Source organism: Miniopterus schreibersii (genome assembly GCF_964146895.1).
Source record: "Miniopterus schreibersii genome assembly, chromosome: 2".
Lineage (NCBI taxonomy): Eukaryota > Metazoa > Chordata > Mammalia > Chiroptera > Miniopteridae > Miniopterus > Miniopterus schreibersii.
The window spans coordinates 49,827,614-49,899,702 of NC_138102.1; the positions used below are offsets into that span (position 1 = coordinate 49,827,614).

The 72,089-nt window shown below is 40.4% G+C and overlaps 2 protein-coding genes across 3 annotated transcripts; both read left to right on the forward strand.

Annotated features, from left to right (window-relative positions):
• The first annotated feature begins 21,940 nt into the window (after positions 1 to 21,940).
• OBI1 (ORC ubiquitin ligase 1) lies at positions 21,941 to 56,775 on the forward strand. 2 transcript variants are annotated; one of them, XM_081130738.1, is made up of 6 exons: positions 21,941 to 22,170; positions 29,287 to 29,422; positions 31,550 to 31,641; positions 33,966 to 34,214; positions 37,780 to 37,868; positions 54,883 to 56,775. In XM_081130738.1, the coding sequence occupies exons 3-6, from the start codon at positions 31,573 to 31,575 to the stop codon at positions 56,393 to 56,395; spliced, it is 1,920 nt and encodes a 639-aa protein (XP_080986864.1). In that variant the 5' UTR covers positions 21,941 to 22,170; positions 29,287 to 29,422; positions 31,550 to 31,572; the 3' UTR covers positions 56,396 to 56,775. The 2 variants fall into 2 exon arrangements, with proteins under 2 accessions (XP_080986864.1, XP_080986863.1); XM_081130737.1 differs by having other exon boundaries at positions 22,012 to 22,130.
• Positions 56,776 to 67,108: 10,333 nt separating this feature from the next.
• On the forward strand, positions 67,109 to 69,024 carry POU4F1 (POU class 4 homeobox 1; the record flags this gene model as incomplete). The annotated part of the gene is made up of 2 exons (XM_081128479.1): positions 67,109 to 67,231; positions 67,885 to 69,024. The coding sequence occupies 2 exons, from the start codon at positions 67,109 to 67,111 to the stop codon at positions 69,022 to 69,024; spliced, it is 1,263 nt and encodes a 420-aa protein (XP_080984605.1).
• Between the last annotated feature and the right edge of the window lie 3,065 nt (positions 69,025 to 72,089).

Sequence of the window (72,089 nt, forward strand, 5' to 3'; positions counted from 1 at the left end):
TACTTTTAATTCCAACATTTCAGGAACCTTAACATCATCATGTTCTCCTTGTGTCTGATTTATTACCTCCCTGCTGCTATTTTAGCCGTTGTCCCCTTTTTGTCCTTAATGAGGATATAGAACATTTGGTCACCAGTTATCTTTGCAAAAAGTCCTTTTGTCCTTATTCAATCATCCCTCAACTTTGTCTTCATCAGCTTTGCTCAATTTTATCTTATGAACAAACCATTTTTCCTGTTACCTTCCACTCAAATAAGATACCAAATCCATCTCCTCTTTTCGTATTTGCCTTAAATCCCTTTGATCAATGTCAAACTTGCTCTGGGCTTCTGAAAATGGTGATTCTAGAAAGAGCTGTAGAGCTCCCATCTGCCTCTCTAACCTGGTGCCTCTCTTTACAACACTGAGGGTGGCCTTCTGTGGGGCCTGACACTCGATCCTGAGCTGTGCCAGTAGGTGCCAGGGCCCTACATCACTTCTCAGTACTGTCGTGTTGCCCCACAACAGTCCCAGACCTGTGGCCATCAGATGCCATCCACAGTGACGGAATAAAAATGAGGGCACTACGGTGAGTTTTCATAAAAAATTGCATTTGTGTCCATGGGAGTAGTTGCCTTATATTTTGAAGTTACCTCTTTCTTACTTCTTTTGGTTTTTTTGCAAATATTCTTTCTTTTGTTTGAATAGTATAACAGCATTGCCTCACTTTTCAAATGATCTTGCTTTGCAAAACTAAAATGCTGGCAACCCTTCTCAATCTTTTCATCTTTGCTGTTGGTTTTTTGGGGCGGGGCGGGGTGTTTGTTTTTTGTTTTTACTATTCTGTGAAATCTCCGAGTCTGGGTGTAGGTGTTAAGTTCACACACCACTACTGCTATGGTCCGACCTAGATAAGAATCACTGCCCTGCTTTCTATTGATGAAGTAACCATACACAAATTGCTGAACCTCTCTAAGCTTTCGTTTATTCATATTCAGTGGAGATAACAGAACCTCCATTGTCAAAAACAAATAAATAAGTTAATATATGTTAAGTGCATGGCATAATACCTGGCACAGAGTAATGAATCAATAAATAGAAAGTATAATTATTATTGTACTCCCTTGAGGGTTATTTGGCCAAACATTTATAATAAGCTTCCATATATTGTCAAGATCTCACTTTTTTTTCTGAAAGACCAACATCCAGTCAAACTCAAGAACTCACCTCTGATTGAAGGTTAGTTAGTCTTACAGTACAGAATTTTATGATTGAAGCTGAGCCAGAGTATTAACCATGTTTTTTATTTTCTATATTTTAAAATGCTTGGGGATGGGGAGGGGTCCTTGTGGATCACAGAGGGACTGCCCCTCCCAGAGTTTGCTAATTCCTTGCACCTTTGATATTCAAACCAACCAATTCAAAACCCGTAACTCCTAACATCTTCTTTAGCTAACTCTCAAACACCAAGCCAATGTTTGCCCTGTCCTGAATCACCCCAGGGCCGGGTAGTGGACAACTAGACCACTCCTGGAGCCTGGAGCCCACTGAAACTATTCAAAGTAGCCAATTCTAAGCTGTTTACCTGCCCTGCCTTTTTTGCAGAAACCACATGCTTTCCCCTGGCCCTTTCTGTCTCCAGGACAGACCCAGGTGCTTCCTTATGTGGCCCTGTGGGCCAAGTCTCCTGTTTCTAGGAAACTGTGAGTAAAAACTTCTTCCTTCTTGGCAACTGTCTTCTTATCTGCTGGCCTCACCATACCTGATTAAAACAAATCCAGGATACATGTTCATACGGTTAGCAAATCAGGCCTGTCCCAGATGATTTTTGTCGGCCGAATACCCTCTTAAATGTGCATAGACTGCCCGGCCGGGCGTGGCTCAGCAGTTGAGCACTGACCTAGGATCCAGGAGATCGGGGTTCTCTTCCTGGTCAGGGCACATGCCTGAGTTGAGGGCTCGATTCCCCAGTCAGGGGGTGCAGGAGGCGGCCGATCAATGACAACTCTCTCATCATTGATGTTTCTCTCTCTCTCTCTCCCTTCCTATCTCTAAAATCAATCAAAACATTAAAAAAAAAAATACAAAAAACTGTAAAGTTTTGTTTCTTCCTATACCACTAACTCACCTAGGAAAAGTCTTCTTGGCTAAAATAAAAGTTCCTCAAAATCACCTAAGAAATTGCTCTCTCCAGAGGGACAAATCCCCCCACCCTCTGTAGCCACTGAGGGTGGCAAAATGGAGCGCAGAATTTTAGTGGCTCTGAATTCCTCCTCACTTTCTCGATTTATTCTGGACATTGACCAGAATAACCTGCTGGGAGACCCCAATAAAAAGGCTGCCTTTACAAACACTTTGCCTTTTCCTTCATTTATAATTGAGGTTGAACTTGTCAATAAAGCTTTCCAAAGGCCATTCACCATAATACTCTTAGACAAGTATTTACATTCTTTCCTCCTTCCCTATCAAAAGCAAGACTATTTTTGCTACCTTAAAAAAAAAAGTGAATAGGAGTGGAAGGCAATTGGAAGCAGAGCTTAGCTTTTCTATCCTGGCATGGTTTTAAAAGATTCCCGCTCTAACAGAAATGCGTCTTGGACAATAAGAGCTTGTTCCACTTTTCCACCTACTGTAGCTCTTGCGATGCGGTCTAAAGGAATTTCTCAACTGGGGTTCTAAAGTTCTTTTGTTCCTTTCTTCTCCTGCTGTGGTATTCTGTTAAGTATTCCATGGCACTTTTCTTGTTCTTTTTTTTATTTTTTCATTTTTATTTTTTTGGTAACACATGAAATGAGAAATTACTGGACCTTGGCCCAGTTCCCCTCCCCCACCCCAAACATCCATTGTTCTTATTGGGTTTCAGTGTTTGTGTTCACATTTATGAAAATGATCCTTTGTAGATGCCTATATTTTAAAAAAAGTAAACTAAAATAAAACAGCTACACTAACAAGCACATTCCTTGTCCTTGTCTTGTCAGTCATTGTCACCATTTCTCACTTTATGCCCAGTCCCCATATACTGAAAGTAGCTTTTTTCTCTACTTGTAATATTTACTTTATTTTACCTCACAACTTATGCAAATAAAGGTTCATTGTACCCAGACTATGTAGATCATTTTTGAATCAGCAGAGTTCACTGTGCTTAGAGAATACGGTGATTAAATAGGATAGTAAAAATGATTAATCCAGCATAAAATTTTAAGTTCCTCACCCCCCCAAAATTTTAACTTAAGATGCTTTTACTCATTTGAACACAGCCCTGCAGTAAAAGACAAGAAGGCAACTAATGGAGCTCAAGCCCCATATTTGCATAAGCATCAGTCAATGGAGGAAAACAACATAATCTATTTTTAATTACATTCAAGGTGTTTGTCTTATTAATCTAAAATTAAACATGCAGAAATGAATTTCATTGATGAAATACTACTTTCCAACATATTAGAAAAAGAAATAAGATTACTCTGGATACAAAGCAATGTGTGGCGAGCCCTTCTTGCAAACTCTTGCTTGGTGGTTTCCCAGGAAACCAAAAGTCTGCAGATGTACGAACTAAAATGCAGATGTGAACGTTTCAAAGAACTAAATCCAGTTTTCATTCCTAATGAAGTCAATTCATTTTCAGAGCTTTACACAGAATACCATGTCCCTCCAAATTGGAGTAAAAATCTGATCTCCTAAGCATGATCGCTGAATACTATTTGAAAATTAACATTTATTTATTCAACCAAACTTTATTTTTAAATCCACACAATATATGATCTCCTTAGACTGGCAACTAGTGAACCACTAGGTAACCTTGTTCTTTGGTATCTCACCAGGGGCCCTGCTGAATCATCACCTTACAGGTTGTATGCCAGCTCTGGAACAAACACAAATGTATATTTCCTCTCCAAATGCCCCACTTCTGCCAGGAAACTAACAGATGCACCAACAAATGTTGCAAGTCTGCCTATTAAATGTGGAGCTCATTGAATTTCTATTGCATTTCTCTAACACAAGTGCATTTGGAGCAAAGAAAGAAATTAAAATGAAGTCAGGTGTCATTCAAGAAAATTACAGTCCCACGGAGGATAGTTTTGAGTTGCAGCTTTGAGTTGCCATGCTGTGCCTTTCACAGCTGCCTACAGTTCTTGTCATTAATAATCAGTAAATAAGATCTGCAGGTGGGCCTGGAAGGCACCCGAGCCAAGAAGATGATAGTTAGGGCTTCTGTCTCTAAGATGGGTGGCCAGGCTCATTTGCACAACCCAGCTTATGTTTCCACACAAAAGTGCAACCCTACTTAGCATAGCTTCAGGGAAGCTGCCACAATATAGGGAATGCTAATTACTGTAACCAACTGGCAACGATGCATCCAAAATTAAATGGCCTGTGACTGAGCAGATGAACAATTTTTATGGCCCAAAGATCAGGGAACAGGGATAGTTTGTTAAATTAACTGACAGCCTCTTTGGTCTAAGTAGGTGAGTCGAAGTCATTTGAAAGCTGTGTTTGCATGCAGCTACATACCAGAGTCTCTCCTGCGTAAGTACAGTTCCCCCTGCAGTTTTATGTGGGAGTATGGCTACATTTAGTACATAAAATTCAAAAAGTTCCCCAGTTCAATTCATAAATGACCAGGAGAAGCTATTCTGAATCCCCATGGGATTGATTTTTCACACACAAAGGTTTGATCTTTTTAAATTTACCTGAAACTAATTTAAATAGGTGCATCGAGAGGTTTTTAGTAAACCTACAGAACCCTGCATGAACAAAAGCTTTTAACTTCTAATTTCCAACATTGATCACACTTAGAAACCAAGCCTTCTCACTAACCTATCAGAAGTGGCTGTTATTATAAGTTCATTCCCAACTGTTAATGCATATCTAAGTTTCTCCCCCCCCCAAATAAATCACATAGAGATGAGAGCATAGCCTCAAAATTTTCCAAAGCATTGGATTTAGCAAACAAACCTTTTGCATACCACAATTTAAGCCAAGATTTCTCAGCTTCAGCACTATCAACATTTTGAACTGTATAATTATTTGTTCCTGGGGGGTTGGGGAGGAGGGGAAGACTGTCCTGTGTATGGTAAGATGTTTATCAACATCCCCCACCTCTACTTACTATATGAATGACAGTAGCAACCCCCTTCCCCAAGTTGTGACAATCAAAAAATTTTCAGGCACTGCCAAATGAGCCCTGGAGAACAAAATCACCCCCTGGTTGAGAATCACTGGCCAACAGTTTAACAAACATTTATTAAATGTTTATGATATACCAGACTGTGTGTGAGGTGAGGGATGGGAAATGGGTAGGAGATTGAAGAAATAACCTGTGTCAAAACATGACACAGTTGCGACCTGGAGGAGAGTATATAGTTTAACAAGGAAGACAAGCACATAAACAGAACATTTCAACAATATATGATAAAGGCTGAAATAGAAGTGTGTACAGGGTGCTCTGGAAATACAGAGGAGAGGCAATTTGACTCCTGATGGTTCTGATGGGATTTCCTAGAGGCAACTGTGAGCTGGGGCTTAAAAAATGAGTTAAAGATGGTCAGGTAAAGAAAGATAGAGCATTCCAGAGGGCCCTACTTGAGGGAAAACACAGGGGTGTGAAACAGCAGGGTTTATGTGAGGAACTTGCATCCAGTTCTAAGCAGCTCTATTCATTGATACTATTTTTAAAAGCACAGTGAGGAAAAAAGAAAGAATATTGAGAGGTAGAACTGGAGTATATCATGTTTTTTGATGTTATGTAAAAGCACTTCCTAATCACTAATTCAATAAACATTAATTTACTGTCAACTAGAAATTCAAAAATATATATGAGACTCCTTGCCATCTAGATGCTCACCATCTGGTGAGATATGAGAAATATGACTCAGGTATGTTCTAAACTGCAGATTAGAATATAACTCTGTGGGTTACTCCAGCCTATAGCATCTTCCCTTCATATATTGAATTTCACTAGGAAACATTAGAATTGCCAGATTTCTATGCCTTATAGGTGAATGTGGAGAAGCTGAAGACATACAGCCTACAAGAAACTTAATAATTTGGTTGGGAAGATAAAACTCATAAAAAGATCATGAATCATGCAAATTATGAAAAATGCCAAAGAGCTACAGTCTGTTAGAGGAGCAGAAGAGGCAGAAATAATGGCAGACTTCCATGGTCAGGCAAGAACTTGAGAAAGACATGGATTTATTCTGATCTTAAAATATGGGTAGTATTAAAATAGTAGAAAGGGGAAAATCTTTTTAGAGAATGGGGGAAATGGCAAGTATAATGACACAGATTGGCCTGTGCCTGACACTGTGAGGACAGTGAGGAGACATACCTAGGCAAAGCAATGGTTCTTGCAGGAAGAAAGAGTTTGCAAGTAGATAGCAGCAAGATGTGGAGGACAAATGGGGTGGGGTTAGGAATGAGGTTAGATGATGCTTGATATTTATGTCTATCATTGAAAGGTAGGTAGAATGTTGATAAGAGCTAGGGAAAAATACATAGATAATGGCAAGGAGGTGGAAAATTACATACAGTGTGTATCTAATATGGTTGCATGGTTGCAAATTTGTGTTGGGTTTAGATGGTCTCAGGTGGTGAATGAGGGAGATGTCCTACGTGCCTACAGTCTTTTGTATTTCATGATAAACATCATTTCTTTTTTAGGATTGTGTTAACATACTAATTACCATAAACAATTACAAGAAGCTTTGTATTTTGTTAAGAAAAAATTAAAGGCCATGCTTCAATGTGTATTACACCTCTGCAACCAAATGTGAACCTCTAGGAAATGACTTCTGCCATTCTCCTGCACTCATTCTGACTTCAATAAAATGACATCCACTTTTCTCAGCCCTACAGAACAGGCAGTGAATAATGCCTCGCAACCACGGATGCCTCTGCCCCACGCCCCTTAGGGACTCTGTTGCCTGCAGCCAATAGACTTAGGTGCATTCCTGCCTAGAGCAGGTAATAATCCAGCCATGCTAGTTAGCATCCTGCAAGTTAACTCCTTCTCTCCCAGAGGCAGGTTGGGAGGGAATCCCTTCCTGTTTTCCTTATATGTTCTTTGGAAGCACATAATTTCGAATATAAAAGGTAAGAGATTGGATACAAATCCTGCCTTCCTATGACCCTTTGACCCCAGCACAGAGGCCAGCATTCGTATTACATAACTGATTGAACACACACGGAAAGACATTTCTGCCCATGGTTCTCAAATTTGGGTATACCTAAGAATCATGTGGAGATTCGTTGCCCAGAAATTGTGATTCAGTAAATATGGGGTTGGAAACAAATATCTGCTTTTCCTTAGATGGTTCTGATATAGGAACACATTTTTAGGAACCATTTTTAGAGGAGCACAAAGTATAGTTTTTTAAGGGATATTTCCAGTATCTTTCTGGAAATTAAGACCAGTTGTGTGTGTTTTTTTAATCCTTACTAGAGGATATTTTTCCCATTGCTTTTCAGAGAGAGTGGAAGGGAGAGAGAGAGAGAGAGAAAGATTGATGTGAGAGAGACACATCGATTGATTGCCTCCTGCACAGGCACACCCTGACTGGGCTGGGGATTGAGCCTGCAACTGAGGTACCTGCCCTGGCCGGAATCGAGCCCTGGCCCCTTCAGTCCTCAGGCCGATGCTCTTGAGCCAGACCGGCCAGGGAAAGGGCAGTTGTTCTTAGCTTTGACTTTTTACCCTCTCCAAATAAGGCAATACATTTATTAGACAAAAGGCAACCTTGTTGTCTCTGAAGCATTTGGGTGATGGTGCAAATATATCAGTAGTAGTCAATACTTTAAATTCACCTGAGGTGTCCCTCAAGGAAATCTGCTACTTCAGATCACAAGGCCCAGAATCGAATCTTTCATTCCTACTTTAGTCACGTTTTCAAGAGGTACAGGGATTCCAAAAAGACGCTTGTCAAGGAATCTGCTTTCACTGAATAGAAAAATCCTCAAAATCTTTTGAAGTGGCCTGAGTGCCAGTCATAGTTGAACTTAATATCTGATGATAGTTCCCATAAAACTTGCTCAAACATTACTCAAGATAGGCCAAAATTCCAGGCTTCACTCCCAGACTTGAAAGCATCGAAGAGATGGGAAAAAACGAAAACTTTATCAAAATTGAAACCTTGTGCTCTTATAAGAAACTGTTGACAAAATAAAAAGAGAAGCCACAAGTGGGAAAAAATATTGGCAAAGCATAAGTCTGACCACAAACTTGTATCTAGATTATAGAAAGAACTCTTACAACTAAAAAAGACAAGCATATAATTTAAAAAATGGGCAAAATATTTGAGCAGACAGTTTACCAAACAAGATATATGATGGCAAATAAACAATAAAAGATCCCTTAGGGAAATGCAAATTAATGCCATAATAGATGCCACTACACACCTATTAGAATGACTAAACTTATAAAAGCCTAGCCATATGAACTGTTGGAGAGGATATGGAGCAGCTGGAGTTCCCATACACTGCTGGTGGGAACATAAAATGATAAACATCGCGGACAACATTTTGGCAATTTCTTAAACATGCTAACAAACTAGTCTGCCAATTGCAGGAAGGTTGCTGTGTGGGTAACAATGATATATAAGACCTAAGAAGCTCAAAATGGGGCCTCCTCTCTTTTTGAAGCAAGAAGGATAATCTGCTGGCTTTTTTCCTTCCTGGGCAAGTGAAATGCAGTAAGTCAACGAGCAGAGAGGCCTGCCTTCTAATGTGTGTCTCAGGATGGGACTGGCCTGCAAGGCTCGATGTCGCAGCGCTTAGCCTTGCAGATTTCCTGTGTCTGCCGCTGGTGCTGAGCACGCCTGTCGCCAACAGCAGCATGCCGGTGGACGCTGTCAGCTGCAGCTGTTTCCCAGCTGCTCACAGCAGAGCGACATTGCTTCAGGCTGAGCTTCTGTGTTTTGTCCACCCACCTGGTCTGATTTCTTCCACTTATCCTCTATAAAGCTAATGATGATTGTTTAAATTTTGATGCTGTTGCGAATACCATAAAGTCTGATATTCTCCTTAAGAGTTAAATTAGTTTCATGGCCTCCGCAGTGATGCTAAGCATTCCTCTTGGCCTAAACTTGCGTTAAGATTAGGCCATGTAGCCCAGGAGGCGTACATGGCCCCTAACTCTCATTCTGGGTTGATTCCAGAACTTACTGCATTAGCCCTTGGATTCACTCTGGGGCACTCCTGTTCATTCACTTTGCTCTTCAAAAGACACACGTCTTTTATTCCTAAAACGGCCAGAGCCCTTGGGAAGAGTGAAGGCTATAATCTCATTGGTACTCCTCTGCCAAAACCTCTCCTTAGAAAATTCGACCGTTCTAAGCCCGTACCAGGAAATCTTTCAATACTCTAGCCTATTGAGATTCAGCTTTCTTACATGCTGCATCGTAAGCATGCTGGCTGCATGCAGCATGTATAATATTTTGACTTTTTATCCCACATTTCAATCCATTTTGTACACGTTTGATAGGTTGGATTTTCTGAAGCATGACCCTGATCGCACACCCCAATTGGTCAGAAATTTCCACTGGCTCCCAGGAGCTTACAAAACAAAGTCCAAAGTTCTGGGGAACTCCATCACTGGCCTCAGCCCATCTGACGGGCCTGTCTACTGATGTCCTTTCCCAGCTTATGCTCCAGCTAAACTGAACTGTGGGCTGTTCCTTAATGCTTTCCAATTTCATAACTTAGGCTATCACCTCCACTGAGAATGGAGGGTCCTTCCCCCTACTTCATATGTCTATATATAACAAACTCAAATGCTGTTTTTCTATGAGGTCTTCTCTTTTATGACCATTAAAAAATATACTTTCCACCAACCAATTCCCACTGCCACTTATTTGAATCTCTCTTAACGCTCTTGCCATTTCATTTTTTTAGGAGTTATTTGTGTATAAGTATTCTCCCCACTCCCTCCCCTGCTGAAATACAAGTGTTTTAAGGATAGGCATGGTCCATATTCCACTTATCTTTGTTCATAGTGTCTTGAGCACAGTAAGAGATTAATAAAAAATACTTTCCAAGACAAGCTCAATCTTGTCCTCCAGAGACAGCTGGGCCAGAATTTGTAAGAATTTGAGTCTTTGTCTCAATGTTTGCTAGTTCTGTGTTCTAGGGCAGCCACTTAGCCTCAGTTTTCTCAAATGGAAAAGTGAATTAATAGCATCTTTCCAGTCTGCTCATTGGGTCATAATGATGAGCTAATCAGATAACGTGTTGACAGAGCTTTGGAAACTGCAAAATTCTACACAAGGCTTACATTCCTCCAAGTCAGCATCTGGCATATGCTTTTTGAGTGCATACATTTTTATACACTGCATCTAAAATTTTAGACACATAGAACCACTACAAAATTAGAGTAACTCAGTGACATCACATCTAGTACTTGAGAAGCTTGGGAACTTGCCCCTAAATAGTGTAAGAGACACAACTATAAGAAAGCCTAACTCTCAGTCTTGTGCCACTTCCATTAAGCAACGTATAGCAGACACTCAGAAATACCTGGGGAATCAAATAGATTCTGTGACATTTTGACTTAAAGTTTAAAAGACACTATAGATTGAGGTTCCCCTTGGAACTTATAGGACTGAGAACATAATATTGAAACAGTAGTAAGGAGCACATGGCTCTGTGTCCCACCACAAAATAACTGTCCTATCTTGAGCCTGATCTCAAAACCTCTTTGAGCCTCTGCCAGAATGTAAACTCTAAAAGGGTGGGGACTTTGTGTCTATTTGATTCATTGCTGTTTACCCAAACCTATATCAGAGCCTGGCACCTAGTATGTACTCAATGTGTATTTGTCAAATGAATGAGTAAACCGCAGTTCTCTCAAAAGCAAAATAGTAACAATTTCATAGGCTTGTACTACTGTGGATTAAGTGGACAGATGCACTTAAGCTCTTAACAGTGACCGGAATCCAGTATGTGGAATCCAGTAAACTGGCCATTTTTACTCTCTTGAAAACAAATTTCTCACCATTCCTTCTGATTGGCGGTGGGGGACAGGAGAGGACTCCAGAAGAATGGATTCTCTAATCCGAACACCCAATCTTGGTTACTAAGGATTGCAAATCTAGTGAAAATTAAAAAGCATATTCTGTCAAATGTTGATTGCCCAAAGATGCCTGCAACAAACCAAGCATTATCACTGAAGATCAGAACTTGGAAAAACTAGAGACAAACAGAGCTATGGACCAAAAACACTAAACTAGAGAAGAAGAAGGCTCAGTAGCTAACACTACATGTCATTTTTTTTTCATAAACCAAAGAAACACTTTTTTCCTACCAAATATCTCAAAAATTAAATGTAGGAGCAAACATATAAATAAGGCAATAGTAAGGCAATAGTAGGGCATATATTCTTTTTATATTAAAGGGATATTTTATTAAATATCACATTTATACCCACAGCTGGAGATCAGTTATGCAAACGTGCATGTTAACTCACTTTTTCACAAGTATTCAGACTTAGAAAATTAAAACATAGTCAATTAACTATTTAGGTCAAATGACAGCAACAATGCACCACACAGAGGGATAACCAATATTCAAATAATATAATAAAACCTAATTAACAATAATGTTGGCTTTGTCATAATTTGATATACCCTTGAGGATCCCAGAGGTATTTCAAAATCCTTCAGAATCACAGAATTATTACTAAAATTTTAATTATAATTGTGTAGTATCAGTACTGGTTATCTAAGCTTTCTAGCTATTTGAATTTTGTGTAATAGATATTTGTTACATAGATATATAAAAGCAGGTATATGAATGGGGTGTGTGTATACACATACAGCATAAATACAGTATGAATACAGAATGTATACATTTCCTTAATGCCTTGCTTTCCTTTTCTAGAACATTGCCTCCACGTTTCCATAAAAAGCACAACATATTCTAAATAAAACATTTTCAACAGTTTAAAAAACGGCTTTAGGCAGTATTTTAAAAATTTGCCACTTAGCATATGCTTTAACTCCTAAAATCTTGTGCTTTTGTAATGTTAAACATTTATTTTAAAACAATAACATTTTATCCCTTGCAGATCCATCAGAATGGTAAAAATGACAAAATAATGACAGAGCCAGTCAAACATCAATGAATTCAAAATTCATTTTTGACAGCACCATGTTATCATTTAACAAGATTTCATCTTCTGGTGATTCCCTAGCAATTACCCACCTTCTGCATTGGTTTCTCATATCTATATAAACATACTAAACCTGAACTGTCCTATTTCGTTGTTTGGGGGTAGATTTTAAATCAAGAGACAAGAGTCCTTCATGGAAAGGTTTGTATATTGAAGTATATAGAGGTATATTCTGTTTTTCCAAAATAAACTCCTGCAACAAAAACAAAACAAAACAAAAAAAACACCTGATTTTAATTGCCAGTTTTTCCCATAACTTAGTTATTCATGGCAAATATAAAAACAGTTTAGAAAGTGTTCATTCTTCCAGACAGAAAGTTTTATCTTAAGACCACAATACTGAATCTTGAGTGAACTTATAAAATTCAGTAATTCCCTATATATTCCACTACCACCACCACCACCCCCTTGCTGCCCAACCTAGAAATTCTGAAATATTCCTGACTCCCACTCATCCATCACATAGCCAAACTCTTACACCATCTTAATAACAGAAGGCTCTCACTCACCCAGCCAGTTCCTCTCTACACACACTGCTTTGAGGGGCCTTATTGTCCCTATAGGCTGCTGGATATTCTAACTATCCTTTTCTGGTGATGGAAAACCTTAGCAAATCCTTAACCAGAAAGAGATTTCTCTGCAGGGTTCCCACAGCATAGTGTAGACCTCACAGCCAGCCCAGAATAAGTGCCCCATAAGTGGTGACTGTCATGGCTCCATTATCTTACTATGTTTGACCAAGTTTTAAATGGATCTCTAGCCCCAGTGTGATTAGAGCTCCTTGAGGACAGATACCATGTCTTGCTCAGTTTAATATCCTCCAGGCATAATATATGTTTTTGGAAACATAGTGTATTCTTGACAAATGATTGTTGAATGGACAGCCGCTGAAACACCAGTTAGAAAATCCACTTATGTTATTTAATAGCTATGTAGTTTTGCTATCTCTCTGAACCTCAATTTTCTAACTATAAAACAGGAAGAATGGCAGGCTATCTAGGTTGTTATAGGAAACACATAGTACGTGCTCCAGAAATGTCTCCTGGGCTGAACCACTATTCTCTTTGGATTACCTTTTAGAGCTCTGCTAGAGGCACATGTCTGAGAAAGAAATTATCATAAAAATCAGACCCTTTCCTTTTGCTTCCCCTCAGTTTTTACAAAGCCAGAGCAATAAGGGTCAGATTATTTTTTGAAAACCTATAACTATATATATTATGTAGAGATAGGGAGAGGAAGGAATGAGCCCAGAGAAGGATGGTGTACATCAAAGCCTCTTTGGTTGGTAACACACCTTCTTGCTTAGGGTGGGTGGGTAGGGGAGGACTAGAAGGATCATTTGGCCAAGTCTTACCTTTATCACATGACTCAAATTTATAACATTATCTTGAAAAGAATGTAAATACTTCATTGTAGACACACTGGTGATGTTAAAAGGAGACAGTCATCATTCAGACTAAATATGTTTATTAGGATACTTGGTCTCAAACTTTTTAATATAAACCTCAGTAAAAAAATCTATTTTACATTACTGCCCAGCACAAAATAAAACTTATCACCACAGTAATGTATTGTGTATTTGTGTTCAATTGAAAGTATCTTAGGATACTGGTTGCAACCATGACAATGGAGGTAAAGGTGAGGAGATGGGAAAACTGGAGGAAGTCAGTATAAATTACTGAGGCCCTGTGGGCTAGAAGGGGGCAAACACAATTGATTTTCAGCCAATTTACCCTGGCTGGAGGGAGAGAAGCTGAAAAAGTACTTCACACCTTGGTTGCCCTGCTCTTCACCCCCTAATTGGTTTTATTATGCATCAATGGGAGATGTGACCCATGGATTAAAAACAAAAACAAAACAAAAATTTATAAGATAACATTGCCTATAGTGCCAAGAATTAATATTCTATGATGAATCCTGTAATTACTTCGGGGAACATGACAGTATATTATAATTGTATTTTTGTGACAAAGAAATTAATAGTTAAATGTAAAATTTCAAAATACACAATATTTGTAATGCTATATTTGCATTTTAACATTTTAAATATATTAAAAGATATTAAAGATAAATAAAAACAAACAAAACAAAGTGGCCCAGCTCCTTGACCTCTGAGAGGTCCTTCTCATACCCAATGGCTTTAAACAACGAAACTAAGTTGCCCTCTGAAAGTTAAACTTGCACATTTGACATATCCACTGGAAGAAGGCAGACAGTCCCCAAAGTCCACAAGGAGCAAAGGTTGAATATAGCTGATTAGCGGTAATGGCATATTTACAGAACAAAATGAGGAAAGTGGAGAGCCACCAAGGCACAGAGACCCATCGGCAGTATATGTGTGCACGCACGCACACCCCTTATTTTCTTTAAAGATAGACATGCTGCTGCAGGTTCTCTGGGAAAAAGACTAAAACAGAGTTGAATATTCAGGGGGTTTGTCAGGAAGTGCACTTGTGACCAACGCCTGCAGACGGGGAGGGAAGGAGGTAGGACTGGGCAAGGGAAGGAGTCGAGCTGGCAGGCAGGCCCATCAACCCCTCCGCAGATTCCAAGCTCTAGAGCTCATGGCCCAGCCGAGCTGTCCTTCATTGACCAGGCCTTTATATTCCCACCAACATTTACCAGATGTGGGCCAACCTAGGAAGGATATGACCTTGGCTGAGACAGTTCTTTCTCTGTAACTGAGGCAAACCCTGAAGGGGTGGAGGTTGAAGGATGTCTGCTGACAATACTCTCAATAACCAGGACATCAAGAGCCTTCTGAAAGGGAGAGTGAGTGGGTTATCTCTCTGTCTGTTACAGATGTAGTTCCAAGAAAGGGCCAGCCATGCTCTATGTACAGACACAGGCACCACACAGAGTCTCACACAAAATGAACACTTAGAGGGCAGGCTGTTGTATCAGTGAGGAAGGGCTAAGATTTTCATCTATCAAAAAAAAACAACAAAAAAACACACAACCCCACAAAAGACACAACACTCCAAAATCTCAGTGGCTTATAGCAACAAAGACTTCTTTCTAGCTCACATTTTACGTCTGTTGCACATGGCCTGAGGCTCTGCTCTATGCTGTCTTCACCGTAGGGCCCAGGCTTAGAGTGCAGCTCCTCTGAAAGACTTTCAGTACCCACGGCAAAGGAAAAAGAGGCATGAGGAAGCAGGCATGGGTGGGCGCTTACAGCTTCAGTGTGGAAAAGAGCTATGTTACTTCTGCTCACATTTCATTGACCAAAGAAAGTCACCTGATGAAGCCCAACTCCGATACAACTCTAAAATATAACCCTTTTCCAGTAAGTGGAGGGGATACCGATTTTGGTGAACGGTAATACGATTTGCCACAGTTAATCACCATTTAAGTTCATAAAGTACAGAAATGATGTGTATCATCATTAAAAGTCTGTAAATGCAGAAAAGAAAGGTAGGAGATTTGTGTGAGGCCCTTAGGATAGCGGTCATGAGAGCTGTGATTGAGCACAGTAGGCCCTCGATACATTTCTATGAAATTGAACAAAATTGAGATTTTCAAGTGGGTTTCCTTTAAATTTAGTTTATTATAAAGACAACTAGGTAGCACATCCACTAAAATATATGGCATATGATGTACACTTTGAAGGACATTTTTTTCATGTTAAAAGAAAACATATAAATAAGTATAAATAATGGGAGGAAATGTCTTAATCAGTGCAAGTTGTCATGACAAAATACCCTAGATCAGCTGGCTTACACAAAAGGAAGTTATTTAATCATTGTTCTGAGACTAGAAGTCCTAGATCAGGGTACCAGATCTAGTTGGGTTCTGGTGAGGATTCTCTTCCTAACTTGCAGAGAGCCTCTGTCTTGCTGTGTCCCCCACATGGTGTGTATGTGGAGAGAGAGGGAGAAAGAGAGAAAGAGATATTCTTACAAGGCCACAGTCCAATCCAATTAGGGTTCCACCTTTATATCATCATTTAATCTTAAATACTTCCTAAAAGACCCTATTTCCAGATATAGTCATATTGAGGGCTTGGGCTTCAACATGTACATTTTGGGGAGACATAATTCAGTCCATAGCAAAATGTATAAACAAAATAAAAATAAATCAGTTATTATATCAGGGGAGACTAGGTTATGCAATGGTAACACATCTTAGTCACTTACAATCATAAAGGTTTAGTCTCTCTTTCAGGTTATTTGCCTATGAAGAGGCAAGAGTGTGCTCCATGTAGCTTCACTTTGGAATAGAAACTTACTGAGCAGGAACTGTCTTAAATGTTATTGGTCACCGTGGCAGTGACAGAGAGCTCTTGGCAATGTCAAACAGGTAATGAAATGCTTCAGCCAAGAAGGAACCACATTACTTCTGCTTGTGTCTTATTTGCCAAACTGGGACCAGAGCTCCCCCACAGACAAGGGGGCCAGGCAGGGCAGACCAGCAGTGTGCTCAGGGGAAAGGGAATTGGATATCATTGTTAACAGTATTCATGGCTACTGTTATAGGTTGAATTGTGTCCCCTCCCAAATTCATATTGAAGTCCTAACCCCCATTACCTAAAAATGTGACCTTTTTCCGAAAGGAGGTCATCACATATGTAATTAATTAAGATGAGGTAGGGCACACTTTTAATCCAATATGAAGTCCTCCTTATAAAAAGTAGAAATTTAGACATAGACATGCACACAGGGAGAATGCCCTCCATGTGAAGATGAAGGCAGAAGTCAGAGTGATGCTTCTTCTGTAAGCCAAGAAATGCCAAAGATGGCCAGCAAACCACCAGAAGCTGGGTAAGAAGCATGGAACAGGCTCTTCCTCACAGCCCTCAGAAGGAACTAACCCTGCTGACACCTTGATTTCAGACTTGCAGCCCCAAGAAATGAGAGACAATAAATGTCTATTGTTTAAGCCACCCAATTTGGGGTAATTCGTTAGGGCAGCCCTTGCAAATACAGCTCTCATTGGATTCAGTCTCAGGGAATAGTGATACTTGTTCACCTCGAGGAAAAAATGTCAGTTACTCTGTTAATTTATGGTGAATCAGAGTGTCTCTTTGCTCATGCCCTTTCCCCCACTGGATATTATCCTCCCTAGTCACAAAGGTTGAAATAATACTTGTAATAAATGACTCAGCTGCTAAAACAATGACGGGGGGGTGGTGAGTGTATAAAGGAGATGTTGATGTCTTACTAGAAGAGGTAAAGCAACTAAGCAAGACTCCAGCCAGCTGCTGAGGACACCATCATCAAGTGCAGGACGCTTTAGTGGGAGAGGTGCCCTCAGATAAAATACAAATATTTATAGGGCTTCAGTAAATAGGATGAAAACAGGAGCCTGGCTTGGAGCTCGTATGGGAGGATCTCACTTTAGAAGGTCTGCTCACACCTAAACTGAGGGTAGAAAGAAAAGTAATTTGTTTCTTAAACAGCCAGGGAACTCAACTCTAGGTTGCCTATCCTGCTACTTTGGCAAATCTCATAACCTATTTATCTTTGTGGTTCCTTTTAGGATATTCCTGGAGGTGATATTTCCTTCATTTATTCTCTAGCAATCAACAAACATTTGTGAAGTTACCACTTAGCCTTAGGTGGAACTAAAATATCTTCTTAAAATTACCTAATTTAAAACAATCACCAAATTTGCAACATTTTAAAATGTTTAAAATTATAACTTGTGTAACAATCCCAGGGGCTAACTAACAATAACAGCACTCAGAAGAGAAATTACTATAGAAATAGGCATTTTATGGTAGATTAGAAGAGTTGGGTCATTTATACAGTGGCTCAATTATAGTAGGGACTGGCACATCATTGGTAGTCACTAAAATATTTGTTGAATGAATAAATGTAGGCAGGGATCTTGTCTGATTTACAGCTGTATACTCAACCCTTAGACCAGTGCTTGGCACATAAAAATTTTTATATTCTGGTGGAATAAGAAATAACTAATGACATATATTTATTTCTTCTGCAACCTTTACCTTGTGATTACATGCAAACTTGATGTGCAGATTCAGTATTAAAACCTCAACTGCTACTTAAGAGGCCAGGCGAGGATTTGGTTCCAAGCCAGTGCAGCATAACTTTTCTACTAGAATGGAAGCTCCATGGGATAAAACTTTCAGTTAGTTGTTCTTTAATGTCTTTAATAAAAATACATTAAATAAATGAATGCTAATTTCCAATAGTCTATTCTTTAAAAAATGTGCAAGGAAAAGCCAAGTACCTCTGCTGTAATAACAAACATATTTTCAGACATTCTATCTCATTTCCAGCCTGTGAGAAAATGGTACCATGTGAAGAAGACATCCATGCAACTGGGCCAGCACCTCTGATTAATTTTTAATCTAACTTTTATGAGTTTTCTCAGTGTTAACCACAATCCAAGTGGGGGGTGTACAAATTTAAAACAAAACAAAAAGATTGTCTTTCAGGAATGAAAAATAAATGTAATCTGAAATCAATATTTATGAAGTTGTGATTAATTGACTGATGACCAAATGATTACAAAATGTCTGTCTGAAACATCTACTCAAATTTATTAGCTTTGACCAAAAAAATTAAAAAACAATCTGAACTGGGTCAATGAAAGAATAATGCATTCCTAATCAATTTTTAATAGCACTTAAGATTTTATATTTTTTAACTTGCTTTTAAATAATTTATCATAAAAATGATTCTGATTTAAACAAGGGGTAAAAGGTGTTCCATAGCTATTTGATGGTTTTCTTAGGGAAGAAATTCAATTATGACTGACTTTTTATTACTGAATTACTTTATTAATAAAAATACATCTTGCACTTACACAAAGGCATTGGGCCAATAATCTCAGAATGCCTAAGTGAGATCTAGGATTTAGCTCCAATTCTACCATTATCAGGTGGTTTACCTTATCTATGCCTCAATTTCCTCATCTGTGAAATGAAAGACCTACATAAAAAAACCCCACAGAAAACACACAACCTTAAGATCCTTTCTAAGTTCTAAAAGTTGATGATTCTAAGGTTTTAGCCCATCCCAGGTGCTGTATTGCCAGACCTCCTCAGGTCACAGGACTTGCCCCTCTAAGAAGTTGAGAAAGAAATGAAGCAGAAAGTCAATGAGCCATATAATCTTTATTTTCCTATTAGAGTAATGGCAATATTATTTAATAATTTTGGTCAAATAATGACTATTTAGAACATTATTTGTAAAAAAAAAAAAAAAAAAGAAATGCCTTTCATAGAGCAGAGGGAAGACATAGTTCCTGACCTTAAACCATCTGCATTATTAAAAGCAAAGCCTGGGAATTGGCTTGGAATCAATCTGGACCTAGAGAGAGTCCTAATCAGCTGGTATTGCTAACAATATTATTTAGTTATATGTGTGTGTGTGTCTGTGCGTGTACTCATCCACAAAACATTAATGAACAAAGAAGGTCTGATCCTATTTGTACTTATGCACACAGTAATATACGAATTAATATGTTTATAAGAATATGCTCTAGAATGTTAATAGAGATTACCACGCAGGATAGAGAGGTGAGGCACGAGTGTAGAGGAACTTCTTATTATTTTATATATGTTTAGATGGCTTAATTTTCTTAAGATGAGCCTTATTATTTTTATATTTAGCAAAAAAGCAATGTAGTCTTCCATTCTGAAGTGAAAAACAAGACAATATTTAAAATAGCCTGGGTATGTTAAAAAAAGGTAGTCTGTAGCTAAAGAAAATGTAGTTTGTGGAATAGTCACTTAACACCAGATACTAGATAAATCAGATGTAATCCCTGACCTCAAGAAACAGTCTGTTGTGAGGGCAAACACATAAATAACCAACTATAATGCAATGTGATCAGCATAGAGATAGATATATGGACAGAGCACTAAAACAACACTGAGAAGTCGTAACAATGTTAGTAAATGTGGAAAGAGATGTTGAAAATATTCAAGATTCTAGCATTCTATTTAAAATGTATGTTATGACTTCTAAAATTTATTTTTGTGACTGTTAACATCAATCACCAGGATGATTAGCAAGAAATGAACTTCTCAGTAGAAATGAAAAAGTCTTTTTTTTTCTTCTTTTTTTTGTAATTGTGTTCAACACATCTTCCTGCTGCACCGTTTCCAGGGATGGATGCCAGAGACAGAGCATTCTCAGTCCCACATCCCACTCAGAGGATGGGAATGACAGGCCCTAAAATACCACCTTAGGTATCAGAAAGGTAAGAACGGGGAATGGGCAAGATGAGAATATGGAAGAACATAGTAATATAGGGAAAAGAACAGAGTGAGATGGGGAAGATGGGAAAACCTGAATGACAGCGGGTAATGATCTGAAGCTTTCTCATCCTGAAGCCTGAGATAATACAGCCAAGAATGTGAAAGGCGCATTAGCAAACATGGGAGTTCTACTCCCCATGTGAATATGACTTCCAATACCCAGGAAATAGCCAAACTATATGACTTTTATGCCAGGCACTCTGAAAAAGTGACCATTAAACAGACATTCAATTGACTATTTTGCCCAGTTTTCCAATTCCAAGCACATGATAGTGTCCAATTCCTAGAAAATGAAGTTAGCTGTTTGGAACCATTCTCACTGTCACCTGTGAGCCTATTTTGAACTGGACTTGGGCTTCTTCAAGGAAACTACTAGCTGCTCCAATCTCATTATTGTCTGTTCCTTTTATAGACCTGATAGTATGCATACACTGACATCATTTAACACACACACACACACACACACACACACACACAATTTTACCAACGAGGAAGCTAAGAAGTGGAGGTTAAATACATTGTCTGAAGCCAGTAGAGCCAGGAAATTGTTTCTGCAAGGATCTCTACCCTCACGGTCCAGATCCAAAAACCTCTTTCTTTTAACCAGGAGGCTGCTTCTTGTGACTTACCCTGCATCTTTTCCTGACATATTAGTAAAAGCAATTCCATCGGTTTTATTTCTAAATCTCCCTACTCATAGATTGTGTTTGTCTGCATCAGTTGATCACAGTGGCTCTTCCTCACTTAAAGTTGCAGTTAAATTCCAAATCTGTTCTATTCAAAGTTCATTTAGGAACTTTCAGAGTTCTCTCTTTCATTGGAAGGAAATGGAAACTTATAATCGCCCCAGGCATGCTCCTTCCTAGCTCCCCAGCACAGTGGCAGGCTTCATTACAACCGTGCACCTGAAGTGAAGTCCTGAGACGCTGTAAACTCAAGCGCTTTGGGGGAGCGCGCGTGGCCCACACCCTCTGCAGCCTCTCACCTGTGCATGTAAAACAGTCTGTGGCCCAGGCCCTTAGACCTCATTTTAGACAGAAACCACAGAAGGGCCCGCAGCGAATGCGCGTCTGCTGGGAAAGCGGCGATTGACTGTATCCACAACGTCTCAGAAACAGATAAAGAGGCAATTACAGTTGGTTGTTTTTAAGTGACATCACATCCTTTACGAATACAAAGAGAGCTGAGAGCGGCAGAAAGTTGTTTTGAAAAATTGCAAGGTAGAGCCCGTCCTCTCTCTTCCAGCTCTGACTGCACCGTGTTTGCAGGCTGGGTAGGGTTTTGTCTTTAGACGGAAAACTTGGCCCCCGCCCCACCCTCCGGGAAAGAGTCCGGAATTTTAAAACCGCCTTTATTGGTCTTCCTCTCACGATTATGACTCTTTCACTTAAATTTTCAGGATCCTCGATACCTGTACTAAACCGCCTTCCCTTCCATTCTCGGGAGTCTTCAGCCCCCGAGCCGGGGAAAGTGTTTTGTCTGTCTGTTTTTCGGTAATGAAAGGAACGCAGGCAGGACGGGCGAGCCGCGGCGCCCGCGCGTTCCCAAGCGCGTTTCCGTTCGCTCTGGCGGCGGGCTGTGGCCCCGCCGGGCTGCCGTAGCCGGCCTCGCCTTCTCCCGGTCGCCGCAGGGCTCCGCGGTCGGCGGGACTTCCGTGTTGGCGGGATTCTGAACGCTGCCATGGCTCAGACCGTGCAGAACGTTACATTGTCCCTCACTCTGCCCATCACGTGCCACATTTGCCTGGGGAAGGTAATGGGTGATTCCGGGCACGGCTACGAAACGGGATCGGGTATGAAGTGGCTCGCCGGAGCCCAGCGCGGTCTCCGCGTGCGGCGGGGACGGGGCGTGAGGCGCCGGGATGGGCGAGGACGCCAACCCCCGTTCTCCTCGGGGCGACCGGAGGCCGCGTCCCGGGGGACCGAGGGAGCGCGCGGTGATGAATGGGTTCGTCCGCGCGCCTTTCCGAGGACGATGACAGCGCCTGGGGTCTGAAGGGAGGGCGGCGGGGCGGCCGTGCCACCGCGGGCCGCCGCCTCTGGCCGACGCGGGCGTGAGGGGGCTTGGTCCCGCACGCCTCGCAGCGGTGGCCGACGCCCCTGAGCCCCTGGTGGCCCCGCGTGGAGCCCGTGCAGGCACCTCTCGCGGGCCCCCGCCTCAGGCTCCGTGGTCCCCCGCGCGGCTGGCGGGTTCACGCTCCGGGGCCTACAGTGCCTGTTAGGGAGCCCTGTCCATTTCCAGGATCCTTCTCTTTTGCTCAGCCCGGCCCTGAGTGCCTTGGCTCTGAGTTCAGCGTTTGAACACGAAGCAGCACGTGGCCCTGAACGGTGTGTAGAACGAGAGGCGAGGTCTTTCCTTCCGAGGACGACCGTCGCGGGAAAGAATCCCCTCTCTTTGTGATGCGAGAGGCGCCTAGAGTGTTTGTGAAACCGGGGGAAGAAAGCAGTTCTGAATTCGATGCCGGGTTTTAAGTGCCCCGAAGCATTCGTCTCTTTCCTTTCCGTTGGGGCCTCTCATTCGGCTTTTAACAGAGCATTTCTTCAGTAGATCCAGAAGGGAGAAGATAATGGGAACAATTAGATTTTTTTCCCCCCACCCTGAACGGTTTTCACGTTTGTGGGGTGTGTGTGTGCGTTTAGCCCCAAGTGCAGACTGAACCTGAACTTCAGAAGGGAAATGTCTGAGCGCTGGCCGATACCGCCAAGTGCTTTAGGTGTGTGGGGTTCTGTGTGAATTTACTCAGTTCAAGAAGTAGTGGGAAGTCAGCCTTGGAAGCCCCTGGTAACTTGATGCCAATCAGAACGAAATGCCAACAAACTAGCAAATGTGCTGTGAGAGCTATAGGGGGGGGCTTGATCACTTGTGACTGGAGAGATGAAGGATACTGTGTTGGAGGGTGGCATTGGCTGCCACTGCCTGGTACAGGCCCGGGAGGAGGAGGAGGAGGAGGAGGTTTCTATTTGATAGGTGTACATTTGGCCCTCGACACGAAGTTCCCACAAGTATGTGTTACATTCCACGTGCATTTCCTCCAACAGTTGCCTTAAAGGCTGCTAAAAATACCCTTGGGAAATAATTTTTACTTGGTCTTAGTTGTATGGTTATTTCGAGTTCCCATTAGTTCGTAGGCTGTCTTTAGCAATTGCGTTGAAAATGTGTTCTGCCCGGTTCATTTTCCATACTTGTGCTTTTTGTGTTTAACAAAAATTATGCCTAATAGAATATAGTGGTTTGCAGATTACAGGATGCTTTCATTTGTGTTTAATTATTTCATTTATTCCTCTCACCAGGGCTGTGAGATAGAGTGGACTGGTTTCCCCATTTTTTTAAAATAAGAAAACTAAGGCTTACAGCCTTTGGTGTTCGAACCTCTATTGCTGCCATTTGTCTTGAGTAGATTACTTCCTAAAAACTCACTTTAGCTCATCCATGACAGCAGACACTTGGTATCTCTTTCATTTTCTTGTGTTAGTTAAGCTGTATCCTAAAATTAAATTTGATAATAAAAGATTAACAATTTGTAAATAGGCGTTTTTTTCTGTCTCTTATGGAGGCAGAAAAGTGTGGCAATTGAGGGCCTGAGTTTTATGTTCAGACTGCATGAATTCTAATCTACACTCTTCCACTTATTAGTTATACGACCTTATATAGGACAAGTTACCTAATTTCTTTCAGAGCAGTTAGCATATCTGTAAAATGAGAGTGGTAATAGTATCAACACCCATCCTTGTGGTTACTGGAGGGTTAAATGCAGTGCTTAGCATGAAGTCTGGTAATAAGTGTTAGTTTATTAATGTTAAGTCTGGCAGTATTCAATAAATGTTCATCTTTACTGTGGCATGGAGGCAGGCCATCAAACTGAGGAAACCAGACTTTTCTAGGAACTGTTCTTCCCAGGTGCTTTGTGAGGCCAGTGCACTCACTAGATGATTTGCATTCCCAACAGTGGGTCCTCTCTGTTGTGGAAATTGCCACAGTACATTCAGGGGTTTTAACTGGTTCTGTATGATGCCTTTTGTATAGCTGAAGTAGATCAGGTCTGCTTTTGCTACTCATCCTCCCACAAACACTTCTGTTTGTGGGGTTACTGGAGATGGCATGGCCTGGAGTAGCACCATGTTTCCAATGTCACTTCACCTTCCCTGACACTGGTATCTCCTGCTGCCTCTTCCAGATAATCATTCTTGTGCCTCCCTCACCATTTGCCCCAAAATCTTGCCATCAGCAACCTTCTCTTTTGATCAACAGAATTAAGGGGCCATTATTTCGGGAGTATCACTGTGTGTGTGTGTGAGAGTATCACTGTGTGTGTGTGTGTGTGTGTGTGTGTGTGTGTGTGTGTGTGTGTGTGTGTGTGTGTGTGTTGGGGGGTGCATATTACCTTAAAGGAGATGAGGGTGTGGGAGACCTTAAATCTGAAGAGATAATATAGATGCTGGTTGGGATGGGGGTGGGTAAGAATGGCAAGGAAAGCAGTAGTGGAAATTTGTCTTTAGTACTCAAAATTGGAAAGTTTAAGCATTTTCCATTTACTACCTCTGTCTCTACCTCAGTCTTAAAGGTGGATTCTCTGCCCAATAATGTTTAGCAACCTTGCCAATATTGCAAGTAAGAGTTCTATGTGGCCTCAAGAAGTAAGGTACAGATCCTGTGGATTGGTTTATGTGTAACGTATTTTCTTGCCTGTTTCTCCTTAATTTTTTACCATACCTTAGACTAGTGAGCCAGCAGAAATATAGGAATGATCTAGCCCAGGATATCTGTTAAGTGACATTTTGGTACTGCCACCAGAATGCTAGAGACCAGTTTTTCTCTAGATTATTCCAGATGTTTATCTCTTCAATTAGGATTCAAGCTATGAGACCAAATTGTTTTTGTATATAATACTTTTATTGACTGGCTCTGTGTTTTGCCATGAGTGACAGCCAGATGTGGCCTACAGTTAGTTTTAGTAAGAGGTGAAAAATTACAGACTTACAGGGTTAATCACTCTGACCCAGGACTGCCTCCCCTCAGGCCCATTCCAGTACAAGAGCCCCTTTTCCTACTTTGCTTTGTCTTCTCTTCCTCCTTCTCCTCACTAGCCTCAGGGGTGTTACCCTAGGACATAACTTCAACATGCTGACTGCACATGAGTTTGGAATTGTACATTGTCACTTACCCTTGCTATTGTCATCTTGCATTTTTATTTCATAAGAGTACTGTTTTGTTGCCAGAGACCTCATTTGGAATTAAATTAGATATAAAATTTAATAATGTAGGCAAATTATGACTGTTTATGTATCTTGGGAAGATCTTATTAAAGGACATTATTGTGTGATTTGGTGTTGTATTTGCAGAATCTGGACAGGAATTGAGGGAGGGATAGATTCTTTGTATTTTGCTCCTGTAGGTTACAGTCAAGTAAGTAAGCAGTACTATAACATGGTTTAGTAGTTCTTTCTCCTATATAGGTTTCTATACTCCTAAGCTAAATTTAAACCTAGAAATCATTATCTGATAATTACTTAGTCCAAAGAAATGAATTAGTCAACTGTTTCAAAAATCCAACACAATGACAGTGACAGTACCAGATATTGAACAGTGAAAATGGTTCTTCTGTAGGTGACATTGCCAATGGCTCTTAACAGACAGGGTCAAGTAGTCTACCTGGTTGTTCTTGTATATCATTTTGATAGATTAAATGGAAAGATTAAACTTTTGCTTTTCACAGTTTTGCGGTAGCCATTGACATTTGCTTCTTGAAATGCTTTTAGGAACATTATCTCAGCCTTTCATTTTAATATATCAAAATTCACTTTTATTTTAGTGTGTGTGAGGCATTATATCAGGTGCTGTAGGTGAATACAAAGATGAACAGGACACTGCTACTGCCCCCAAAGATCCTGGAGTCTAATATGAAAGGCAAAATGTAAACATCTTTCTAAGTACAGCACAACACAGAAAGAAGTGAACAGTAAATCAGTGCATAAGGAGTACCCTTATAAGGATCAAAAAAAGACCCAGGTACTTGTAAAAGGATTAGTAAAGGCTCTGCAGAGGAGATAGCATTTGATTTTCCCACCTTTTAATAGGAGTGTATGAGGAGAGAATATGAAGAGGCCGTGTTTGGTTTTGGACGTGTTATCGTTGAGGCAGCTACAAGATCCTTACATGGAGTTAGCTCCTGGGCAAGTGGAAATAGAAATATTGTTACCTTTTTCTTTCTTCTTTTGTTTCATTTGTCTGTCTGTTTAGTTTGTTTGAGTTATTGCTATGTGGAAGTCTTTGTGCTTACATCTTTACACTATTAAATCTTAAGCAGCACCTGAATGAAAAGTGTACTAGGTTAAACTACAGTTTGCAGAGGCAGAAACTGATGCCCTTTTCATAAAGGGCTTACTCAAGTTCAAACAGCTCAATAAGTGACATAGCGGGAGTTGGCCCCAGGTTTATTTCTCAATGCTTAAGCACTGCCACTTACTGAGATCCTGTTATAAAGGATTCTCAGAAGTTTTCACCATAGAAAATATGTTAACACTGCTTGATATATGAGATTAAGAGAGAAATAGAACTATGTCATATAAGATGGCTTTAAGACAAAACATTAGAGAAAGCAGCTATACCACCTCCAGTATTTGACTCTAAGCATTTCAGTGTCTGATGCTCTTCCTATCATACCTACTCTCCAGCAATACTTCACCTTTACCCAGACCCATCCATTGACTCTATGACTCTCACTTTTTCACTGTCATTTCCATTCAAGTATTCATTTCCCTTTTTAACCATGGTCATTTATTATCATCAGTCCCTTGTCTCTTCCTCCTTGGCAGAACTTCAACTTTTTACTTCCTGCCTGAACCTGAGTAATTAAAACTTGGTAAGAAAAATACTCACCTATGTTAATTGGTCTTTACAGTCAGAACCTCAGACCTCAAATAGGAACTCAACAGTAAATTTACTTTCTCATTTTTCAAAATACCTGCTTTATTCTCCTATTTTCTCAAGTTGATGTCCTTCACTTCTTACTTTCAGCTGGTAACCTCACCTCTTATTTAATGAAAAAATATAAGCATTTAGAACAGTTGCAGCATTTCTCTACTCTTACTATCAACAGTTTTTCCAAACCATCTGTGTTAATTCTCACACCCTTAGTCTTCCCTTTTCTTACAATGGAAGACAGATTCTCACTCCTGTATAAGCCCAAATCTCCCCATTCTGCTTTGGATCTCATTTTCCTTACTTCTTAGGAATTTTGCTATCTGTGGCTCAAATCCCTCTCCCACAGGTAGAGAAAGGGCTTAGTCCACAAAGAATGTCCTCCACTTCTTCAAAAGCCAGTCAAAAGCACAGGTTATTACCAGTACTTCTTAGTGACTGACTATAAATCAGAGGTCCCCACTCCCCCCTCCATGGGTTCAATTAATTTGCTAGAACAGCTCACAGAACTCATGAAAACCCATTTACCCACTAGAATATTGGTTTATTACAAGGGTTATTAAAGGATACAAATTAATAGCCAGATGAAGAGATACAGTAAAAGTATCATGTAAATCAAGTGAAAACCTAAACATTTCTTTTTTGTTTTTATTGTTAAGTTTGAGCTGTTTGAAGAATATTAAATCATTATTCCCTCTGTCAAGTTCCCTAAGTTGAATTGAATGTTAAATACTATCTTAATAGCAATTACTTCATTCATCAAACCTTTATTGAGTACCTACTGTGTACTAGGCTGTCTTCTAGGCACCTGGGATTTAGGAATGAACGAAACTAAGGAAGTTCTTGCTCTCACGGAGCCTCCATTCTAATAGGGGAGATAGACAATAAATATGAAAACAAATATATAATTTCAGGTAGAAAGCTAAAGCAATTTCTCTCTTCTATCTTCCCTCTGGGGAGACAGATAATAAATATGTGAACAACCAAAGCATACCAGCAGGTACAAAACTAAAGCAAATTCTCTCTTTATTTTCCCTCTGATAAACAACTAAACATAGTGAAAATAGTTAACCCTGAGCAAGCCACATAAGTTTTTCACACCTGGGTTTCCTTATTTGTAAAGTGTATTTACTCTTTACTTCACAGGGTTATTTAAAAACAAAGCAAAACAAAAACAGAGGAGACAATATATGTGAAAGCCCTTTGTAAAATATATGACTATGTAAATGTAAAGTATTATTACTATATGTACTTGTTTAAATGGAGTCAGAGATTTGTGCATTTGGTGTATGTCAGTATGTGTCAGCATTGTTTGCTGTTTAGATTTTATGCCTGCTGAGAATGGTACTCATGTCTTTTAGGGTTGTTTTAGCTTTCATTCCTCATTCATTTGGGAGACTTCCTAGTAAGCTGTCAGTGCTTAATTGTTGGTTGCTCTTGCTCTGTAACATAGTAGAATCAATTGAGGGAAGGAGTCAAGTATCAGATGGGTGCTTGGACTAAATGATCTTTCAAGAACCTTCTGTTTCTCATTTCATAATTCTAAAATAGAATAGTTGAAGGAAAATTGTCCCAGCTTTAATGGAACAAAGTGCATTTTCTTTTTGGACATGAGTGTAGTTTGGAACAAAATAAAACCATTTCATAATCCGGGGGGGGGGGGGGCAAAAGGTTTACAGTTGTGGGTATGTGAAGCATGGTTTATTCTCGTATTATTTATTAATTATTGTATTTTCCATATGAACAACTGTAAACCTACTTTTGCCCCCACCCTGTATGTCAGAAGTTTCCATCTCTATGACCAGATATCTCAGCTAGTATCTCTGTTAAACATAGATAAGAAACAATGTGGTAGCAGAAGCAGCTATTCTGCTTCTACATCTACTCTGCTGTACTCTAGAGAAGCAGTTTGTTTGCTCTTAACTAAACCTATTGGGATTCTAGTTATGACCATGCCCTGTACTAAAAGTAATGTTTCTTTTTTTAAAAGGTACGCCAGCCTGTCATATGCATCAACAACCATGTATTTTGTTCAATTTGTATCGATTTGTGGTTGAAGAATAATAGCCAGTGTCCAGCTTGCAGAGTCCCCATCACTCCTGAAAATCCTTGCAAAGAGATTATTGGTAAGGGCCTACTTTCTAAACACATAAAAATAGATTTGAAACAATTTCTAAATAGTGTATATTTGGAGGAAGACCAAAATAGACAACTTTCAATGATGTTATTTTGCCAATATCAGACTGGCAAAATAACATCATATGTATAGTCATATGTATAGTCTATAAGTGGAACAACTGAGGAGCACAAGGAATTATGAGAAATCTTAGAGTTTTGTGGAACTTATATTCTGGTAGGGGTTGTGCATGTGGACCAAAATATTATTGGTTTAAAGCAGCAGATGCTAAAGGCCAAGAAAAAGCCCAGAGTGTTCAGACAAGAAAGACTACCTAGCAACATCAAGAAAGGTTTCAGGAAGCAGGTGGCCTTTATGGTGGAATTTAAGGATGGATAAAATTTCAACTGGTAAAGGTTAGGGAGGGCATTTTATGCAGAGAGAATAGCGTGAACTAAAGTTTAGAGGTAAGAAAACAAAAAGCACGTTTTTGGAAATTATCAGTAGTCTACTTTAGGATTGACTACTGAAATAAGACTGAAAAGGTAAATTGAAACTTTATTTCAGAGAATCCTGAGTCACAGATTAAATCAGAGACTTATTCTATGGGCAAGAAGAAGGATGAGGTGGCATGATCCAAGTGCTTAAAGAAAATTATTCAGTTGATCATTTGTAGGTTGGACTGTAGTGGAGAGACAGGATGTGAGACAGTCAGGTAGGAGGTTCTTGCCCAGGTGAGAGGGAATGTGAGTCTGGATTAAGGGTAAAAAAGAACATTCAGTTCCATACTATTGCAGGTAAGAGGAGGAATAAAACTTGAACTAGAAGACCCTTGAAAACTAAAACATTTAAAGAACTCTTTTAGTGTTGAATTTTTATTCTGCTCATACAAGTTATTTCTCTTAGATTGCAGAAATTTAAGTGATTTTTATTTGGTTTTGCTTCAGGAAAAATTGAAAGTGAATCTGTCATTAGCTATGTATCGGAAACACCTTTTAGAAACCTTAAGAAGTCATCGTGTTAGTCCCAAATTAGTGAAAATAGACTTAAATAAGATTTTCACAATGGAAATGGAAAGGAAGATATGTGCTAGAATAAAAGAACTAGTAGGACTTTGAAACTAAGAGATCTGAAGGAGGAATCACAGATGGCTTCAAGGTTTCTTCCTTGGATACCTAGATGAAGTCTGATAGAGGAATATCTTTCTGCTGTGCTGCATACTGTAATGTTAACCTCTCTGCATCTAGTTTTTTACCTGTACTGAACTTCACCAAGGAGTCAAATCTTTTCTTACAAAATGTGAGGTTAGATGATTAAAATAATTTGAATGTTTAACCCTTCTCCTGCCTTCATTCATTCATATCTAAGTGGTATTTCATAAATTCTTCCAAGTAAAATAGTTCATTTATCCTTGCATTTGGATAGAATGTCCTGAAAAAGGACATCTGTAAAAGCCTTTGCAATTATGATGCTAAGAACAAAGAAGGTAATGATAGCATAAGCGAAGAGCTCTTGGGAAGAATTCATTTTGAGTGTATTTGTAACGAGTCATTATTGGCATACAATAATGCTGTGATTTATAATCCATTGTAACTAGGTTGTTAAAATCAGTGAAACGACACATTAATCTTTTTAGTGTGTTACCAGTAATTAGGTTTGTTTGAATGAATGCTTAGATGATAATAATATAGATTATAATGTGTATATATTATATATTATGATATATAGATAATATAGATTTATAATTATATATTAAGTATATAAGTAATATATAATTTGTTGGTTGAATATAATCATTGCTTTTATCATTATTTAAGAATTGTCTGGTATTCAAAATTTGCAGTAGTTCAAATGTGGTAATAAAACATATCATTTACCTTTAGTGAGTTTACTATAATAAGATACATAGGTAAGTAAACTCAACATGATATTTTACTGAAGGATTTCTTATGATGTTATTTGATACTTATCTTTTTTCAGGGTTGAGATAGAGAAAAGACCAAGGTGGCAGCCTCAAGTATGTATATAAGTAGAAATTAAGCTAGGGAACTATCTAAAACAGTAAGAAAAGGGTTCATTTTCATTTTTATTCTGCCTGAATTAGAATGAAAAGTTAGGTGTGTTTTTTTTCACCTAGGAGGGACAAGTGAAAGTGAACCTATGCTAAGCCATACAGTCCGGAAGCACCTTCGGAAAACCAGACTTGAGTTACTCCACAAAGAATATGAGGTAAATAATAATTAAAATTTAAAATGATGATAGCATTGAATTCAAGGTAAAGCTGGGCTATCTCAGGCCCTGGACTTCTTAGAGTAAACATCCAATGAAATCTTATTTAAATGACAATTTAAAAATATTTTATTTGATAAATTCTTTTCCCTATCCTATTTTAAATGGAGGAAAGGAACAGATAGAAGCATTTCCTTTTTTTCTTTTAATTTAAAAAATCTGTTCTCAACAGACGCATCATTTTGTAAGTATTTGCTCTCTCAAGAAGTTGGATCATAAGAGAAACCCTCTTATAAAAGTCAGTCTTCCAGCCCCCACAAGGTGTTATGAATGCTCTGGTAATCAGTGACTGCAGTCTTCATTCTGTTTTTGTTTCTGCCTATAAATTCAGATAACTATAATCCTGATCAGTTCTGGTAAAGTAAATATACCTATGTCAACTACCGAGGACATTTTTGCCTTAAAGTATGGTATTCCTTTTTCTTTTTTTTTGCATATAAAATAGTGAAAATAGTGTGGTTTTTTAAAAATAAAAATTGTATATGTTTAAGGTACACAACATGATGTTTTGATATACACACATATATATATATATAGTGAAATGATTACATCAGTCAAGCTAGTTAATATGCCCATCCCCTCTCAGCAAATTGCCTGTGTACAACACAGTATTATTATATATAGTTATCATGCCATATATTAGATCTCTAGATTTATTTATCCTACATAATTGCAACATTGTACCCTTTAACCCATCTCCCCACTTCTCTCACCTCCCCACGGTTTAACTCTCTGCTTTTATGTATTTGACTTTTTCAGATTCCACATACAAGTGAGATCATGTAGTAGTTTTCTTTCTGTGAAAGTGATTTGACGTGGTGATGGAATTATTCCAAATTAGCTCCATTGCTAATGAAATACATAGACTTTTGAATAGTAAACATTAAGCCCAATTGTTCTTTTATGTTGACTAAAGGGGGGGTATTACTGATCTCTCTCTCTTTTTTAAGAAAATATATTTTTATTGATTTCAGAGAAAGGAAGGGAGAGAGAGATAGAAACATCAATGATGAGAGAGAGTCATTGATTGGCTGCCTCCTGCATGCCCCCTGCTGGGGATCCAGCCGAAACCCTGACAGGGAATCAAACCACAGTCTCCTGGATCTTAGGCTGATGCTCAACGGCCGAGTGATGCCAGCCTGGCTGATCTCTTCTTTTAATACAAAATATCTTTAAGTTAAACTATATACATGAAAACTACTTTAGCTGCCTCAAAATTTGTTTTGAAATAAAGTGGAGCATGAAGAAATGACTGAATAAATGTTCATTCATATATGTGTTTTTCTGCTTATATTTGTTTATTCATTAATATATTAATTCAAACAAAGTGATTTTCTTATTTTATTATGCTATTTAACATGAAATGTATTGTAATTTAAAATAGTACTATTGTTAATTCTAAAATGTGTTCTTATATACTTAATGAATATTTATCATACTTAGGTACTAATCAAATATACCTTTAGGAGACCACTGGCATATTGAGCTACTTGGAGTTTATTTTCTAACAGTAGAATTTCTCACAGTCTTAGTTTAAGAAGGAGTACCTATTTTAGATGAATAAATGATATCACAGAAAAGGATCCTAGCCCAAATGTTTAACATTTGGATTTAAAATAATAAGCAGTTCCAGATGGTGAAATCTAATACTGTACAGATACTTAGAATAGTCACAGTGGTTATTGAAGAAGTAGAATATAGAAAGTTAAAATTAGCTACAGGTATTATTCTGAAATGGAAAGTGGAAGGAAGTAGCATATGGTTTCAACACCTACTTCAACTATAGAAGAAACAATATAAACATCAATCAAAACTATAATCACCTTCATCAACACTGTATTTTTAAATTTCCCTTAATAAAGCAATTAAGCATGCCTTAGAATTTTCTTCTGAGGAATCTACTTCCTTGTTGAATTCATATGACTTTTGTTTCCTGGATATCTTAAATAGAATCAAAGATTTGTCATTTTATTTTTTAAAACTACAAACTATTATTGAATTTAAATGAAATCAGTGGGAATGCCAGTTTTTATCTGAGTTGAAACACATTTTGAGAATTTCAACTGTTTGTGACTTTCTGCCTACAAAACTATTCTGATATGTAAAGAATCCTTGTATCTACAGAATTCTGAGCATAAAATTTTTTAAAATTTATTTTATTGTTGAGAGTATTGTATAAAATAAAAAAAACACATAGGCTCAGGTTAGCATATATATGTGCTTAGTGCTTGTGTCTACCTAATAGTTATGCAATGCTTTTTCAGGATGAAATAGATTGTCTGCAGAAAGAGGTAGAAGAGCTTAAGAGTAAAAATCTCAGCTTGGAGTCACAGATCAAGACTATTCTAGATCCTTTAACCTTGATTCAGGGCAACCAAAATGAAGACAAACATCCAGTTTCAGATAATCCAAGTAAAATTGACCCAGAGACTGTAGCAGAGTGGAAGAAAAAACTTAGAACAGCTAATGAAATCTATGAAAAAGTGAAAGATGATGTGGATAAGTTAAAGGAGGTAAGTTGTGATTGTTTTTAAAATTTTAATATATATAGTTTTAAAATTTCTATTATAGTTGTTTTTTAAATTCTGTAATATTGTAAGTACCTTCAAAAGTATAAATAGCCATATTATCTTGACACATCTTTAGGTGATTTGTGGGGAAAGGACAAAAATCCCTGAATGAGCAATAGGAAAAGTTTTTCTCCTTAAATGTCATTAGCTGCCAAGAAATATCAGGTGATTCCATTTGTGACTATAATTGGAGACTCTGTAGTGCTTCTGTATGAGTTTGCATCTTGTAGGAGAGTGACATCAACTTAAAGTATATGTTTCTATTTCCCCTCTTTGTGGTTACCTTAACTATTTTTAGGCTTACGTCACTGACTGCCCTGTATGCATAAAAACAAACACATATCCATCTCCCTACTTATAAAATGAAACACTTGGACCATATCCTTTCTAGCACTACCATTCTCTGATATTTAAGATTGTAAATAGTTAAAGACTTAATGACCAATTCCAAGAGAGCTATGAGTAGCCTCTTTAGACTACTTTATGCAAAAGAATATTGTGCCTTATGAGGAGGGTTCATTTTTTTCCATTATTTTTCCATCCATTCAATAAGATAGAGAAAGCATAGGTGAAAAAGCCAAACCTCTAGGATTTTCCAGTTTAGGAAAGGAGATGAGATCCATGCAACCAGCACTAAAGATTATAATCAGGTGCTGTGGAGCTTTGTTGGCCAAAGGGACATCTTTAGCTTGACTTCAAGTTTATCCACAGTGGAGTCGTGTACTGAATGGAGATGGTTTTGTGGTATCTGGTCCACAGCAATCCATTTGACCTATCTGCATTCCCTTAAAATACTGTTATTTTGCTGAATTACTAAATCCTATCTCCTAAAATCATTAATGAGCTCCATATGATATTTTTAAGTACTACCACATACTCGCCCTCAGATCCTTAGTTAGGTTAATTAGCAGAGAAATATCTGCAACTTAGTGTAAATACTAAGCTATTTTCACAAAACCACACACTCAAAAAATGCTGTTTTGGCTCAGAAAAGGTCCAGATAAGAGAAAGAGGGAGTTTATGCTTTTAGAGACAAAAAGAAACTACAGACATAATTGCACTGAGCTTATTACAAGTTTAGGGGAAGTGTGTAGTTTTTTTGGTATTGGTGGCCAACTTTAGCATGTTGATTTGTCTAAGAAGAGGACACAAAAAGGAAAGAGCTGAAAACTAAACAGTATTTATCGATCTATCATATCCCTTTAACTTCCCGTCCTCTTCTTGAGCCATCAGTAAGTTCTTTATGGTCTCCTTTATAGTTTTTAAACATCATTTAAGTTTTTGGCAATAACTGTTTCTTAGAGCATTAGGCTCGATAAGAAAACTTTACTCTGGGCTCCTGAGAGTGGTGTGGGGGATATATGTAAAAGAAAAGTACATAAAGCACAGTTTTTCTTTGCTTTTTAAAAGACCACATGTTAAATTCAATAGTCAAAGCTATCCTGAGACCTCAGAATTATTTGGGATATTTAATAAGCCATTTTGGATGCCTAGTGATGGTGTTAGTTGGTACTAGGCAATAAACTGGGGTATAAATGAATTTAAAAATATGGACTACAGAGGCAAACTTGAATGTGAAATACAAAATAATAATGTACTATAAATCAAATACAGGAGTACAAAAGATTCAGAATAAAGGACTACTTAGAATGAGTGAAATTGACTTTTTTTCTGATGTTTTCAGGACAGAGTGAGTTTTGAACCATTATGAGGCTAGTATCATTACCCAGTCGGTATTGACAGTACAAAATAGGAAGACTTCATTACTCTTTTAGATGCAACAGATGGGCAGAACTCTGCCCTGCGTAGTCTTTACCTTCCTAATCCTCCTGAACTTGAAAATATCTCTTGATATTTGAGGAACTAACCAGCCCATAAAGAGAATATTAGAGAGCCACAGGACTGGTGAGAGACCTTGAAATATAGCGGTACAATACAGAGGGGATGGAGAAAAGAAATCTCAAATGAGTTTCTAATTTAAGCTTATCATCATCATCAAAAACATTCACTAAGTGCCTCCTCCTCTTATGGTGCTGTGCTTGAGAGCTTAATTCATTGTCTGTGTCTATGAGGAAGTAAATGACTTTCTTATATCTTCAGAGAGGCAGTAATGGTGTTTATCAGTCACTTAAAGAATTAACCCTCCACAGTCCTGGTTGGTTTACAACCAGCAAGACAAGCAGGTGCTCAGAGTCCAAAAGGAACCTGGGAGAATCTAAGAGAGTTGGGCTTTGTGCCCAAAAGAATGTTCTCTGCCTTGCTTCTCTTGTCATTCTTTTAAGGTATTTGTATGTGGATGGCTAAGTAATATAGTCAGAAGTTCTGGAAGTTAGTCAAAAACATTGGTCAAATTTTTTTTTATTTAAATATATCTTTATTGATTTCAGAGAGAGGAAGGGAGAGGGAAAGAGGGAGATAGAAACATCAATGATGAGAGAGTCATTGATTGGCTGCCTCCTGCGTGCCCCTGACTGGGGATCCAGCGCGCAACCCCGGGCATGTGCCCTGACGGGAATCGAACCCTGATCTCCTGGATCCTAGGCCGATGCTCAACCGCTGAGCCATGCCCAGCCGGGCAGGTCAAATTTTTAAAATCCGTTTTTTAAGTCTTAATTTAAACCTTTTTGTTGACAACAGTTCTTGTGACCTGTTCGCTTTGGACGTGAATGTTCTAGGCTAACAGAATTTCTCCTGCCAGCTTCGTGAGATTGGTTTCTACTCTAGGGAATCTTATTTTTCTATGGGATTAAAAAGTGCGATGACTAGGGAATTTAAAGGGAGTAATTTTTAAGAAAACTGTAAACTCTAGGCACTACTTTTTAGGCTGTCCAGAATCAATATTGAGCCTCTAGATTTAATAGCAATTAATATTTTGTTAAGTAATTTTCTGGTATCATAGAATTCAAAAAAGAAAATCATACTTGAGTGTTTTTTTTTTTTAATCAAAAGAGAATCCATAGAATTTATTAGAAAATATTAACTCAGTTTTGAAAGTCTCAGAAATTGTAAGCCAGGGCATTTAGGAAAGCCTTTTGAAGAAAGCACGCAAGTGGTTTAATCATATTAGATGTGTTATCACTAAAAAACTATTTTTAAGTAGCAACCAAAAATCAATCTTATAGCTCAAGAATTAACTCTTAGCATTATTTGTGCAAATAATTACATGTGGTATAATGTTACCATGCTTAGAATACTCAGTTATGTGAAAAAGGAGAAAAAAAAATGCCATTAGTATATTCCCTTAATGACTTGTAACTAACATAGCTCCGTTTATTTCCCTGGATAGGAGATTTGCTAAGTGCTTGCGGAATATAGATTTAAAATGCTTGGTTGTATTCAAAATTTCATAAGTCATTCCCAGTGGTGATTTTACGTTTCTGAAGGCCATGTTCCAGCATTCAGTTTTCTGATATTATCACTCTAAAAAATACTGGTGACACTTGCTATAAATTTTACAAGGCACTTTTATTTTAGCTTGTACCTAATTATTTTTAACTCTTTTTTAAAGGCAAATAAAAAACTAAAATTGGAAAATGGTGGCCTGGTGAGGGAGAATTTACGACTGAAGGCTGAAGTTGATAACAGATCACCCCAGAAGTATGTATTTTGTTCATAGAGCAATGTTTCAGATTATGAAAATGTTTTAGAATAAGTTGTTATTGTCACATGTGTTTTTCATTAGACTTTTCATTGAAGCATGTAGGTTTAAGTAGAATGTCTTGCTTCTAAAAGTCAAGTGTATAGTTATGTTACTGGTAAAACCTTAGTCTCATTTAAGGCTAATTTTGAAGAAAGGATTTCATTTTTATCTTTCTTCCTTATGTGATTAGCAAGAGGGTTGTTTTGTGACCTAAAACCAATGAACTTGCACTTGGTTTTACGTATAACTGTTTAATAGAACTAACAAAAAGTAGGGAGATTAACATAATGTCCTTTAGAAGTTTTTTTAAATAATCTAAACAATAGTTTACATTCATATAGTGCCTTCTCTTCGCAAGATACAACATTCTATGATGTAAACTGATATTATCCTCCATTTGTGAATGAGGAAACAGAGGCAAAGAGAGATTAAATTACTTTATCTAAATCTGCACAGCTAGTATGTTGTATAAATAGGATTTGAACAAATAGGTAGTCCAGCCCCAGAGTCCATCCTCTATTCCATTACACTGAAAACCATTACACTTTTACACTACTCATTACACTAAAAAGCCTATTCTGAAATAGAATTTAAGGCATTAATCATTGGATTTTGGACTGATTTGAATTATACAATTAAGTGAATTCGTTCTTCCATTGTGATGGTATAGTTTTCTTTCTATTCTAAAATGTCAGAGATTGCAAGTATTCACCCACTTAACAGCTAATTTGTCTCTTTAAAATTATAAGAAACAGTTGAGACTTAAAGAGTTGAAGATGGAGAAAAGATGGGGAATACAGCACTTGAGGTTTTTCTTTTTCTAGGAAAAAAATGACAAGTGAGAAGAAAATATGGCCCCCATCCCTCTCTAAGGGGTGTCATATGAAAGCCCCACACTTTCTTCCCACCAACCATGAGACTTCCTTTCTTTTTCACGGAAAAAGACAAAGCAGAATGGAAATTTTTCCTACCAGAAATAGCTTTCTCCTTGTCATTTGAAAAGGAGAAAATATCGCCTTCACTGAAACAAAATGTAGTTATCAGAAAATGGTAGAAGTAAAATAGACTGTAATTGCTCAAAACAGAGATAACTAACCAATAGAAAAGAAACATGGCTTTTACTTTTAAATAGTTCCTTCCCCTGTGCTCTCCAACCTCATTTTGCTTTCACTTCAGATAATGTCCTACTTTGACAAATTAGTGAAATAAGCTTAGGAAGTGTTGCTGTTATGTGGTGGTTTTGAATCTCTGCTTCTCTCATTTATTGGCAGCTCGCCTTGCCAGTCATAGTAATTCTTGTCCATTAGCCATTTCCCACAGCATGCTGAATGGAACTAAAGCTATTTTGTTTGTAGCTTTTATTTCTTGAAAGGTTGCCCACCAGATTTCAGATTTATTGCCAGCCACCAGGATGTGTGTTTTTAAATATCCATGGCTCCAGCCTGATAAGTAACTGAAGAATCTCACCTGAAGAAACCTAACCTCTTTTCTAACAAGAAACCACATTTCTGAATCCCATATAACTTTGGATTTGCTATCTTTAACTTCCATTTCTTCCTTTCAGGCAGGGTAAGGGGCTAGTTTCACTTAAAAACAATTTGAACTGACCCCTATTCCAAATCAATTTGCAATGCATTGAGGTATTAAATGCATTGCATTTGATTTATAGCCTTGTTTACTCTGCATCACCAAACCCTAGTGAAATTCAGAGAGAAGCTGACCACAGCTGAAAATACCCAGATCTGGTTCACCTGAGGAGAGCTTCTATTTGTGTTGAAAAGAATATGAAAATTCAAGAGTTTAAAAGTACATGCAAGCAAATAAAAAACATCCGTTCCATTTTGTTCCCTTGATTAGGAAGCACCTTGACCAATTATTTTATCTTGTCTACTTGGTTAGATGCCAAGGAATGCTTTTTGTACACATGGCCTTGGTTTCTGAAGTATCCTTCAAGTTATGCAGATATATTCTACAAATCATTTGGAAGAACTTTAAAATTTAAACTGGAGAGGAAAAAAACTAGGAAGGCCTATTTGTCAGCTTGGACAAACTGCTATGGATGGGGAGTCACCTTCTCCCTATGTCTTTACATGTCAGAGAGAGAGCTCTGGTCTCCCTTTTCTTAGAAGGATACTCTTCATGACCCCTAAAGTAGGTTAGGTTTACTTGCTATAATTTCTCTTACTACCTCCTACTTTCCCTTCCTAGCATATATCACAATTGCTGAAATTAATGTTTTGTGTAATTATTTGTTTTGTGGCTTTCTTCTGTTTGAGCCAGTACTACAGTTATATTCACTGTTGTAGCCATTGCATTTTGTAGAGTTCCGGCTCATATTCTACTTCTACTATATATTTGTTGAGTAAATGAATGAAATATATAACCCCTGGGACTCTGAGGAACAGGACACGCAGATCCAGAATGTGGTACACTTAATAGGAAAAATGACTAGGTTTCTTCATTAAATCATTGGCAAAATGGTGGTGGTGGGGGGGGCTGCTTTACAGTAAAAGAGAACTAACAGACAGAGAACCAAATGTGCAGCAGTTGACTCTTGAACAACACGGGTTTGAACTGCATGGATCCACTTATATGTGGATTTTTTTCAGTAAATATACAGTTGGCCCTCCATATACCTGGGGTTTTGCATCTGTGGATTTAGCCAACTGCAAATCAAAAACAGCATTTTTTATCTGCAGTTGAGAATCTGTGGGTGAGAAGGGCTGAGTGTATGCATTGTTCTACATCATTTTATATAAGGAGCCAATTCCCCACAGATCCCTAGGCATGGCTACAAGTAAGTTTTGGGGGAGTCAAATGTTATTTAAGGTACTTGAGCACCCGAAGATTTTAGACTGCCCTGGAGAGTCAGCACTCCTAACCCCTGTGTTGTTCAAGGGTCAACTGTCTGTGGATCTTGTTTGAATATTGATTAATAACAAAACAAATGTCAGAAGGCATTTAGGTAAATCTGAATATGAACTAGATATTAGATGATACCAAGAAATTACTGTTAATTTTGTTTAGGTATTGTGGTTACTTAAGAAAATGTCCATTTTTTAAAAAAAATGCATACTAAAAGATGTACTGCAGAACATTTTAACAAAAAAAGGATTTAGATATGTGTGTGTGTAGGAAATGAGGCAAAATCTTGATAATTGTTCAAAGTGAATGATGAGTATACATATGGGGATTTATTATGTAGTTCTCTGTACTTCTATGAATGCCTAAACATTTTTACAATAAAAAATTAAAATAAACAAAACATGGTCCCTGCTTCCAGGAAGCTCAGTCTAATGAAGGCAAGAGGCAAAAATATATGAAAAAATAAAATCTAAGCAGATACTAAGCCAAATAGCAGAAACAGCAATATAAGTGTAGAGAATGGCAGGTGGGTTGTAGAAATGAGCATCTTTATCAAAGAAGTAGGACATGAGTCCATCTTTGAAGGATGGAGAGTTCAGTGAGGAGGAGAACATTTTGGGCCAGAGAAAACAGCTTGAGCTGATAGGGAGCACTGTGTGGTCCCTTCAGCTCCAGTCCCTTCTCTCTAGTAGCTGCCAGACATGATGCTCAAGAAAGATGGTGGCATCCCTCTCAAACTCATCAGAGCAGAAGTCCTTTATGTAATTTACACATCTGTCCATTGTGACCATCATTACCCTAGTAAATAACTAGTTAGCATGACTCCGCTGCATCCACCACTCTGTACTTTAAGCAGAAAAACGTATTCTCGGTCTCCTATTTAGTGGGGAATGCCAAGAGTGTCACAACTTCACATGGTAAGAAACAACACGAATGATGAGAAGCTGAAGGGAAGACTAAAAGTATTGCATTTCTTGTATCCCTAAATTCCCTTGGCTTCAATTACTAGTCCTAAACCGTGCCAGGAAATGTGGATATATTTGTCCTTGATAGAGTTAGGAGTTCCTTAGTGATTTTTTAGCTTGAAGGGGTATGAAGAATATACTTGTAAAGCATATAAAAGTTACATGTCCTCTCTCAGAGTTATCTGTGTTTAGTTGTGCCATTTTTATGCTCTAGGCATGCTAAGCAGGGTTTGTGCCATGTTGCCAGCTATTATGAGGCTTTAGCAAAGCAGCTATTCTTGCACTCAGCTATTAACTCACCTTAATAGCATAGGGTATGAAGCTCCATATATAAAACTTCACAGGTCATTTATATCAAACTTGGTTATAACTGGATTAATGGCTTACTTTCTATAAATACGGGTTCAGGATTGTTATGTTCTTGTCATTGTGTCTTTAGTGAGATCTATGGGTTTGATAATGACTCCTTGCATGCAGCAGCTCTTTTATTGCACAGCAACCCCGAGACTGTCATTATGAACCAATCTTCTTCACCCATTCCCCAGCTCCTGAGGGAAGATAAAGGCTCCAGATACTCTCTGGACAGTGAGCAGTATTTCCTGTTTTTAGTAAAGGAAAAGAAGTCCTCTAAAGAGGAATGAATAGACTTCACAGATTACAGTCTGCTTTCTTCCCTTTTTGCTGAATTTGTGTTCCTTGAGTCATCTCATCTATTCCCATGGCTTTAATAATAATATCTACCTGTATGTGAGGGATAACAAAAGAAAATTTAAATCTTTGACCTCATCTTTTCTCCTGAACTGTGGATTCTTGTTTCTATCCGTCTACTTTATACCTTCACCAGAAATCCTATACCTTAAATTTAGAGCAAAGAGGTTAAATACAGTCATATGCTACATAACGTTTCAGTCAGCGTTGGACCACATATACAACAGTGGTCCCGTAAGATTATAATGAAACTGAAAGATTCCTAGTGCCTAATGATGTCCTAGCTATTGTAAGATTATAGTGGTAATACATTACTGGTATTTGTGGTGATACTAGTGTAAACAAACCTACTGTTCTGTAAGTTGTATAAAAGTATAGCACACGCGATTACAGTAGTGGGCTGTACCATCTAGTTTGTGTAAGTGCACTCTATAATGTTTCCACAAGGATGAAATCACCTAATGATGCGTTTCTCAGAATATCTCCATCGTTAAGTGGCAATGACTCTTTGGTAGTCCCCTCTTATCCACAGTTTTGCTTTCTGTGGTTTCATTTTCCACAGTTTTCATTACCCCCACGGTCAACAGCGATCCAAAAATATTAAATGAAAAGTTCCAGAAATAAACAATTCATGAGTTTTAAATTTCATACTTTTCTTGGTATCATGATGAAATCTCATGCTGTTCCACTTCCTCCTGCCTGAGATATGAATCCTCCCTTTGTCCAGTGTATCTCCATAGTCACTTAGTAGCCGTCTCAGTTATCAGATCTACTGACAGTATGACAATGCTTACATTCAGGTAACCCTTATTTTACTTCATAATGGCCCCAAAGCCATTCACATACATTTTATTACAATATATTGTTATAATTGATTCATTTTATTAGTAGTTATTGCTAATCTCTTACTGTGCCTAATTTATAAAATAAACTTTATCATAAGTATGTATGTATGGGAAAAACATAGTATATACAGGATTTAATACAGTCTGCGGTTTCAGGCATCCACTGGGGGTCTTGGAACGTATCCCACATGGATAAGAGGGGACTACCGTAAATGCTTAGCTCTGGAGACAAACTACTTGGATTGGTTTCCCTGCTTTCAGTTTGCCCCTTCTTCCCTACTCAGTTCATTTTCACCATACTCAAAATTGTCTTTTTATAAAGTATAACTCAAATTATTTAAATCTCCTACCTAAAACTATCCAGTGTTTTCCTAAAATAAAATTCAGATCTTTACAAGCTAGTCTACGCTTACCTGTTTCACTTTATCTTATTCTCATTTCCCCAACACATCCTGTTCCAACCATAATAGCTTTCTGTTTCTACAATATGCTGGACTTTTTTTCCTCTGCTTACAATGTTCTGCTTCCAGATCTTTATGTGGCTCTCTCCTCTGTCATTAGATTCAGAGAGGCTTTCCTGATCATTCAGTCAAAAGCAGCCCTCTCTTTCAGCAGCTTCTACTTCCCTAGTCTTAGAGTGATACCATAGTAATAAAATCATGGTGTGGGAAGCAGTATAGTGTGTGATTATGAGCTCCGGAGCCAGGCTCCCTAGGACTGAACTCTGGTTTTGTTTACCTGCTAGCTCTGTGACTTGGGGGAAGATATTTAACTTTTCTGTATTTCAGTTTTTGTCTTCTGTGAAATGGGGCCAGTAGTACCTACCTAGTTATAGTAAGGGTTAACTGAATTAAAACTTGAAATGCACTTAGAGCTCATGATTAACGCTCAGACAGTGTTCTAGTACTATTGTCTTCTTCACCCTTATCACTGTCTGAAATTATCTTGTTTGTTTAATTGCTTGACCTATTTGTTGTCTGCCTCCTCCATTCTAAACTTTAAGCTCCACCAGGGTAAGGACCTAGCTGCCATTTCCTTCATTTACAAAACCCCAGGACCTGAAAGGCACCTGATAAATATTTGTTGAATAATTAAATAATAGATTAAAAAATTCAATAAAATACTTAACCTCTTAGAGTCATCATTTTCTTTTTGTAAAATGTGGATAATTTGGTATTACAGGAATTAAAGGAAATAATTTTATATCTTTGGCACAATATATAGCACAAAGAACTGATAGAGGTGTGTGTGTGTGTGAATAATTGTATTCATTATCTATCCCACCAAGGTTGTTTATCCTCTTGCTTTGCTCCTATTTTCTTTAATGACTTTACTACTCATCTGGTTACCTAAGATAAAAACTCCAGTTTTCCTGTTTTTCCACCCCTCTCCTCGTCCCCCACCTAATTGTCAAGCATATTCTATCTATCCTACCTCTTAAGTGCCTTTGTAATCCATCTTCTTCTCATTCCCATTAGTTTAGATCCACATGATTTCTTGCTTACCCCATTTTAACAACCTTCTCACTGCTTGCTCTTCTTTTCCACTCTGAACCCTCGAGCATCTGCTTTATTGTTGCCTGAAGTCTAAAATTTAAATTTGATCATCTCCCCTGCTTAATAACCTTTGGTGATTCCCCACAGCCCACAAATTAAAACCCAAATTTCTTAGTATAGTATGTGAGACTAACTTCTTACCAATATGACCTCCGCTTAGCCTTTTTGTCTCCTCTCCAGCCTCTCCCTTTTTTAATTTTTTTTTTTAAATATATCTTTATTGATTTCAGAGAGAGGAAAGGAGAGGGAGAGAGAGAGAAACATCAATGATGAGAGAGTCATTGATCGAGCCTGCAACCCGGGCATGTGCCCTGACCGGGAATCGAACCCCGATCTCCTGGATCCTAGGTCGACGCTCAACCACTGAGCCACGCCCGGCTGGGCAAGCCTCTCCCTTCTTGTACTCAGCTTTGGCCATGCTCAGTTTCTCACTGGGCCCAGATTTGCCATGTTGTGCCATGTCTTTGTACATTTGCCCATGCCTTTTCCTTAGCCTTCCTTGGTCCTCCCCATCAGCTTCTCCTTTTTATTCTGCTTGGTTAACTCCTACCCATTCTTTGATGGGTAGGTTAATTTCTACCCATTCATCTAGCCCAGTTGTCCCTTTCTGTGAGGCCCTCTATGATTTCCCTAGACAGAGGAAACACATTCCTCTTGTTCTTCCCCTTGTTGTTCTATGCATTGTTTTAAAGATCCCATTGTATGCTGACCAGTTCCATGACTGTAACACCCAGTTAATCTGTCAGCTCCTTGGAGTTAAGACATATTTTTTTAAATACATCCATATGTGTATACATATAAAATACATGTGTGTGCATAGATGTGCCTTCTCTGGGGCCTGGCAGAAGGAAGGAGTCCTTATACTCTAATACTATATACTGCCCCTTGGAGGGAACTGACCAAGGAATTAAGATTTGAGCTTTCTTGAAACTTAAAGTACAAAGAGTTTATTTTAAGAGGGCAATAAATCAGATTCCTGGCATTCTCCAAATGAGGAGAACAGAGGGATTTCCTGAAGTTTCCTAAACTGTACTAGAGATTGGGAGTTAGAAAGGGAAAAGAGGAAGCGATGTTAGGGCTTGCCTGGCTCCTGGATAAGGTTTCTTGTCTGAGTCTCCTTTCTTGAACTGGATTTTTCTGCCCTAATCTGTCTCCACGCTGACTCTGAGCTGTGGCCCCTTCCTGTTCACAGATCTCTTCTTCCTGAACTGTGTTTTAAGATATGCCCGTATCACTGTCACTACTCCTGGCTTTTGGCTTTTTCAGCAGCACTTCTGGTGCTGGCCTTGGCTGTTGTCCCTTCTTGACCTGTTCTGGCCTTTTTTGTTTCTCATGATTCTGCTCTGACAAACGCCATGATTCCTAGTATTTGACCCCAGCCTGATCCAATGAGTGATTCTGCTTGCCCTTTGGTTTTCCCGGAAGGGGAACTTGTAGACTGTCAGGGGAGCCTGATGATACCCTGGGGCCAGACTGTGACAGCCTGGTGTGCTCAGGACCCTCAGCTGCCTGAGGGGCCCTTCTCTGTATATTCAGCTAATTGGGGATGGACAGTTACTGCAGTTTTCTGTCAACTTGTCTTTATTGTATTGATAAGATATTTTAGGAGCCTGCAGTGCATGCTAATGACTAAGCAATAAGCTTGTCAGGAAGATTATGAACTCTGGGAGAACAAGGATGATGTCTTCTACTCCTTTTGTTTTCCTTCCTCATAGCCCCTCAGCATACATTAGTCTTCAATAACTGTTATCTCAGTAATAATTACAGGATGGCTAGATCACAGTTTTTTTGTTTTGTTTTATTTTATTCCTCATGCTGAGAGAGATTGATTTAACTGTAGTGAAAAATGTATAGATAGTTACTAGTCCAGAGATTTTAAAGTTTGCTTTTTTCATTCAATAATAGTTACACTCTTTTACACTGTTAAGATGTTGTTGTTGTTAAGGATATTGTATTTTGGGAAAAGGCGTAAGTTGTGTGTTTTTTTGAGAAGTCTTTTTTTATTTTTTATTGTTCAAAATATTACAGATGTTTCTTTTTCTCCTCATTGACCCATTCCACCCTGCCCCACCCACCATACATTCTTTATTCCTCTTAGAATTGTAAAAAGATATGAACTAGCATGTCTTAAGGTTCTCTCCTTCCATGAAAGATTAGTATTGCATTGATGTCATGTAAACATCAAGGCTGATCTCTTTGAACAGAAAATTAGGTCACTTCTGCATAGAATTGTAATGAAATATATTTATCAAATAGAATGGAATTTATTCCACAGTAAAAGAGTAGCCCACCTTCACAGGCAATGAATATATATATATGGGCCAGCCCTTTTTGGAGACTTACCACAAAGGGGAATCTGTTCCTCTTCAGTTTACATATGCTGCCCAACATTTCTGTTGTTTCTGTTAAGAATTTCTAGGTATATCAGCAAGAATTTTCAACACTACAGTTTTTACTACAAATGCCTAGTTATTTTAACAAAATAAACACATACAATTCTTTCCTTAAAATTGTGTTAATAATATGAGCTATTTCTAAATTCCTCTCCACTTGAAAGCTTGTGAAAGCAAATTCTACCTCAGCTTTTAAACAGATCTTTTGGGAGGTAAAGGAAGAATGTCTCCAAGGACCTCAATTCTTTGTCTATTTCCACTGTACATGTGACCTTTGCCTTTAAGGGGGAAAGTGCGTTTTTTTTTTATTCTTAAAAATATTGAAGCACTTTGTATTTTGTGATTAAACTAAGATGCAACATAACATAGCTTGTATTTTTTTTATTCCTTAATATTAGACCCTGAAACAAGTACCTATGTGATGTTTAGGCCCTAAAATGTTGTATTTAAATTTTTGCTTATTTCACATAAGTAGCATTGATTCCTTGTATTTGAAGATGCCTGCTGATTGTGCGTGAGGTAGACAAGGTGACCATATATACTTCCTATACTTAGTAAACTGAAGATGGAGCTTTTAGTTCATAGTTCTGGTTCAAATTTAGTCTTCATATCTCGGATTAAAATAGATACCCTCTTTGGGTTGGCATTTACTAGAATGCTCTGTCTAGGCTATAGTTTCCTGCCAGGCTGCTTTAAAGAATGATCTTTGGAAGTTTCAAAATATTCTTGAGCTTGTGTCTAAAGCACAGTTGGTGTTTGATAAATATCCACTTTGTGCATTCATATCTTTTTTTCCCACATCTTGTTTTTTTTTATTTTCTCTCCATGTTTCTATTAGCAAATGTATATATTAATAAATATTACAACATGCTAGTCCCTTAACTGTGTATACAGACTTTGTGCTCAGTAAACCTAGCTTGCATTTTATACTATTTCATAGTATAAACAGGTGCTGATATTACTTAAGAAGGTATCTCATGTTCATACATTTCATATGGGTTTACACATGGTATTTGGATTCAGACAGACTTGAATTCAAATCCTTTTCCTGCCACTCACTTTCTGCATAACCTTGAATAAGAGACAATCTTTTAAAGCTTCTCATTTCTCATCTTTAAAATAAGAACAGATTTTGCTTCATAAAGTTTACGTGATGATTAAATAAAATAAGATATATATCAAGCATATGGCAATGTACTTGATGTAAGTAAACATTCAGTAAGTTGTGGCTGGTGCTATTATTACTGTCACCATCATTGTCAATAGTTGTCACACTGCTGTTAATGATTTATTTTCACACATACTCTTGGTAAGTTCCATCCCCAAAATTCACTTTCCTTATTTTTTCATTATAGACCAGGGGACAAAAACTTTGTCTTGCCTCTTCAGGAAAGAAGAATGTAAGAGTGTCTTTCTACTCTCAATATGCCTCATATTATTTTTGTGGAACCAATTTATGTGTCTAGGATTGGCTATAGGCAGTGCATTTATGATTAACAGGTTCTCTAGGAATGTAGCATTTTCGTAACTGAATTCTTAATTTTAAAAGGAGAAAACTCTCTTGAAGAAATACTGGCAAGGCATATAGCTCAGCAGTGGATAAAAATGTGTAGGCCACTTCTTAAAAGTTCTCTAATAGTTTAAAGACAGATGCATCCTGCCTCCCTGACACATGCACAAGGATGAATTAGATGTGGGTAATGCACAAACAACTCTTTGGAAGAAGGTGAGAGAGAAAGGCCCCCACCACCGAATACATTTTTGAACTCCCTACAGTCCTAGTCCTCTCTGTCCTCTTTCCCTAAAATATGCCCCCCTATTCACTGTGTACACAACACACAAGGCAGAAAACAGCATTGGGACCTCTCCTGTTTCTTCCCATTTCTGTCAAAATGCAGGTTCCTGAAGAGCTCATTTAACAAGCTACTCACTTAAGTTAGGTGTAATCAAAAAGAGGAGTTTGCAGATTTAAAGAATCTCTAACTGGTGGATTCTGCTTTAGGATAAAATTCTTAGGAAAGGGAAAAGAACAATGGAAAGTTTTTCCCTCTGAAACTATCTCTTTTCCATGTTTAAAATAAAGAAGATACTTTCCAAATATTTCTGAAAGTCAGAGAATGAGAAGATAGGCAACTGCAGCTATGCAGACAGGCAACTCTACAATAAAATCCCACTCTGTGAATGGGTCATTCTTTCTTAGGGTAAGTGTGGCAATTTTTTAAAAAAATACTTGAGACTCACAGACGTTTACTTGGTTTTACTGTGCTCGCGTTGGCAACACATATACTGATATTGGTAATCCACACTTTGCACCCTTGTATAGGTCCATAAAAATATTTCAAGCTAAAATCATGCAAATCAATCTTAATAATCAATAGGAAAAATCTAATTGTTTTTATAACCTTTAACAATTTTTGTCAAAATAGTTATAAATGTATATGGAAGTGAAAAAATAGTAACACTAATATTTATTTAGTAAGCTAATGTTTATTTCTTTGTAAAAAAGTTACAGAGAGCCCGACTGGTGTGGCTCAGTGGTTGAGTGTCAACCCATGAACCAGGAGGTCAGGGTTTAATTCCCGGCCAGCGCACATGCACGGGTTTCGGGCTCCATCCCCAGTAGGGGACACTGGGGTTGTGCAGGAGGTAGCCGATTGATGTTTCTCTCTCTCTCTCCCTTCCCTTCTCTCTAAGATCAATAAAGACGGAGAATAATCTCAATAGTGCTTGCCGCTCTCTGGTATAACTTATATATGAGGCATCCTTTCTAACTCCTTAACGAACTGTCATACTCCACATTTTATCCTTTGTGCTTTCAATGTCATGAAATATCTCCATGTTGCTTTAATGTAAAGTTTTTTGCCATCCTGTCACTTCCTCTAGACATCTTTATCCTTTTGTCGTCACAACCACTTTTCTCAGTTATGTCAGTAAGTTTGCCTCTCCCAAGTTCCTCTAGCATGTCTAAGGGCTCTTGAATGGTGACAGGTTCAACATTCTCATGATCAGCTGTTCTATAACTATGTTTACATTTGATTCTAATTTAACTTTTAGCATTAATCACTTTTCACTTCTTTGCTACACTTTCTGTTCTTTTGATTATCCATTTTTGTAAAATGTCACGTGGCAGCACAACTGCATGTTTTATTGTCTGTGTGTGAACTGAATAACAGATCACAGTGACCAGTCACTTTCCGGCTTTGAAAGAAGTGACCTGATTGGTCACTGAGCCTAATCCACATCTGGCATTTATATAGTGTTTTGTAAACCGAAAAGCTAGCAGTGAAGATTTTACTTTAATTTGGACCATGTTGTCAAGTGGTGGGTGTTATTTAATTAAACTGTGCCAACTGAAATTTATGCATATCAGAACCATGTACAGCAAGGACATCAGCACTGAAAATCTATTAGGCTAAATCACAAAGCTGGTACAAAACCAAAGATTTCTTTCACTTTGTTTCACAATTACTTTAGCTTGTAAGTAAGGAAAAGATATAAAATCAAAAGTGCAGGGGAAGCAGGTGGGCTCACTTTGCCAGTGTCCCCCTTGTCCCTAAAAAATGATGTTTCTGAAGTTTGGCGGTCTCAGCAACCCACTGCACTTGTGTTTTTTCCTTTTGTTGGGGATGCCTTTGAGAACTAGAGAGGCCAAATAAATTCCTCATTTTCACAACTAGTTAATGACAGTGTAGCACTAGATGTTTGTTCTTTTGATACTCAGTTCTGGCATTTATTCTTTTACTACATTTGCTTTCTTCTGACCCCCTTCAAACATATTCCGTTCCTCCTGTGTGATAGGCTATAAGTAAATGTGGTCTTGGGAAATTTTCTTTGTTGGAGATGCCCTTGAAATAGTTACAATACCTCACAGGTGAAACCAATAGGACTTTCAGTTCTCTTACTTCTAGTAGGGACAGGAACAGTCTTATACTTCTGTAGCTTTTAGAACAAGGGGAGCCCTCAACCAGAATGTACACTTCAGTTAACATTGCAAGATGAAAAATCCTTTAAGCTTCTCCTGGATTCTTGCAGAACAAACTTCGGATATCAGTTGCAGCTCCCATTCTGCTATACGATGTTTTCTCTAACATAATGAAGCCTTTGGCCATCACTGCTACTTTGAAAATCAAAGCCTTTTGGTCTCTAATGGAATGTTTATGAAAATACTCCATTTTGAAATTTGCTCAGGAAAAGGAAGTATGGTAAATGATGTTAGAAATCCCTCCGGCTTGCCTTGGCATTGATTCATTTAATGACATGTACTCTGGAAATATCTGGAATTAGTGTGAATAAGAGAGTATTAAAACCCAAAGTTAAATAAGCTCTCATCCTCATTGTTTTCTTCCTTGGAAGTTTAGCATCATATATGCATTCCTAATTGTTATTTCTATTTGATCAAGTAAATTGCTCTTTGCCAAATTTAATATAGGTATTTAGGATAAGCTAAAATTCCTAATACCTATGTCAAAAGTCTTATCTGTTTTCATTCTTTTGCTAAGATGAAAGTGGAAGATTTTTTAGTGGGATGGAGCATTGTAGAATGGCAAGCCTATAGTGGAAAAAGAAAAACTATACTGTGCATATGTCATACTCTGCTGCTTTCATTGGTGTCAGTGAAAAACAACAGTCAAATGTATGAAACATTTAGTTTAGTAATACAGTGACTCATAATACTTACATGTAAAAGAGGCCCAAGGACCTTTGGCTTATCTTGTTGTGTTGGCCCTGCCTTGATGTAGGTGTTGATATGTCTTAAAATAAGAAAATAACATTCATTCAAGAAATATTTAATGAAGGATTGTTCTAGGGAGCTAGCAGTAAATATAAGATGGTCAAACTCCTTGCTTTCCTGGAGCTTATCCTCTAATGGGGAAGAGACAGAAAACAAATAAATTACATGGATTGATTTATTTGTTAGTTCCATGGCTTTCACTATGCATTTCTGTTCATTTGCCCATCAGCATAGGTACCTTACTAGCATGGTAAAATGGTCTGATCACTCAGAGTATTATAGACTTGTAAAGTATTGAAATGGAACTTTGGGGAATTGAGGGCAATGACCTTTTAGGAAACAGTCAACTCCATCAGTGACTTCTGCTTGCTTGTTCTCATATGTGCTCCTTAGTTGGCCTTTGTTGTTAGTTTTCGTGGCACTTTAGCTTTCTTTTGGAAGTAACACAAAAAATATGGTTAGGGCTATCATTTTGACTTCAACTCAGAACTATTTCTTAACTTCTTTTAAAAACATGTAGGGGCAGCCCTGTCCTGGTAGCTTAGTTGGTTAGGGCATCGTCTGGATACACCAAGGTTGTGGGTTCAATCCCTGGTCAGGGCACATATAAGAATCATCCAGTGAGTGCATAAATAAATGGAACAAGAAATTGATGTTTTTCTCTCTCTCTCTCCCTCTCCCTTCCTCCTTCCCTCCCTTTCTCTCTCTTTTTCTCTGAAAAAAGAAAAAGAAAAAAAAGACAAATTTTTAAAAAACCACACACATGGGCAAATATAGCATCTTACAATGACATTATGTTTGAAGTTCTAGGCTAAAGCCTGGAATTAGAAGCTTCAAATATTTTGAGAATGTTCCTTATTTGTCAGTAGTCTTTCCTTATGTAAGCCTCCCAAGGACATCCCTTTTGTAACAGACTTACTATTTAATAGCGGTATTTGATTTTAAATCATTTGATATTTTTCCTCTGAGAATGTCCTTATTATAAAAATTGCACTTAAAAAAAACGCCAAATTATATCGTGGTAATCAAATTTAAGGCTGTCACTTTTGCTGTGTGCATTAAATAAACATGCTACACAGTTTTTCCATTTAAAAATAACATGGGTTATTTGAGTATGCCAGAGTAGTTACAATAAAGAGCTCATAGTTTGCTGAATGCATTAAAGATCTTTGTTCACTTTTTAAAATTCTCTTACAGAAACTACAGTTCTCTCAGATACATTTATAAACCAAAATGTTTTAATAAAGAGGAAACACTTCCATCTTTCATTTAACCAAATACTCATAGTGGTAAACTTTGTCTTTAAAACAGGGAGGCTTGTTATTGTAGTTGCTTTTGTTTTTGTTATACCTATGGTGTTTTGCTTTACTTTTTAGAGGTTGAAGGGAGTATACTCTTTCTGAGAGTTCAGCTAATTGCAGTGAGTAGATCAATATTTGGCAACAAGTCTTTTAAGACCCTTTATAACCTTGAGATTTTATGAATCTATATTTACCTTTGCCCCTGCTTTTTTCTCTTAGTGACAAGAGCCAGGATCATATCATGGATAAGCTGGAAAGTGAATTGAGCTACAATTTAGGGGGACGTGATAGGCATTGAGTGGGAGTCATAGAGCATATAGTGGTGACTCTAAGAGATGCAGTTACTGTTGGTTCCTTCTCTTTTATAGTTTTTTTAAATACTTAGTACATTTTATTAATTATAATTATTTCTATTATTAGGGAAAAAAATAAACCCATAGATAAAAACAATTATAATAAGTCACCTTCCCAAGTACCTTCCTCCAAAGGGACAACGCCTGAATTCTTCATGGTTCAATATTTAATTAATCAAAGCAATAATGAAGGAAAGAACTTTTGTAGAGAGAAGTTGTTTTTTATAGGGTTAAAATATAAGGCCTACATTTATTGGCTCATAGAAGCAGTTTTTTGAAAGATAGAATTTTCCTTCTTGGCCAGATGGAATGTAAGGTAGACATTTTATGTCCCTTAAAGCTAGGACAGTCTGTTTATCTTTGTATCCCTAGCTCCAAATATACCACCAGTCCATACTAGGTGCTCAAAAATTGTTCTGAGCTGAACCCAATACCCATTCATAAGGGAACATTGAAAACAAGATAATCCCAAGTAAAAGGAGCGAATTTTTGATGTGTTCTTTTTCAATTACTCTCCAAAATGTTCCTTTTCAGAAAATGTGAAAATGTTTTTATGTGTAATATATTGGAACCACAAGCACTGACTTTATATTTCAAAGTTGGAGGAAATGAGATTGATGTTTCACATAATTGTAAAATGCCAAAAATAAGTAGAACTGAAATGAGTTAAAGCCCAGTGTTCAGAAAGGCCAAGTAAAAGCTTCAGATCAAGGGTGGCTATAATTGAAAGGATCCAAATAAGTATTTAAAATCATCCCTGCTGGGACTGCTAAGATTTCTGAATTTCAAATTGGCATTTTATGTTTGACAAGGTGACATTGTATGAGAAATGTATTATAAAACACTGCTGTACGATAGGAAAATGATTGAATGTAAATATTTCAAGATGTGGACCACTGTTCAAATGTTATCATAAATCTTTCCCATTGTTTTAGGGGATAACTCTTCATGCATATATGAGCTGAATTGATAGAACTAGTTCTTGGAGGGGAAATCTTCAGTGAGTTCCTGCCTCTCTGTTACCACTACACTAGTCTGATTTGACCAAAAAACTCTATTAAATCTTTGACATTATTATCATAGCCCCCTTTTTGAAGATACTGCATCTGGCATTGTTTTCGTCCTCTCACTGAGTGGCCTGAGTAACTTTTATGTGAAGTTAGAATGGGGTGAGACAGTTGGCACTCTTAAACTTTGAAAAGGAAAGAAAAAAGCTTGAACTGTAAGGTTAACTCTCCTTCCATTCCTTGCAGGTTTGGACGGTTTACAGTAGCTGCTCTTCAGTCCAAAGTAGAACAGTATGAACGTGAAACCAGTCGCCTCAAGAAAGCCCTGGAACGAAGTGATAAGTATATAGAGGAACTAGAATCTCAAATTGCACAGCTAAAAAATTCAAGTGAAGAGAAGGAAGCTATGAATTCCATTTGCCAGAGAGCACTTTCTACAGATGGCAAGGGGAACAAAGGCAGCGAGGAGGATGTGCCATCAGCGAATCAAGGTGATGGTGCCAGAAAGCAGCTTGGCTCATCGACCCCGAGTTCTCACCTGGCACAGCCTTCTAACAGTTCTGCCCGGCAGGAAAGCACCAGCAAAACAGAACTAAATTGTTCTAAGAACAAAGATCTATATCAAAAACAGGTGGAAATAATGTTAGGTGTGACAGATGCAAGTATGGATACTTATTTGGAAAGAGAATGGGGTAATAAGCCAAGTGATAGTGCACCCTACAAAGATGAACTTTATGATCTTCCAGCTCCTTGTACTCCTTTGTCCCTTAGTTGTCTTCAGCTCAGTACTCCAGAAAACAGAGACAGCTCTGTGGTCAAAGCAGGAAGTTCCAAAAAGCACTCAAACCATCTCAGAAAATTGGTGTTTGATGATTTTTGTGATTCTACAAATGTTTGTAATAAAGATTCTTCAGAAGATGACAAAAGTGAAAATGAAAAGAAATCAGAATGTTTTACGTCCCCAAAGACAGGGTTTTGGGATTGTTGTTCCACAAGCTATGCTCAAAGCTTGGATTTTGAAAGCTCAGAGGGGAACACGATAGCAGATTCTGTTGGGGAGATTTCTTCAAAACTGAGTGAGAAATCAGGCTCATGTTTATCTAAGAGGTTGACTTCTATTCGCTCTTTTGAAATGAATCGGACAAGAACATCCAGTGAAGCCTCAATGGACGCAGCTTACCTTGACAAAATCTCTGAGCTGGACTCTATGATGTCTGAGTCAGACAACAGCAAGAGCCCTTGTAATAACGGTTTTAAGTCAGTGGATTTGGATGGGTTATCAAAGTCATCTCAAGGCAGTGAATTTCTTGAGGAAACAGATAAGTTGGAAGAAAGAACTAAGCCAAACCTTTCCAAAGGTTCTCTAACTACTGATCAGTTAGAAAATGGAAATGAATGGAAACCCACTTCTTTTTTCCTCCTCTCTCCATCTGACCAAGAAATGAGTGAAGATTTTTCACTCCATCCCAGTTCTAACTCAGGCACTAATGAACTCAAACCTCCAAGCTGTTTGTTTCAGACAGAGTTTTCCCAGGGTGTTTTGTTAAGCAGTTCACATCGGCTGTTTGAAGATCAGAGGTTTGGGTCATCTTTGTTTAAGATGTCCTCAGAGATGCACGGTCTTCCTAACCACCTTCAGTCTCCTTGGTCTGCTTCTTTTGTGCCTGAAAAGAAGAATAAAAATGTGAATCAATCAACAAAAAGAAAAATCCAGAGCAGCCTTTCCAATGCCAGCCCATCAAAAGCAACTAAAAGTTGACTCATTGGAAAGGTGTCATTTATGTGTTTGTCCTGAGAGGAATATAAGTTTTTTTAAGTTTCCTTTTTCCCCTCATAAAAGTTCTGTACAATTTTGGATTGATAATCTTTAGTCAAGTGTCAAGTCAGAATGGTAGATTATCCTATACCCAGAATACTTTTGTTCATTTTGAAGAGTTTGTTCCTTTTCACCTTCATTTGGGAATCTTTTTGACCAGAAGGTAGGCAGAGGGTTTCCTTTTAATGAATATTATATGTATCTGGTTTGGTTATATTTTGTTTTGAATCTTGATTTAACTGTTAGATACAACGGCCTATTAATAAGCCTCAGTTGTCTTCAGAACTAGGATTTCTTAAATAAAACTGTAAGTGTTGTCTACACACTGCTCATAAGACATTTGAGTTTCTTTAAAGCTTTTCCTGGGATAGTCATTATTTTGCCTACCCCCTTTTATTTATGTCTAGCAGTGGCCTAACTTTTATGCAAGGCCATTGTGAAGAAATAGCACTCTAACCTTGGACCAATATTCATTTACTTTTTTTTTAGGTTTTATGTGTATGTTTGCATTTTTAAATTGTGTTTTCAGTTTTCGTAAAAACATTTTGCTAGTATGAAAGAATACATTTCTATGTGAAGATTATTTGTTTTATGTCAGATAACTTTTGTTTGTTCATCTTTTTGTGCGTAGTGAAAATAAAAAATTGAGCCTACTTTGGAGAGAAGGCATGGAACAGTTGGGTTTAGAGAGCCTAAACATGGTAGATGCTTCATCCCAAATAGTTGTGAAAGCACTCACTAACAAGTTCTAGATCCCCTTATATGGATCTGCCAAGGAAGCTTTTTTGGAGTAATCAAGTTCTTGTTTGCATGTTACTGTTCTTTGTAAAAACTCTATGCATGGTAGCGTTCTCGCTTGCACTGTTTTTCTCACTTAAAAACGTTTCAGTAGGCTAATAGAATATCTTCTAAGTAGGACAATTTTTTTTAATTTTTTTTTTTATGAAGAGTGTTGGAGTGAGAATAGGTGAGCTAAAGCACAATTTATAATTTAGGCTCTGAAAAAGTATATTCTCAACATGTTTGGTATGGCTAATTGAGCTTTTAAAAATGGTTTATATGCTAATAACTTGTTTAGCTAATGTGCACTGAACATTTTACATTGATGCCATACTATTTTACATTAATACTGCATGCTTTTCTATGTGAATTGAATAAAGGATGTCATATGCACTGTAATCCTTGATGTTGTCTCAGATATTGAATTAGCCTATAAAGACCAAACATCATTTTAAATGGATCTTATAATATAAAGGTTTACAAACTATGACCCATGGACCAAATCTGGCCTGTACCTGTTTTTGTGAAAGTCCTATGAACTAAAATGAGTTTTTACACTTTTTAATGGTTTTTAAAAATGCAAGGAATATTTCATAACACAGGAAAATGATATGTAATTCAAATTCCAGTGTTTCTAAATACAGTCTTATTAGAACACAGTTACTCATTTGTTTACATATTATCTATGGCTGCTTTTGCACTTTAGTGGCAGAGTTGAATAGTTGCAACAGACACCATATGTCTCACAAAGCCTAAAATACAGAAAAATATGCTAACCCTTGTTATAATAGACTCTAAGGATTCAACGAAACCATAAAAGTATAACAAATCACTTTTATGATTTGGAAAATCATGCCCTCCACTTTTAGAAGTAATAATCCAAAAATAAAATTTTTAAAAAGTGAATATAAAGCATTTTTTGTTTTATCACACATACTTTCCAATAACTATTTTTGTATTATTTTATACTTTCAGAAATATTAGCAGTTTAAATATCTTTGACAGTGTGGTTATACATTTGAAATTTAATTAAATGTAGAAATCTAATTTTTTCTACAAAATAGAGTAAATTTGGGGGTAAGCCTCTTAGACTCTGTAACTTCTGTACCATGAATGTATGTTTTTAATCCAAATATATACTGACACTGCCATGGGATCCCGTATGTAACCTGATTTACTAATGCCTACCTGTGGTGAGAGTGTCTGTATTCGACCTGAGTATTTTCAGCTGCTTTAGAAGCACAGGTCCATCCTCCCCAAAACAGTATTTCATATATTAAATTAATCAAATCTGTAAATTCCTGCGTTGAAGAGAGTAATATGTGCAGGGTTTTATTTTAATCACACATTCTCATTTGTCCTCTTTACCATAAATCAATGTCATGACAAATATGGTGGTCTCATATTTTTTAATATATATATACACACTAAAAAAGCCTATCTCTTATTGAAGCCAAGTAATTTGCTCATCTCTGTCTCATAGCCCTCTTTTCAAATTCTGAGAGCCAACCATTCCCAGTTCACAAATATGTGAATTCAGGATTAGTGGTCACACACACAGCTGGATTGGGTTAAAACTATTTTGGAGCTGGACCTCTAACTCCAGAGCTTGTACTCTTCCTCCCTTATGCATGGGTGTTCACATTTCTAGGCCAAAGAATGCATGGATATGAAATTTCCAAGATTTCTTTTAAACATATTTGGAAGTATTAGCATGTTTCTTTTTCAAGTAGCATTTAATTCCTGTCTATGTTCCTGCGTCTAAGTGGAAGCTCAATGATGGGAGTGGTTGTGTGCCACGTTTAAGTTTATAAACATTCACATTAACTCTGACATTTAGATAAATTTAAAAATAGCACTAAGGCTATGTTGGGAAAAGATGCACTAGTGATAAAGGAAGCAGACACTTATTAGTTCATGTCTTTATAAAAACAGCATCTGTTGACTGCTCATCTTTCTAAAATGCTGTGGCTAAGACAATGCATGTGCTAGATTTTTTTTTTTTACATGACCTTTAGCTTTCACCGTTAAATTTTCAAAATCTACATCCCATCCAAAACAAATATTTTTTTATGTTTTAGTGGATCAACTGAGACCAAAACTGAAAACAGCGGACCTTAAGATTTATAGCCCCTAATTTCAAACCTGTTTTGCTTTCCTGTAAACTCTTGTACTTACCTGGGTTTGAAACAACTAAAGGTAACACTGAACAAGGGAAGAACTTTGGTCTTGAACCCTAAGATGTTTCAGGAACTTGTTTCTATATACTCCAGTGCTTTCAGTTTTTCAAAGTAATATATGCACTAGATATTTTCACCTTGCTTTTGTCCCTGTGGTTATTTGTAGAGAACAGCAAACTGAGATTAACAGTTTAACTTTATTGAATGTGGCCTATTAGATTAGAAGGGTTTCCCAAAGCCTCCTAAGAAGATCTTTCATTCCTATTTGTGGGAGTCCTACAAAACAGTCTTTGCCTATCACGATGTAACCTGATCCTTCTAATAATACTTGGCAGAGAGAAAACCTTTTAAGCAGTGATCTCAGAGTGCATAGTGAACATTTATTGCCTAATTCTCGGAACCCCACTCTGAGCGAGGAAGCATCTATTAAATGCAGATTTCTTTTAAAAACTCATCTGGAACTCAGGCGAGGGTGATTTTCAGTTTATATGACAGGCAGTCTAGAATACCTTGAATTGAAGCTACACTTGTGGAAAGATGGTAGATTTCTGGGTCTGCTGTGTTAATAGGGAGCAGACCTCTAATAAATGTTAGTCGGATTAGCCAAGTGTATAGAAGCACGGGCCATGTGTGACACTTATAATTTGGGGGTGGAAAGATCCAGTCCCCAAGGACAAGGATCTAACTTAGGCATTTTCTGACACTTTCTGCAAGGAGGGAGGACCTAGTTCTGGCCCATTATAATTCTTACAACATTGGTGAGTGGAAAATGCTCATGTTGGGGAGAGCGTGGAGCAGAAAGGAAACCAGATGGCTTCACGTTGGTACAATTTGTATTGGGTGTTTAAGGATGAATAAGAGTTAAGTATGAAAGAGAACATCTCTTCTGCGTGTCCTCTGTGCTGGATGGGGTGCCTATTCAGCCTACTCTTAGAAGAGGTGCAGAAGGAACCATTCTCTAAGGTCAGAGTTCCCGACTGAAAAAGGTTTCCAGATGCTCCAGCCTGAGCTTGCAAGTTTGTCTTTGCCCCGCCTTCTCCCTCTGGGCGTCCCCTGAGGCTCCAGGCTTGCCCTCGCCGCGAGGGCCGGCGGCCTGATGGCGAGACAGTGACTCCCTGGGCGCTGAAAGGCTCAGGAGGTGGCAGGACTGGCCCATCATCTGTCCATTAAGTCAAGGCTTGGCGCTCCGAAGGCCGGAAGGCGCGACCTCGCCTTACTCACAGGGTCATCTTTGTGCTGGGGGTGGGTGGCTGGGGGTGGGTGAGGCCCGCCTGCCTGGGCTCTGAGCTGCCTTTCCTTCCTGTGGTTCCAGCGCACCCAGCCTTCCCCGATTCCCGCATCCAGTACCGCTCCTCTCCTCCCAACTAGTCTAACGCGAGCACAGACCCGCCCGGTGCCCTGCTCACGCTGGAGTTTCCAGCACTTTTGAGGGCGCTCTCAGGTGGTCCCGCCCCGTCCCCACCCGAAAAAAGACTGGCTCTGCGGTTTCCTTTCATTTCATTACCACTCACGAACCTGGCGATTAAGACGCGAAACCAACAAAGAGTTTTCTTTCCACCTTAACCTTGCACACAATCCTTTAACAAATTAATTAATCCTAATGAATTAACACTTCATTTATTTAAACGCGCTACAGTCCATGAATTAAATTTTCATGCAGTGATTAAAGGCTGTTAAAATATGCATGATTTCGTTAAAATTTTATAATAAATCAGGGCAATGTGTTACATGACAAGGCAACTATTTCCCAGTCCCTCGCAAGGGGCTTTGATTTGTGCGGGCGGCGGGGAGGAGGGGCGGCTGGCGGCGGCGCCGGCGAGCGTTGGAGCGGGCGCCAGGACCCAGCTCCGCACTTCGGCGTTTGGACTCCCGGCTTTGCGCTTTCCTCCGCGGCTTCTGGACCCTTCGGGGGATCCTGCTCCTGCAGGCAGAGCTGAGCCTGCGGAGGGCGACGGAACCCGCTTCTCGGTCTTGGGAACTGCGCTTCTGGGCCCGGGGGGGGGGGGGGGGGGGGCGGGGGGGCGGGGCTGGAAGTCCTCTGCTGTTTATTTGAGCCCACGGAGCTCCCTCCACCCCCCGGCGGGCGGGCGTCCGGGTCGCTCGGGCGGGCTAGGCGGCTACCTAGGGAGAGGTCGAAGGCGACCGAGCTTGGATCTCCTCGCGTGGGGTCATGGGTGGGGGTGTCTGTAGAGCTGGTTTGTTCGCTGTTTTTATCCTGGGGAACTCGAAACCCCTTCTCTGACCAGCGCGCTCTTGAAGTTTTGAAGGTGCCTGGTCAGGGCAGGTGCAGCTCTGCGCCTCTTGAGACCTAAACCACAGGGACCTGTGGCCATTGTTAGTGCTACAACATTGCTCACTTGGACAACAAAACTGGTTCTGGCAACTAGCGGGCGGGGGTGGCGTGCCCGTTAGGACGGAGATGTAGTTGTCTTGTACCACCCCTAGGGCTTTCACAAAGTGGGTGGGTTTTAAGTCCACGGAGAGATTAAGCTGGAGATATATACAGGTGGGGGCAAAACTGGTTTACAGTTGTTCCTATAAAAATAATACAAGAATAAGTGATAATACAAGAATAATCTCCGTTTCGCATACTCACAACTGTAAACCTACTTTTGCCCACGCCTGCACAAAGCTCTCTACCTACGTAGCGCCAAGAGTAATTGATAATGATCCTCAGTAAAATTTACTGGGACGCAACATTCGTGTTGCAAGCGGATCATCAGCATCTCGGGGTGGGGTGGTCAACATCCAGGAAAATGTTCCCAATGGAAGTTGCATTTGAATTAAACGGACAAAAGAAACAAAACAGTGGATTTCCCACCGCATTATTCCAAAAAATACTCCGCGAATCCCAGCTGGAACCAGTCTGAATGAGCGCTGAGAATCTTACTGGAGATCACCACAGACCGCAATAGCTCATCCCCCAGCCCCCGACCTCGGGGGCGGACGGAGGCTCGCGGCCCCGGGTGCGGACAGGGAGGGGTAGAAAGGAAGGACAGCGGCCTCCAGGAAATCCCCGAGCCCCAGCCAGCAACAGCTGACTCTGGACGCGCTCCTTGGGCAGAGCGGGGCCCTGCGGGTGGCAGAGGGCAGGGCCACTGCACCAGACCAGACGAGGCAGGGTGGGCGCCCGGCCTTGCGGGCCGTGCAGGGCGGTCTGAGGGCCCCTGGCCGGGTCGGCGAGGAGCCCAGCCTTCTCGCCCCGGGAGGGACCGGGCCTGGATGAGGGAGTGGTAGCTCTAAGAGAGACCAAAGACCCAAACAGCCCAGGCATGGCCCTGGGAAGGCGGCCCGGAGTCGAAGCGAAAGTACCGTACCAGTCCCTCCTCTAGCTCACCCTTCGGAGAGTGTCCGAGCCGGGGCGCGCGAGGACAGCTCTAGTGCAGCCCCTCTTCCGAGAACCAAGCCTCCTGTCCCCACGGGCCCGCCCCTCTTTGCCTGCTTCTTCCCACTGCCCCAAATAACCCTACGCCTCCTCTGGAGCGGGCTGCCTCTGGACTCTGGGGCTTCCCTTGCACGCGGCGAATGCCTAGTTTCAACCTGGGCAACTGCCCGAGGGAAACCTGGCGTCCGGAGTCTGGGAGGAGCAGAGCTCCCTCTTGGGCCATCGGAACCCCAGGTGGCCCGACCTGCAGGTAGAGTCTGATCCCCGGGTTCGGGCAAGAACGTGGGACCCGATCCCCTTCTCCTGTGCACACACAACCTCCATGCACTTAAGTGGACATTCCAAAGAGCCAAAACCCTGTGCCTAAATCCGGACAAATATCTGGATCTAATGGGGGTGGAGGAAGGTGTCAGGGAGTGTGAAGGTAGGGGCTCCCGTGTCTAGCGCTAACTTTCCCCAAGAAGCCCCTTTAGAAGGAGAAAGGCAGCCCGACCGAGCAGCATTGTCAGGCACGCGCTCCTGCACTTGGTGTGCGTTTGCGTGTGTGTGGGAGGATGGTCAAAGGCGCGGGGACTTCACCGCCAACGGTGCGGGACCTTGCACAGCGCCTCTGTCTTGGGTCTTCCTTCCAGCCAACGAACGTCTGCTCACCGAGCTTGGGAAAGAGGCTCTGCCAAAGGAAATGTTAAGTGGGGCCTGCCAAAGTAGGAGAGAAAATTAATTAATGAGGGAAAGAAATGTGTCTCTGATCCAGATGATAGACTCCCTATCCCTGGGGGCGGAAATTCCTAGGAAATCAATAGCTATGCATTCATTATCCCCGTCTTGATAAAATGCAAAGCTATGAGATGGGGGGGGGGGATATATGTTGGTCATTAAACAAGAAGAAGGGGGGCGGGGGGTACCTGCCCAGAAATCTGTGCCAAGGCTCAGACCCCATTCGGGCATCATTAGTACAGGGAGGAGCCAACTAGTTACCGCGCTTGCCAAACTGGGAAAACAAAGCAGGGACATGTTGGTGGGCTGAGCCCTGGTCCACCACCTTTCCTTTCACTGCCTTGGGGTAAGTAGGGGAAGGCTGGATGAGGTCTAAGGAACTGCCTCTAGATTCGCCACCGTGTCCCACTCTCTAGCTGGGGGCTAAGGCCCAGGAGGGCTATGGTAGGATAATTCTCCAAGCATCATCCCCACCCCATATTTCTCTATAACTCCATCTCATTGTACATGTCACACCTGTACCATAAACACCTCTTCCATCTGTAGCTGCCTCACTGGCAGAGACTGCCTCCTCCTGGGGGGCAGATACCCGTATTTTATACCTCATTTTATCTCCAGTGTCTTGCCTTGGCCCAGACTGGTGCTCAGCAAGCATTTGAGGAAGGAAGGTAAGGTAAGATAGAAAGTAAACGAGGGAGGGATGAAACAATTGACTTAGGAAATAGAATGGTCTAAAGTCAAGATTTACAGCTCTGTGTGAGGGCAATACAACCCTCTGGCCCAATCTCCATCTCCTTTTAAGGGAAAAAAGGGACCTGTCAGTGATCTTCCTGCTTGCCCCATTAGCCCGGGTTTGTTGAACTTTCTCTGGCTTTGCTCCTGGCCCTCCCCATCTGCCTCTCTTCCTTCCTACTCACATGTTTATGGAGCATTTTTACTCTGTGACGAACACCTTGCTAAGCATCACTGCGGACACAGATGTACCCTAAATGAACTTCCAACCAATTGGCTGGGGAGTGGGTTGAAAATTGTACCCACAACCCTCATATTTCTAGCCCCAGGAGAAGCGAGATATTCTGGGCAAAGGTCTGACCCCCTAGGTAAAAAGGGATCCGATGTCCAAAGAGGTAAGCTAAGAGTGGAGTCTCTGCTGGTCAGTGAATTCCTGACCGTAAGCCGGGTGCCTCCCCTCTGGGTTTACTGGTGAGCTCCAAGCGTTGGAGAGTAAACCGAGAGGAGCTTCGGGTACTCTGGGATTCGCCCTGCTCTCTGGAGGTACACGGGCGCCCAAATCAGAGTTGTTTGCGTTTCTGTCCTCCCGCGTTCTTCTCGGTCTCTAAAGGCCAGTGTTTCCCTTGGGTGGGGGCTAGTATCCAGGCTCTCGCCCTCAGAAGGGCCCTTCTTTCCCCCAGGGAGAGCTCAGGGAACCGCCTCGAAGGGTGTCAGAAAGGATTAGGTTAAGCCTGGACACCAGCTGCGTAAGACTCACTCGCTCCCTCCAGCGATGTCCTGCTCAGCGTCCATTCGCGGTAGAGATAAAGTTGCATTTAGCACTCCCAGGGGACCGCGTAATGGATGGAAGTGCGGCTCCTTCTCGCACCAGCAAATGAGCATCCCTCTTCCCTCTTGGGCTGCAAAGGTGGCGGGACCGGGGGTGGGGGTGGGGGTGAGGGGGGATGTTAGAAAATAAAAGAAAGAAAAGAAAAAGCCTTGGTGACGCCTGTGGGCTCCTCTTGGAATTTGAATAGTGAGTGGGTATGCTAAATACACAGACTATCGTACAAAGAAAAGATAAAATCAACGCGAACGCAAATTTAGGTTTATAGAAATGAGATCTGCTCATTGGTGGAAATACAGATCTCTTTGGCGTGGGAGAGACCAGAAAAATTATTTATATGATCTCTGCCTCCCATAAGCAGCCCTTTGCCGCTCTCCAGCTCTCTCGCCCCAGATGTAATAACATCTGGGCTGTTATTATCACACGGACTAGGGCTGCTCCCTGGGGAGTCCGGCACCTGAACTGTGGTCCCCGGGGAAGCCCTTGATCTTCCCACCCCGTAAGGGCCTTATATAATAGGTCGGGTAATTCATTTCTTCTTCTTCTTAGGTTTTGATTTTACAGTAACAAAAATAAATACTGTAAAAGCCGGACCAGAGCTTGGGCCCGTTCTTTCAAATTGGTTTGAATTAATATTTTAATCATGTTTTTCTATAAACTGGCTTAATCCTGTCTCCTATTGAGGGAAAAAATATATATGGCGAAGAAGCCAAAACATTGTAAGGAAAAGAAAGTTCTCTTTTCAACATCTTACTCCCTTTTCTCTGAAGCGATTTCCTTTTCCTGGAGTTTCCAGGCTAAAGCGTGTGTGTGTGTGCGTGTGTGTGTGTGTGTGTGTGTGTGCATGCTGAGGAGTGGAAAGGATCCCAACTACACCCTGTTAACTATTTTTCCTTTTGTTTACTAGAAGCCTCAGATCACCCGGAGCTCGTTTGAAATGTGGGTTTGTACACAGTTAAAGGAGACAAACAATAAGAGAAACGCACAATTTCATTTCAACAGCCATTCCCGAGTAGAAAGCACACGCTCCTTGTGGCTCCTAAGTGGCTGTCACTGTTGGTGCCTGACACAGTTATATTCACAAAAACAACAACAAAGTATGCGGAGGAAATTAAATTATATGGAAATCAATAGCGCCTGACTGCTTCAAACAAATGTCTGTCACCGCGATTATTCTCCAGGAACCTATTTATAAACCTTGAAAGAAACAGGTTTTTGCAGCAAAAGACAGCACCTTCTGCATTTCTGTGTTGTTATTTATACTGTATACAGAGGAATGCGGGGGCATAATTTAACATACAAATGCCCAGCTGTATACATTATATAACAGCTTGTTAGACATCCCGGAGAGGAGGTGTGCCTAAGTAATGCGCATATATTCAGGACTTGCGCTGGGGCGGGGGTTGGGAGAAGAGGGGAAACCTCGGGCTGCGGGCGAACCTCTAGCCTTTCTCTCCTTAAAAGGTGCTTACCCTCAGACAATAGCTGGCCCTTTTGATCTTTTCAGACCCGAGGAGGGAAAGGTGAGGTGTGCAGTGCGCATGCCCGGTCAGCTACAGGTGCAACACCTGCGCTGTCCAAGCTGGTGGTCACTATAAGAGCGGCTCCCACGCGCCGGTCGGTGCCCGGCGAGCGCGGGCGCGCGCAGTCGCACGGCGCTGCCGAGTAGGAGAGCGCGCGTCAGACAGACGAAGACAGCTGATGACTGTCAGCGTGGAGGGGCCGCGAGCTCTCGCGAGAGCTCCCCGGGCCGGCCGCGAGAAGTGGGGCTCAGGTGTAAGAGGAGTGCATCCCGTCCGCGCGCGGGGCTAGAGCTCTTGGAGAAGTGGGATCGGTGCGCGGCGCTCTGCGTGGTCCAAGGAGGCGCCAGGCGGCAGCGGCGGCGGCAGGAGCAGCAGCAGCCCCCCGCGCGGCCGCCGCCTCCGCGCCGCCAGCCGCCGCGGCTGCAGCCTCCGAAGGGAGGCCGGGGGAACCGGCGTGCGCACTTTCCCGCGGACTTTCGGAGTGTTTGTGGATTTACATGCCAAGCCATCAAGATGATGTCCATGAACAGCAAGCAGCCTCACTTTGCCATGCATCCCACCCTCCCTGAGCACAAGTACCCATCGCTGCACTCCAGCTCCGAGGCCATCCGGCGGGCCTGCCTGCCCACGCCGCCGGTAAGCGCCCCGCGCCCGCGGTCCCGGCCCGCGCGCTGGTCCCCTCCCCATCTCCGAGACGCTGCATGTCGGGTGCTGGTGTGTGCAAAGGTCCCGGTGCGGGGATTCGCAGGCAGGGATTTTTTAGAGAAATCCCGCTGCTTGGCACATTTTGTACAGTGGCACTTAATGTCGTGTTCCTGTCGCCCCTGCCTCCGTGTCGGGCGCCTGCGACCAGAGTGGGGATCGGTGAGGCCATGACTCTCGACTTTGCTCCACTTTCTGTTAATTTCATGTCTCGGAAAGGCGATCTCTGCGTGTTCGGTGCGCCACACGGGTCCCCAGCTGCGAGTTACATCTCCGTTTCTTCTTCTTTCCCCCTCCTTTTTCGTCTCTCACGCTCGTTCCCGCAATGTGTTCCCGTGTTCCCCTCTCCCTGCCTCTGTCGTCGCCCTCGCACGCTCGACCCTTCTCCTCCGTCCCTCGCCTCGTCCCCAATGTGCCCCCATTCCGTCTCTCCCGGTCTCCCCTGTGCCCACCCCCGTTGTTATTTTGGTTGCTTTGTGTTTGTTCTTTGCTCGTCGTGCTTTCCGGTTTGTGTGTGGTTTTGTTTCGTTTTGCGTTTTGCCTCTTTGGTTTTGTGGTTTTTTTGGTTTGGTTTGTGTCGCCTGCAGCTGCAGAGCAACCTCTTCGCCAGCCTAGACGAAACGCTGCTGGCGCGGGCCGAGGCGCTGGCGGCTGTGGACATCGCCGTGTCCCAGGGCAAGAGCCACCCGTTCAAGCCGGACGCCACGTACCACACGATGAACAGCGTGCCATGCACGTCCACGTCCACCGTGCCGCTGGCGCACCACCACCACCACCACCACCACCACCAGGCGCTCGAGCCAGGCGACCTGCTGGACCACATCTCGTCCCCCTCGCTCGCGCTCATGGCCGGCGCGGGTGGCGCAGGCTCCGCGGGCGGCGGTGGCGGCGCCCACGACGGCCCGGGGGGCGGCGGCCCGGGGGGCGGTGGCGGCCCAGGCGGCGGCGGCCCCGGCGGCGGCGGCGGCGGCGGCGGCCCGGGGGGCGGCGGCGGGGGCCCGGGCGGCGGGCTGTTGGGCGGCTCCGCGCACCCGCATCCGCACATGCACGGCCTGGGCCACCTGTCGCACCCGGCGGCTGCGGCCGCCATGAACATGCCGTCGGGGCTGCCGCACCCCGGGCTGGTGGCCGCGGCCGCCCACCACGGCGCGGCGGCGGCGGCAGCGGCGGCGGCGGCCGGGCAGGTGGCGGCGGCGTCGGCGGCCGCGGCCGTGGTGGGCGCGGCCGGCCTGGCGTCCATCTGCGACTCGGACACGGACCCGCGCGAGCTCGAGGCGTTCGCCGAGCGCTTCAAGCAGAGGCGCATCAAGCTGGGCGTGACGCAGGCCGACGTGGGCTCGGCGCTGGCCAACCTCAAGATCCCGGGCGTGGGCTCGCTCAGCCAGAGCACCATCTGCAGGTTCGAGTCGCTCACGCTCTCTCACAACAACATGATTGCGCTCAAGCCCATCCTGCAGGCGTGGCTCGAGGAGGCCGAGGGCGCGCAGCGCGAGAAAATGAACAAGCCCGAGCTCTTCAACGGGGGCGAAAAGAAGCGCAAGCGGACTTCCATCGCCGCGCCCGAGAAGCGCTCCCTCGAGGCCTACTTCGCAGTCCAACCGCGGCCCTCGTCGGAGAAGATCGCCGCCATCGCCGAGAAACTGGACCTCAAAAAGAACGTGGTGCGGGTGTGGTTTTGCAACCAGAGACAGAAGCAGAAGCGGATGAAATTCTCCGCCACTTACTGAGGGGGGATGGGAGGTGGCGGTGGGGCTGAGCAGAGCTGAAGGGGCCTTTGGGGGGTGGCGGGGGGGCTTTTCCCGGGCCTGCTTCCCCCCGGATTTGGAGTGTCCGTTATCCTGCTTGCTTTTGGTGAATCTGTCCTCCAGCGCTGTCTTTCGCCCCCTTTCTGCTCTCCCTGCCCTCACCCTCTCCCAGCCTAGAGGACTGGGGTGCTGGGTGTGGACATCCGAGAGGGACCCTTTGGGTGAGCAGGTAGTGGGGGGGGGGGACGGAGACTGGAGGAGGGGTTTTGAGGAGCAGGATGGTTCTGGGAATTAGGGTTGGGGGAGACTCGGGAAGGGTAGGGAAATGGACTGTTTTGAACCAGAGACATTTATTAAAATCTCCTGGGGACCAAGGAACTATGTACAAAAACAAACCTACCAACCACCAAAAACTAAGCAAATGAAAACAAACTAAAACAGAACAAAAGCAAATAAAATATGCTTTAGAAATTTAACTCCAGGGAGCCGCATTCTGCAGCTTCAATTCCCCCCTAAGGAAGAGAGAAAAGAGCACCACCATTATTACCACTGACCCAGCCCTACACACATGAACTGAGAAAAACAAAACCAAACGAACTGCAAGGTGAGATCCTGGGCAGCTAAGCTAGTTCTGTGTGTTTGATAATTTTCCCCTCTCAGTCTCACCTCTTCCCCACCCACGTCCTCTGATTATTTTCTGCGTTCCAAAGAGACTGCATGGCTGCTCGCCCTTGCCGCAAAGTGAGCGGGGAACGGCTGAAAGGGGCGGGGGCGGGACTGCCTGTTTAAGTGGAATCCAAGTTTCCCATTGACCTGGCCTATATTCCTGTGGCCTGGGCCCACTGGGGTGGGGGTGGGGGTTAGGGGGAGAGAGGTAGTACTTGAGCTGACTAACAGGCAGAATTTATGGAGCTCCTAAAGAAATTATTTTATTCTAGGAGAATAAAACAATTTCAACAAGTTTTTTTTTAATTTTTGCTCTTATATCTAACACCTAGAAACAGACGGTTTCAAAATCAGCTTCCCCGCCACCCCCCCTAGAACTTGCTTGCCCTTTCATTTGTTTTTCTGAGTGTGGTTTATTTTAAACTACCTACTGAATTTTATTTCTTACTGATTCAAATAGACTAATGGGGTGGAAGACACTAGGAGAGATACTCTGTTTCTTTTACTCCACAGAACAAGACTCATCTAACTCTTCTAGGTCCCCTTTCCGTCTCTCTTGGAGAACATGAAATGGTTGAAATAGTGAGAAGTTTCTGCTTTCATTTGGAGCAGGACTTGGCTGTGAGGAAAATCAACTAAATCCCAAATGAGAGGAAGACAGATTTAAAGTCCTCCATTTGTTTCAAAAGGGTCTGCATGTTGAGGGGGAAAGCAGAACAACTGTGTTTCATTATTATTATTATTCAAAAGTAATTTATTGCTGGGGATAAATGTTGGGTAGCAAGAACTTTAATTTGCACTACCAGTCTCCCAAATAGAAAACCATGTATAGTATTTCATAGTTATAATCAAGGTACTTTATGAACTGCTGATGGATTAAAAAATGAGAAAGACAGTTGAAGGTGGTGAGGTAAAATGCTCGCTTGGTGCACAAGATACTCTTTTGATCTCATGTGGGGATGGTTTATTACCATCCTTTAATAAGAACTAAAAAATTGAAAACAGATGAGAAAAGAAAAAAAAAAAAAAAAGCCCTGCCATTTAATAAGACTGAAATCATGCATGATCTGAAGAGTGCAGAAAGAAACACAATTAGGTCTCACTCTGTTTAGGCATTATTTATTTAATTATGTTGTATATCATTGTTTGCAGCGCAAACATTCTATGCATTTGAAACTGAGCACTAAACTGGGCTAGCTTTCTGATAGACCGTTTTGTGGATAGTGTGATTTCACAGTCTACTGCCTGTTTTCACCGAAAACACAGCATTCTTGTCATATTCTTGTATTTAGAGGAAAAGTAAAAAAAGGAAGATTATTGTAAATATTTTCTTTAATACACACACTCACACAGTGGTTACAGACTGCCAGTGTTATTCCTGAAATGTCTCATGGATTGATCTACCTGTCCATGTATGTCTGCTGAGCTTTCTCCTTGGTTATGTCTTTGCTCTATTACCGTTTCCCCTCCCCACTTCTATCAGAACCATTTCTGTGCGCCAAAATACAACAGGGGGATGTGTCCCAGTACATTTACAAATAAAACATAACTGAAAGAAGAGCAGTTTTATGATTTGGGTGCATTTCTGTGTCTATACTAGGCCAAGTCCTGGTAGAGCCGGTCAGCAAATGAGACTCAATTCAACCAAAAATAGAGGGGAGGATGTTAAAAGGGAGATGGAAAGAGGGGAAAGGGTGAGAATGATGTATTTTTCTGCTGAATCAGAATTCACTTTCAGACAACTCATGTGAAAAGTGGTGCTCTGAATAAAATGAATTCTATATTAGTTGCCTGTGTTTATCAAAGTTTTTTGTTTTGTTTTTTAACTGTAGAAATTCTTAAACCACAAGCCCTCACTTCAGAGTGATGGAAGCAAATAAATAACCAAGCACCCCCAAAATATTAAAGTCAAGGTTCAGGGTTAGAGGCATTTGGAGGTTTATATGTTTTGTTCTAGCCTAAAAACATTTCTTTAAAAATGTTGTAATTAAATGACTTTTTTTTTTTTGAAATTAATAAATATAAAACCCGTCTACTAATCTGTCCCAGCCCCATGACAAATGCCTCTTGTTCATTTGAACATTCAGTGTGCCACCTACTGCTCCAGAGGAACCAGAGATTCTTTACTTTTTGGTGACCTGGGACTAGATCAGATGCCAAATGTACAAAGTTTCTTAATAGCTGGGATTATATCTTCTGAAGTCATCCTACCTTAGCCAAATCTTTTTAATTTCACCGGCAAATCTGTGAAACAAAACACTTGATGTTCAAAAAAGAATAGTACATTTAAAAAGCTGTGATTTTAAAGTTGTTAATGTTTTAAAAAAGCACTTAGAGGTATTTTTAAAAATAGATCTTTCCATCAAAATTGATTTTTTTCT

Bases quoted from the DNA above. Each gene is read 5' to 3' on its own strand.
- OBI1 (XM_081130737.1), top strand. From the start codon at position 22,059: ATGGCTCAGACCGTGCAGAACGTTACATTGTCCCTCACTCTGCCCATC. The intron at 22,131-29,286 runs GTAATGGGTGAT...TTTTTTTAAAAG, and splicing joins GCCACATTTGCCTGGGGAAG to GTACGCCAGCCTGTCATATG. The intron at 29,423-31,549 runs GTAAGGGCCTAC...TTTTTCACCTAG, and splicing joins TCCTTGCAAAGAGATTATTG to GAGGGACAAGTGAAAGTGAA.